Genomic DNA, 72089 nt, shown 5'->3' with positions numbered 1-72089 from the left:
CTCTGCGGTCTGTTGTGTGTCCGACCGGAGTGAGGCTTCTGTGTGAGCCACCAGCATCCGGCTGCTCTGGGACGTGTTGGCGTCTAGCATCTCTAGCAGAAGATCATACAGCAGCACCACGTTTTTTCTCTTCATAGTTGACAGATGCTCGATGCCTTTGTTGCTATGGACGACAGAAGAAGAGAACAGTGAGCCAGTGACAGATGAGGAGAAAATTGAGACATAAAATGCTCTGAAAGTCTAGAATACGGATGCTGTGAAATCACAAACACAATCTGCTGTGGTACCTAAGGTGTCGAATATGCGAGAGCAGCATCAGCAGATGGGCGAGCCGAATGGACTGCTGCTGTGAGGACAAGCCTGTTCTGGAGATGGTCCAAACTAAAGCGTCAGTCACAGAGTCTAGCAGCCTCAGAACCTTCCCACGGCTCTCCACATCTTCAGGAGTCTGTGGCAAGCTTGAACAGTTGTCTGTTAATAAGCACACAACAGGAGTAAATCACAACATCTGATTAGGTTAAAAAGAGAACCGTTAAAGGGATAGTTCACCCAAAAATGAAAATAACCTTCATTCATCTTCAGAAACCAAATTAAGATATTTTTGATGAATCTGAGAGCTTTCTGATCTTGCATGGACAGCAATGCAACTGACACGTTCAAGGCCCAGAAATTAAGAAATTGTTGAATGCATTTTTTTTTGTTAGTTTTCATGCTCACAAAACATATTTCCTTATTACCTTTCTGGGCCTTGAACATGTCTGGGCCTTTCTGGGGTCAGGGTCAGAATGGATTTCATCAAAAATATCTTCATTTGTGTGTCAATGATGAACAAAGGTCTTACAGGTTTGGAAAGACATGAGGATGAGTAATTAATGACTAAATTTTCATTTTTGGGAGAACTGTCCCTTGGTTAAAACACTGGCATTGGCAGGAGACCACTGACCAGTCATGTAAATCAAAAGCTTCTCTGTTTAAACATGCTAAATATAGAGAGCGTGTTGTAATTAGCATGGTCTACAGTTATGTAGAGAAAAAAAAACAAGATACAAATGTATTTTTTAATCTTGCACAATAACGTACACACACACAATCAGACTAGTGTCATACTGGAGTTGAGAAGGATCATGGCTTTGAGGCAGACATATTCCTCTCTCTGGAGCTTCAGTTCTCTGAATCTGGAGGTGGTGGCTAGCAGCATGTCAAAGATCTCCATGATGCCTTCAACACAATTTCCTTCCTCCCTGAAAGAAGTAGAGAGAAAGAAGGAGAGGGTCAGAAAAGGCCAATCACTTGAGCCATAAATGTCATATAACTATTCACCGTGGAGTCACAGAAAATGACATCGCCACAAATATGTGTACAATCCCAAACTATCCTGAACTATGTTAGGGAGAAATTAAAGGATTAGTTTACCCCTGAATTCAAATTTACTGATAATTTACTCACCCCCATGTCATCCAAGATGTTCATGTCTTTTTTTCTTCAGTTAAAAAAAAAAAAAAAAGTTTTTGAGGAAAACATTCCAGGATTTTTCTCCATATAGTGGATTTCAATGGGGATCAACGGGTTGAAGTCACAAATTGCAATTTCAATGCAGCTTCAAAGGGCTCTACACGATCCCAGCCAAGGAATAAGGGTCTTATCTAACAAATCAATTGGTCATTTTCTAAAACATATTAGAAAAGTGCAAATGCTCACAAATGCTTGTCTTGCACTAAGAAAGAAAGACATGAACATCTTGGATGACATGGGGGTGAGTAAAGTATCAAGACATTTTAATTCAGTGTTGAACTTATCCTTATATACTTTTACCCCTATCCTTTAGTCCATTCCATTTTTTACTGTAATAAAAAGAAATTATTTACTAAATAATATTTGTACAATGCTTGAACATACAGCTGTTGCTATTATTATTTTAAAATATTAAAAGTAAGTTTTAAAATAACAAAAGTAAAAATATTACACTACTGGTCAAAAGTTTGGGATCAGTAAGACTTGTAATAGCTCTTATGCTCACAAGGCTGCATTTATTTGATCAAAAATACAGAAAAAACAGTAATATTGCAAAATGTTTTTACAATATAAAATACTGCTTTTTATTTTAATATAACTTAAAATATAATTTATTCCTGTGATGCAAAGCTGAATTTTCATCAGCTGTTACTCCAGTCTTAAGTGTCACATGCTCTTTTATTATTAGAATGATCAGTGTTGGAAACAGTTGTGCTGCCAAATCTTTTTTGGAACCTGTGATTCTTTTTTTCAGGATAAAAACAAGTTAAAAAGAACAGCATTTATTCAAAATATAAATATTTTCTAACAATGTAAATCTATGCAATCACTTTTTTATTTAACACATCCTTGGTGAACAAAGGTATTAATTTCTTAAAAAAAAAAAAAGAATAAAAATTGACTGACCCCAAACTTTTTAACAGTAGTGTATATTGTTAGAAAACCCTTCTATTTTAAATAAATGTTGTTTTTAACCTTTTTAACCTTTTATTGATCAAAGAATCCTGAAAAAAAGTATCACAGGTTCCAAAAAAATGTTAAGCAGCACAACTGTTTTCAACATTGATAATAAATCAACATATTAGAATGATTTCTGAAGGATCATGTGACACTGAAGACTGAAGTAATGATGCTGAAAATTCAGCTTTAATTACAGATATAAATTAAAATGTAATGTACATTAATATAGAAAAACATTGTTTTACATCGTAATAATATTTCACAATATTACGTTTTTTCTGTATTTTCATCTGATGAACACAACCTTGATGAGCATAACAAACTTCTTTAAAAAACATTACATTTCTTACTTTTGAGCGTTAGTATATATTATCCTTTTTTCTTTTATTATTTCATTATACACATCAAATATCAAAGTACAAATAACAAAACGGCAGGGCGCTGTTAGTCTAGCTATACTAAAAAGAGAATATCCAAAGTAGCTTAAAAAACAAAAAACAATTAATTAATAGAAAAACCAGGTAAAGATAACACTAGCTAACTCATCCAGCTTATCTTGAATGAATACAGATGACCTTAAAGTGTCAGGTGAAAGATAAAAGGAAGTACAAGCTGTCTCACAGTTTCTCATACGCACACATACTCAAATGAATAGTACAAACTAAGCTTGTGTTATGAGAACACACCAAGGTTTGCTAAAACCCTAGAGATAATCACCAAGGAAGAGGAATATTCAATTCCACACAAATTAATAAACAGGTACACACACACATGCAAACCATGCATACACAAAACAGAACAAAACCACATCATAACAAAGTGTAATCTCTTCACACTCAGTTTCCTTGATTGATAAACTTGAAAAACTATCTTCATGAATGTCACACACTATGTGCACCCACACATATAAACACTGTGTACACTGGACAAACACACAACAGAAGATTATCTGAAGGTCGATGAATAAATCCACTAAACATTAGTGTTTTTCAAATGTTACCATCAAGCAAGATATGAGTCGATCTCTCCCACTTATGGGAGTCGTCCTCAGATCTGTTTACATTCCCAAATTATCCTCTCAGAACTGTTCTCTGTTCTTGGTTTTGTGAATCGGTTTTGTCAACTGATATGTGTTTTAAGGGCCAATGCGACACATCAAGTAGACCAATAACCAATGTTTCGAACCGACATACATATCTGATGTAAAACAAGGGCTCTGACAAAAACTCTTTAAATGCTTTAAAATTATTTTAATCGGCAAATCGGTTTTGAAAATGACAGATATCGATTACCTTAAAAATGCTTAATAATAGTCGATAATCATCCAGGCAGTTGATTATACTGGTTTTCCCTTAAAGGGATAGTTCACCCAAAAATGAAAACTGAATGTTTATTTGCTTACCCCCAGGGCATCCAAGATGTAGGTGACTTTGTTTCTTCAGCAGAACACAAACGAAGATTTTTTACGGAAACCGGTGCAGTCTGCCAGCCAAATAATGACAGTGGATGGGCACCAGTAGGGCTGGGCGATATGGCAAAAATGTAATCTCGATAATTTTTTCCCCATATTGAACGATAACGATATATATTTCGATATAAGCTGTTGATGTTGCCAGCTTTAAAATAGTATCCCAACAATGAATAAAGCCACAAAAATGAAAGGGTTCATTAAATTACATTTAAAGTATAGTTTATTAACAAAAACAGATTAGGCCTTAAAAATTAAAACAACTTACTAAAATAAATTTAAAAAATTAAAGTTGTGACAGAGTATGGTAAATGAGAGTAAATGTACAAAATGTAAACATAAAATTATTGTAAAAACATAATTTGTAACACAATTATTTATTTATTTATTATTATTATTAACACAATTGTTTATTTTTTCTATTATAGGTTGAAATTAGAGGCAACCACTGCATTTTGAAACAATCTACAGTATAAATAATAAAAAATTACGACACTGTTCTTTCTTAATCGTATTAAGTGCAGACAATTCAGCCATAATCTAAGTAGGCTACTCTCTAAATATTCAAAGTGCAAATAGAGACGGATATTTCAAGCATGATACAGAGCTATAGACATACACAACCTATCATAGCCTACATACTAATAACAGCCTAGATATGTCATGTAGCCTAATTTGCGTGCATTGGGGGGATTAAAATTGCTTTTGAATGCGCGTGCGTTTTTTGCTTTCGGTTTCAGTTTTAACAATCGCGCCAAACTCTCAGCTGAGCTAAGAGTCACTTTTCAGGTAGCCAAACCACTTATATAACGGAATTCGTGCTACCTTTTTTGTCGACAATTTCAACATCTTTGGATAATAACTCGAAGTTAGTTTCACTTTCGTCGCTGCTTCCTCTCTCTTTTTTTTGTCGTCCTGGTGTTAAGTTTGCTTCGCAAAGTGCGGTAGGAAATGAACTTTGTACTTTGACGTGTACACGCACGCTGTACGCTGATTGGCTGTTGTCGCATATTTCTACTGTGTGATTGGCTCTTAGATTAATCCATATCGAGCAAAAAATGTCTAGAGCCTATCATCGTTATTAACATAAATTTTATCGCGATTCGATATGATATCGTTTATCGGCCCAGCCCTAGGCACCAGACCTTTAAAAGTAAAAAAAAAACATGCACAGACAAATCCAAATTACACCCTGCGGCTCGTGACGATACATTGATGTCCTAAGACACGAAACGATCGTTTTTTGCGAGAAACTGAACAGTATTTATATAATTTTTTTACCTTTGATACACAGCCACGTCCAACTGTCATGAGCACGAGCTTTTCATCCGGCTCGTGACACGTGAACGCGCTCTGGTGTAGTATACGTAAACACCGGAAAGGGAAATCGGTGAAAAGTCTCGGATGAGTTTGCACAAACAAACATAATCTTTTAGCTTTAAATCGGTTTGAACAATCAGGATAAGCGCAAGTAATTACCATTTTGAATAGCCGCTATACCCACAATCTCTGTGCACTGTGTAAACAATGAGTGTCGTATACACGGGACAGATCGCGAGTACACATGTAAGGAGCCGGATGATGAGCTTGTGCCGCAGGGTGTAATTTGGATTTGTCTGTGCCTGTTTTTTTTTTTACTTTTAAAGGTCTGGTGCCCATCCACTTCCATTATTTGGCTGACAGACTGCACCGGTTTTCGTTAAAAATCTTCGTTTGTGTTCTGCTGAAGAAACAAAGTCACCTACATCTTGGATGCCCTGGGGGTAAGCACATAAACAACAAATTTTCATTTTTGGGTGAACTATCCCTTTAATTCCAACATAAATCTGTGTCTACTACACTTTTCGATTAAAACAATCAGTAAGTCGCCCTGCAGTGTGTGAAAGGAGCTGTTTTCCTATGTCAGAGGGAGGTTGTACCTGTTAAGCTTGAGGTCAGGTGAGAAGATGAGCTTCCCGGGATGATCCACGGATCTCCACATCAATCCCAACATCAATATATCCAGCCAGCAGCATTCCAGCAAATGCACCTGATCTGACAAAGTCAGCTCCACAAAGCCTGCGAGAGGAGTAACAAACACACAAATGTCTTCCAGAACACACCTGCGGCCCTTCAAATACTGCATGTAAGTGCACAATCAAATACACTCACACAAAATTATGCTTTTATGATGCTTTTTGTCCTTTCTGGAGCATGAAAGCCCCTGTTCACTATTCACTTTCATACTGGCACACTTTCATATGACCGAAAATCATACTGGTTTGGAACAACATGGGGATGATTGAATGGTGACTGAATCCCATTAACCTTTTAGAAATTACAAGAAATCAGTTTGCCATAAATCCCTGACCTAAAAAAAATGATAAAACAACAAAAACTAGAAAGCATACAAAAATGTAATATATCTGCATACATTACATTTAAATATAATATAAAATATGCTGCCATATGAAGTAAAAACATATATGTTAATATATGAAATTCTTTTAGGTTTCATATAAGTCTTTTCTGCTCACCAAGCCTGCATTCATTTGATCCAAAGTACAGCAAAAACATCTAATTTTGAAATATATTACTGTTTAAAATATGTGACCCTGGACCACAAAACCAGTCATAAGGTTAAATTTTACAAAACTGAGATATATACGTCATATGAATACTCAATAAATAAGCTTTCTATTGATATATGGTTTGTTAGGATAGGACAATATTTGGTCGAGATACATCTATTTGAAAATCTGGAATCTGAGGGTGCAAAAAAATCAAAATACTGAGAAAATCACCTTTAAAGTTGTCCAAATTAGGTTCTTAACAATGCAAATTACTAATGAAAAATTACATTTTGATATATTTACAGTAGGAATTTTACATAGAACATGATCTTTACTTAATTTCCTAATGATTTTTGGCATAAAAGAAAAATCTAAAATTTTGACCCATGCAATGTATTTTTGGCTATTGCTACAAACATACCCCAGCGACTTAAGACTGGTTTTGTGGTCCAGGGTCACATATTTGTTTTTCATTTGAATATATTTAAAAATGTAATTTATTGCTGTGATTTCAAAGCTGAATAGCATTATTACTCCAGTCAAATGATCCTTCAGAAATCATTCTAATTTGCTGGTCAAACAACAATTATTGTTATTTTGAAAACAGCTGAGTAGATTTTTTTAGGTTTCTTTGGTAAATAGAATGTTCAGAAGAACAGAATTTATCTGAAATAGAAATCTTTTGTTACATTATAAATGTAAATGTATAAACTTTTGATCAATTTAAAGCATCCTTGCTAAATTAAAGTATTAATTTCTATAATTTCTTTACCAAAAAAAAAAAGAATAAAAATATAATTACTCCAAGGTTTTGAATAGTATAGTGTATAATGCTACAAAAGCTTTTTATTTCAGATAAATCTTTGGATCTTTCTATTTATCAAAGAATCCTGAAAAAATGTACTCAACTGTTTTAAATATTGATAAGAATAATTATAAAAATGTTTATTGAAACATTAGAAAATCAGCATATTAGAATGTGAAGGATCATGTGACACTGAAGACTGGAGTAATGATGCTGAAAATTTAGCTTTGATTACAGGAATAAATTATATTTTAAAATATATTCAAATAAAAAACAGTTATTTAAATAGTAAAAACATTTTTTGCTGTATTTTGGATCAAATAAATGCAGGCTTGGTGAGCAGAAGAGACTTCTTTAAAAACATTAAAAATCTTACTGCCCATCTTACATAAACTTTAGTGTATGTATGTTTATGTATGTGTAATAGATTTTTGGACATACATGAACATGTATATCCATCCTAAAACCCATCAATTTTGATATAATAAAAGTAAATATAAAATCTAAACATGAATTTAAAAATGTATTTTAAAAACATTATATGCTGTTTTAATGGCAACACTTTACAATAAGGTTCATTAGTTAACTACATTAGTTAACATGAACTAAGAATGAACTAATTTTAGCATTTACTAATGCATTATTAAAATTAAAAGTTGTGTTTGTTAGCATTAATTAATTAACTAACATGAACAGTGAACAACTGTATTTTTATTTAATAAATGTATTGTTCATTGTTGGTTCATGTTAGTAAATACATTAACTAATGTTAACAACTGACACCTTTTGTAAAGCATTACAGTTTTAATAAATTAGCATATCAATATTGTTGACATATATGGTTGCAACAAATGTAACCCTATTAATAAACATTTTCTTACAGATTTTATGAACTTATGTGCAAAGTGTATTATGGGGATTTTATATTTGCTATAGACTTGTATCTTCATCTATCCAGACAATACATGTATATGAAAATTATATATCACCTTATAGGTAACATTTATGTGGCCCCGGACCACAAAATCGGGTCAATTTAGTGAAATATTGAGAAAATCGCTTTGAAAGTTGTCCAAATGAAGTTCTTAGCCATACATATTACATATAAAAATTAAGTTTTGATATATTTATGGTAGGAAATTTCCAAAATATCTGCATGGAACATGATCTTTACTTAATATCCTAATAATTTTTGGCATTAAAAAAACCCCCAGATAATTTCAGGTATCTATACAAGCGCGCACACCTGGTATCTTCTTCGCCCAGCTGATCATAAGCACCAGTTCTTTGTCGGCGAGGTTGGTTAGAGACATCATCATGCTGGCCTCTGTATACGGCTTCTTTATTGGCTCTCTCAGGTAAATCTGAGGAGGCTCCGCCTCCAGAATACAGTTGACCAACTGCTCAGGGGAGAAGCTCAGGCCACGCCCCTCAGCTCTGTTCCCTGAACGGAAGAGGTGATGAGTGGGATTGAGAGGAAATTCTAAATGATGCTGGGCATGACCTCTGACCCCTAGCGCCTCGCCCGAGCTGTCTCTGATCTGAGGGGTGCGACGATGGCGAGCACCACGGTAACTGCAGCGTTCCCGCCTCACACCTGTTCACACACACAATTATACCCGCATCAAAAATGCACACTCAGCACAGCACACACCGTCCAAAACAATAACATTCTCATTATATGTTCAATAAAAAAATTAATAAAGTATGATTTATCTTTTAGGGTCAAAAGATATAAAATATGTGGCTACACACTGAAAAAACGAGGTGGCTGCCTACCACACTTCATCATGCCCACTTCATAGCACTTGCGGAGTCGACAGGCCTGGCAGCTTTTGCGTCGGCTCTTGTCAATGGTGCACTGGTTGGTAGCTGGACAAATATAGTCATTGTGTCCTGAAGAAGATTAAGAGAAAAAAATTATTACACTCACATCTTTGGACTACAAAACAGTGGTTAAATTAGGCTTTTTAATGTCATCTCATTTTATTGTCTAAGTTCATATTATTACTAGGGCTGTCAATTGATTAAAATATTTTAGCACTAGTCTGTAAAAACTTATTTTTTCTTTTTTTTATTATTGGTCTTTCTACTTCAAAATGTCATGTTTAATTCAATGTGTTACTTGCCATTTCTGTAATTATTTATAAAAATTGCCTAGCAAATTTGCCAAAAAATATACACACTACTGTTCAATAGTTTGAAAGAAATGAAATAGTTAGCAAGGAGACATGTATAATGTTATTTAATAAATAATGTAGAATTTATAAATTTAGCAAAAGTATGTGAAATTGTTTTTTAATTATGCAATTGCAACTTTTTACCTTTTTACAATTCTGACTTTTTCATCTCGCAATTTTTTTTTTTGTGAGATATAAACTCACAGTTCCAAGTTATAAAGTCAGAATTGTGTGATATAAACTCGCAATTGCAAGGTCTAAAATCAGAAGAGATATTTTTTGAGAAATAAACTCGCAATTCTGAGCAATAAAGTCAACATTGCGATATAAACTCACAATTCTGAATTTTTCTCTGAATTGTGAGTTTATATTTCACAACTCTGACTTTATTGTCAGTGAGTTATTAAGTCAGAATTGTGAGATATAAACTTTTATGAGAACATATCAGTCTGGACTTTATAACTTGCAATTCTGAGTTTATATCTCACAATTCTGACTTTATATCTCCTAATTGCGAGTTTATATTATGCAATTCTATGAAAAAAATTTAAAACTGTGAGTTTATATTTCGCAATTCTGAGAAGAAAAGTGACGTTTCATGTTAGAAAAAATTTATATTTCAAATAAATGCTGTTCTTTTGAACATTCTTTTAATCAAAGAATTATGAAGAAATTTATAAGCAGCACAACTGTTCTCAAAATCGATAATAAGAAATATTTCTTTAATACTGCTTTTCTGTTACAGGAATAAATTACATTTTATTTTTTTTTAAATAGAAAACAGTTATTTTAAACTGTCTCTATTTTAAATTTGAAATATTTTACATTCTGTATACACACACTGTAACGTTGCTGCAATTAGTTATGGCAACATAAATTAAAATTTGCTGAGATAACTTACTTTTTTAAGTTGAAACAACACATTATTACTTGTTTTAATGTTGAGTTTTAAATTGCGATTAATTGCAGCAATCGATTTATACAGTGGATAATTTTTTTTATCAAAAATATACATAGTTAAAATTAGTCTTAAAAACACTACCTTAACTTTTAAAATATTAAAAGAATTTAACACTCTTTAATGTAATGAGATATTCATATTCAACCCTAATTATCATATCCATTTGTTATTTTATCTTGTATGAATTGTATGATTTATCTGATGTTTGCAAAATCTAAATTACAAAATATTCCTCTATAAACTATTTTTTTCAGTGAAGCAATCCTTGAAGATACTAGCAGGAACATCACAAACTGCCCAGGGAATGCATTTTTTGCACTGAATTAATGTAATAAGATATGATAAGAAATGTGTCTTTTTCAAATAATAAAATACTTTGTGGTTTTTACTAAGACTTATTATTTTGTAAAAAATTGTGTTTTTACATATCCAGCCTTTTGAGTAGCATCTATTGACTGAAAGGTCAAAACAAACTTGTTTATGGGGAAACACAGCGCACTGACCCTGACATTCTCAAAGAAATCTGTGCAACAGAATGAGTATCCGACGATTCATGAAAAAACAATCTGCTTAGAAAAACCTTCCATTGATTAACATGGCATTTCAGAAAATGGAACTTCCGAAGAGCATGTATTTGTTATGTTAAATGGTTACCTTGACCAGTGTTACCTTGAATGCTCCGTTTGAAGAAAGCTTTGCACCCCTCGCATGACCAGACACCATAGTGATACCCAGAGGCGTAGTCATGGCACACCGCACAGAAGTGCATGTCTCCTTTACCCACAATGCCTGGTGAAGGATTCAAGCCATCATCACCATCCAGTTGCTGCCCTAACAGCTTTGCATGAGTAAGGACAGAACTATAAAAGATGAAGGTACAGATAAAGTAAAAAAGGGCAAAAAGAAATCATTTTTACATTTTCTAAGTGGTGCTTGTTGTTCAACTTAAATTTTAGTCATTTTGTTCTTTGAGCATTTTTATTGCAATTTAAAATGGTGGTTTTCTATTTCATTATAATTTAAAATAGAATTTATTCCCGTGATGCAAAGCTGAATTTTCAGCATCATAACTCCTGTCTTTTGTGTCACGTGATCCTTCAGAAATCATGCTAATATGCTGATTTATTATCAATTTTGGAAGTTGTGCTGCCTAATATTTTTCTGTGATACTTTTCTCAGGATTCTTCGATGAATATAACATTTAAAAGAACAGCATTTAATTAAAATAGAAATCTTTTGTAACAATATACACTACATGTCAAAATTTTGGTCAGTAAATTTTTCTTTCTTTTTTTCTTTCTTTCTTTGAAAGACATGTGATGGAAACTTTTATTTAATGGCCTTAGAATACAAAGGTATGTTTAATATAGGCTTGTTCAGAAAAGCACAGACTTAGGCCCCGATCACACCGAACGCGTCTTTTAGTTCTAAAAACGCGAGGCGCACAGCACTGCCTTTTTTGGTGACTTTTAAGGTGTGTTCGAGCTCATGCTGCGCTGCGCAGACCGATCGGCGAGATTAGCCGAAAGCAGTCGGGGAGGAGCTGAAAACGGAGCCGTCAAGTCGGACAAGTTGGAGATCTCGTTGCTCCTTCAAACACGGCAGATCACGTGGCGTTTGCCTATAGTTTATTGCAGATGAACTGGAAGCTATAGAAATACCTTTTTTGTTGGAAGAAATGCAGCACATGCAAGTGAAGCAGCAACTACAGATTTCAGCATCAATCAGTGTTGACCACATTACATTAAATGTCTGTGACATTTTAGTTATTCCATAAAAAATATTACTTAAATATGCAGCTGAATACTATAAGTGGAAATGGCATGCAAATTGATTTGTTATGCACGAAACACGCGTGATCATCGTCATGTGGTGAATGTGGCCAATCATAAGAAGCTGTGACGTCATCACAGCCTGGCGCAGTCCCTTCTGAAATGTTGCGCTGGCTGAGCAAGCCGGCTGTTCTCGAAACGCTCTCGCATTACTTTGATGCCACACGTGAACGTCACGTGGCGTCGGCGCCGGTTCAAGTCGGACAAAATTTCTAACCGGCATGCACTACTTCAAGTCAGCCGCCGATCGGTCTGCGCAGCGCCGCATGAAGTCGAACGCACCTTTAATAAAAGAGCAGTGTGCTGCGTTTTTTTATGTTGCTAAGCAACGACCAAAACTACGGTGGCCGACAGAGGCCAACGCGCTGCAAACTTAAGAAAACACATGCAAACAGAAAAAACAACAACAAATTAAGAAAACATCTTCATCCGTTTGACAACACAGGCGCTGCAAATCCTCGCAACGCAAACACAAATACGGAAACGCGCTGCAAATTCTCACAACACAACCAAACTCAGAAACACGCTGCAAACACACGAGGGCGCTGCAAACTAACAAACGCGCTGCATATAGATCGGTCCACAACGGAAATGTTTCAGGGGGACCTCAAAAAGTGACGAACCTATCTGGGACCTGATTATTTGTTCAGTGGCTGTTGGTCAGAGCAGAGGTGTTATCGGTGAACTATCACCTTTTAGTGATAGTATAGTATCATTTAAAGGTGATAGTGATATAAACAATCAGGTAATATATTGATATAAATAATCAGGTCCTAGATGAGTTCGTCACTTTTTGAGGTCCCCCTGAAACATTTCCGTTGTGGACCGATCTATATGCAGCGCGTTTGTTAGTTTGCAGCGCCTGTGTTGTCAAACGGATGAAGATGTTTTCTTAATTTGTTGTCGTTTTTTCTGTTTGCATGTGTTTTCTTGTTTGCAGCGCGTTGGCCTCTGTCGGCCACCGTACAAAACAGCTGTCTTGTCAGTCAAATCAAAGGATTATAGCGCGAGCGCTCTAAAATCTTATTTTTTGCTGTTAAGTAAACGGACATATTAGCAGAAACCCTAAATAATACAGCTCCGGGTTACCCACGACAGACACCAAAGGTTTCTTTCTCCTCTCTTGCAGTCTCCGGACTTTTTACAGAAGGCCCGCCTCTCCATTCATTCGATTGGACAATGGAAAAGAACGCGAATGACGTTAGGCGTTTTTCCGCTCAGAGTTGATTTTTTTTTCAACTTCAGGCGCCCAGAGCGCTCCTGCAAAAACGCGAGGCCTAGGCCGCGATCACACCGAACGCGTTTTTGCAGTTGGAGGCGCCTCTTTTGAATGGTTTTCTGTTGGCAGTGAGCGTTCTGCGCGCTGCTTATGCGCACCGGGCGCCTCGCGTTTTCGCCGCCTGCTGCGCCTCGCGTTTTTGCAGAAGCGCTCTGAGCGCTTATATATATATATATTTATATGCTGCGCAGCTGAGGAATAGGAGTACTAAAGATTCTATGCTCAAAAGACCACCGCAAAGACAGTGATAGTGTTGGAAGACTATAGAGCCGTCCTCGGGCTGAGGTAACAGCGTACAGCTGAGAAGGGCGGTGAGAGTGTTTAGATGCTAAAGACCTGTGTGCTCATGTGTGATTGAGGTAGTGATAGTAGCTTCTTGACGGGACGCCGTCACCATACTTCTGGGAAGTATCGGATTATATAAGTATTCGAGGAATTCAGGGAATTAGCTCGAGATACTGTAGTTCTTTGGATTATATTTTAAATTTTCTGGGAATTCAGGGAATTAGCCCAAGATACTGTAGTTATTATATTAAAAATTGTAGTTGTTTGAGTTGTCTGTGGTGAAGTCAGATTAGCATTGGGAATTTCCACGACAGACATTATTACTTTTATTTAGCAAGGATGTGTTAAATTGATAAAAGTGATAGAAAAGACTTATATTGTTAGAAAAGATTTCTATTTTGAATAAATGCTGTTCTTTTTAACTTTTTATTCATCAAATAATCCTGAAAAAAGTATCACAGGATCCAAGAAAATATTAAGCAGCACAACTGTTTTTAGCATTGATAATAAAAGTAATAAATCAGCATATTAGAATGATTTCTGAAGGATCATGTGGCACTGAAGACTGGAGTAATGGCTAATGAAAATTCAGCTTTACATCACAGAAATAAATGAAACTTTGATGAGCATAATAGACTTTTTTTTTTTTTTTAAATGAAAAAATCTTACTCATCCCAAACTTTTAAACTTTTAAATCCTGAAAATTAAATTTTTTGCTGTTTAAACTGTTAATACCTTATAATGATGATACGATAATACTTTAATACTTTTTTAAATATTTATTTGGTTGATTTGTTGCATGTTTTCTGTTTACATCTGCCTATTTTGAATAGATTTAGATACTAGACATCAAAAACATCCCAAAATGCATTTTAAGTAATTTTTTTATTTTAAAAAATTATTTATTTGAATTATTAATATATATATTTTACATTATAGCCTTTAATGCAGTTTTAAATTAATTAATTAATTTTATATTTTATAAAATAGCCTATTTGTTTTGCTGAGCTAACTGTGCACAATTATAGGTGATTATTATTTTTAATTTTTCTATCTGAACAGAGCCTTTTTATTGTCTGCCCAATAAAAAGTCTGATTAGAAAAGTAACATCATATCTCTGCTCAACAAGTTGCATGATTTAAAACAATGTAGCAAGCATCTCAAAATAAAACAAAAAGCAAAATAAAACATTTTATGTTATCACAGAACTCTCATTGTCTCTATGGCAACTAAACTATCCATTTTACAGCTGCAACTTGGAGATTAAAGGCATATATCAATTATTAATACACTGGATGTGATGTCTTCTCACCTGCTGTGGTTAAGCGTGTGTGTCTTGGCATCCTCCCATGTAGTTTGTGTTTCGCTGTAGGCTAGCGAAGGCGGGCAGTGCAGAGACAGCGAAGTGTGTGTGGTGTGGGAAGGCCAGAAGATCGTCGGACTGAGTGGGACCAGGCTTTCTGACACGGGGGGATGAGGGTATCCCAGCACTGTGGAGGACACGGGGCTGTAGAGTGTTAAGGTTCCATGGCTGATCTCTCCCCCGTGAGGCGGTGAATAATCCTGACAGGCTTCCACATACGGAGATGGAATGCAGATGGTCTGGTTGTCCATTCCGAGTGGGGACGTGTACAGACGGGGTAAGGTGTTAGGCGAGTCCCCTCGATGGGCCTTGGTGGAGTTCAGGGCAGGGGCGGCTGACGCAGGGGACGGACCAGGGGAGGAGCTCATTCTGGAGAACTCAAGCGAAGTCCTGGCTTGACTGACTACTGCATTGTAGGCCCAGCTGTGTCAGAGGAAGTGCTTGCTGAAGGACACAGAAAAAGGAAGTCAGACGCTGAGGGATATCAGAGTAACACTTACACTCCCTGAATGTTAAGCACAGAGTATCTTTCAAAACATTTTTTAAAGAAACTCTTACTTTTTTAAAAGTATTTACTCTTTGATGAATAGAAAGTTTAAAAAATTAGTTTACTTCCAGAATAAAAAATTCCCGATAATTTACTTACCCCCCCCCCCCATGTCATTCAAGATATTTGTGTCTTTCTTCAGTCAGTTTTTTGAGGAAAACATTCCAGGACTTTTCTCCATATTATGGACTTCAATGGTGGCCAACGGGTTGATGGTCCAAACTGCAGTTTCAATGCAGCTTCAAAAGGCTATACACGATCCCATCTGAGGAATAAGGGTCTTATCTAACGAAATGATCAGTCATTTTCTAATAAAAATAAAATAAATATGTATATACTCTTTAACCACAAATACTCGTCTTGCACTAGCTCTGCGATGCATGTCCATGACTTTTTGCATTATGTAATCGGAAAGGTCACGCGTAGTTAGTTCTTCGTCTGTGTACTTTGGTTCAAAAAGGTACACTCTTAAAAATAAAGGTGCTTCATGATGCCACAGAAGAACCTTTTTTTGTCTAAATGGTTCTATAAGAATCTTTAACATCTGAAGAACCTTTCTGTTTCACAAAAGGTTCTTTGTGGTGAAAGAAGGTTCTTCAGATTATAAAAAGGTAAGAAAGAGATGGTTCTTTAAAGAATGGTTGAATGGTTCTTTGTGGAACTCAAAACTGGTTCTTCTATGGCATCAATGTGAAAAACCTTTTAAAGCACTTTTATTTTTAAGAGTGTAGGGCGACAAACTCCATCTCAATTTTTCCTCTAACTCAAAAATCATTTGACTTTTTTTGCACATTCATTTGTAAACACTGGTTTTGTATTTCCTCTTACACCTCGCGTGATCCTTCCAACGTGACTACGTAATGCATGAAGTTCAGCTAGTGTAAGATGTACATTTGTGGTTAAAATGTATATACATTTTTATTTTATTTTTAGAAAATTACTGTCCGTTTCGCTAGATAAGACCCTTATTCCTCAGCTGGGACCGTGTAGAGCCCTTTAAAGCTGCACTGAAACTGAAATCTAGACCTTCAACTCATTGGCCACTATTGAAGTCTACTAAATGGAGAAAAATCTTGGAATATTTTCCTCAAAAACCTTAATTTCTTTTCAACTGATGAAAGAAAGACATGAGCATCTTGGATGACATGGGGTTGAGTAAATTAGCCAACCTGATTTCATGACGAAAACATACCTGTGGGAACGTTTTTAGAAAGACACGGAATACGTACTGCCATGTACGTTTTGTGACATATTCGATGTGAAATGTCCACTGGGTGGCGCTAATAGAGTGTTAGTTTTTTCCCCCGGAGCAGATGCACGTACATATGGTATGTTTTATGTGACGTTGGTTTTGTACGTGTCACCGCAGTTCTGACTTGAAATGTCTGTTGAATGGCGCAATAACTCTAATGCTCCGAGATGTTTTAAAATAACGTACCATCTGCGCTACACCCAAACCAACCCGATAGTATAAAAAGAGCAAATGTGACATAAAAACGCAATTGCAAGTATGCTGTTTTAGCTTGTTTTTCGATCTCTCATCTTTCAGCTCTTTCATCATGAGTCATGTTTTTCACGGGATTCGTACCCAAGGATTCCACATCCTAAGCCCAATTCCATGCTGGCTGATACTGAGCAAGCTTGTTATGTCTGAAAAGCCAAACATATAGAGCTGTAATCACAACTGTGTACGAAAATGATTACAAGTGCTCGCTTTTACCGCCTATAGTGTTCATTTCTGTTGGAAACTGCAGTGATATGTACTTATTGGTACGTATTTCGCGTCCTGTGAAAAAGATGAACACTAGAGCTGGTCATTTGTAATCGTTTTCGTACACAGTTATGATTACAGCTCCAAATTTTTCGCTTTTTGGATGTAACAAGCTTGCGTGGTAGCTCAGCCAGCACGGAATTGGACTTAGGATGCAAAATCCTTGGGTAAGAATCCTGTGAAAAACATGATTCTCTGAAAGATGAGAGATTAAAAACAAGCTAAAACGGCATGTTTGCAATTGCGTTTTTTTACGACACATTCACTGTTGTTCATACTATCGGGTAGGTTTAATTGTAGTGCAGATGGTACATTATTTAAAAACGTCACAGAGCATTAGGGTTATAGCACCACTCAATGGACATTTCAAATCAGAACTGCAGTGACACGTTCATCTGTTCCGGGGTGAAAAAACTAACTCTCTTTTAGCGCCACTTAGCGGACATTTCACATCGAGAATGTCACAAAACATACACGCCGGTACATATTTCACAACTGCAAAAATATCCCTACAGTTACATTTTCGTCATGAGATCAGGTAGCATTTAACAGGATATTTTTTTTATTCTGGAAGTGAACTAATCCTTTAAAAGAAGAGCATGTATTTAATATTGCAACAATGTAATGCCTTTACGGTCATTTCTGATCGGATTAACGCATCCTTGTTAAATAATGTGCATATTGCACTAACCTTCAATATTTCCTGCACGTGTCATGTAAGTGCTGCCTGCATTTCCTTTAAATGTTTTTTAAACCCGTTTTTAATTTTAATAGGTTTTCCAGAAACAAATTTTGGCAGACTACATTAAGTCAATACAGCTTTCTCAAAAAGGCTATAATATTCTACTGATAACTGTCCAAAACGTCTGTACAGATTTCAGTTTCAAAGATATGTGTTTGGAAGTCTGCAAAGGTGTCTATAACTTTAAGAGGAATCTGTAATATTCTAGAACTTTTAGAAGAGTCTGCAACTTGTACAAGGGCAGGTAATGGAGCATACAGTAGAGGCACGTCAGGTCAGCATTGGTTTTAATTCAAATGTTTGTTTAGTAAGAGATGCAAAGGAGAAAGTTCTTTTAAACAGTTTGTCAAAAAGGTCCAGAGTTCGCTGTGCTTTATGTAACACTGAAACCAGGGATGAACAAATAGACTGAGAATTCTCAAGAGAGCCAGAATAAACTGCAAGGCAGAGAGTGTGTGTGTCTGTGTGTTTGTGGGAGAGAGAGAGAGGTGTTAGTATGCGACCACAATCCAGGATCATTAAAATAATGCAAGCATATCCAATAACTGAAGTGTCACTGAACAATAAAGAAAAACTTCATTCTTCAAAAATAAAATTGTTATATTTCAAATAATGTGTTTGAGGTGCATTTTTATATAAAAAAATGAAATATGGCAAAACAACAAATTACAGTGGTTAGAAAGACACCAAGAGAAGAAAACATGAGAAAAATCAGGGTTTCTGCAGATATGAACAAGTGAAATTTAAGACTTTTTAAGACCTTTTTAATACCACCTTATATGAAATTTAAGACCGAAACCTGTAATGGAAATAGATATTATATTACATGCATATGTAATATTTAATGTGTTTAATGTAAAAAGTAAACACAATTTCATGGCTGTCATAAATTAAATTTATTACTACGATATACTGTGAACTTTTCATATCAGCAGATACTATTCCACACAAAATATCCCCATAAAAGTACCACTAGAAATATCTGACGTAAAAAAAAAAAAATTCTGAAGCAATATTTTCATCAGTGCTCTATTAGCTTTTACATCTTAAATCTGCATATTTCATTTACCTTTATAAAGGCCTTTTTTTTTTACTTTTGAAATGTATGCATTACCTTTGAAATTTATTTTATGAATTTATCAATAAATTCTAAATGGCTGTTAGCAGTGAGATTACATAATTTACACAGCAAAATTAAAAGTGAGATTAATGTTTTAAATACATTTATTGATTTATAAATATGTACATTAGAAATGTTGGGTGTGTGGAGGCATACTTTTAAACACACTAAACTACCAGCAGGTGGCGATAAGTCACTTCATGAGCGAGTTATTTCAACTGATTCGATCAAAACGCTGAATCATAGCAGAAAGTTGCTAGGAGAACGCTTCTGCTAATGTTGCATATTGTCTAATATGTAAGTAACTACTTGACTAACTAATTTTTTATTGAGCTAAAATTAATGTAACATTTGTAATTGTGAGAATTTTCAGCAAAAAGCTCACTTGGTATATTACTGAACTAGGGATGGCGAAAACTAAAAAATTTCTTGACCGATCACCGAGCCTCATTAGCCGGTTGAAACCGGTTAACCGATTAGTTTAAAATATGGTACGCTATTTGAAATAACAGCCATTTCGAGCCGCGCCTGCAATTTCGCAACTCTGTCGCATCTCTCTGCCGGTCTGCCTCCCGCACACACACACACACACTGCCACTCACGTCACTTTTTAAAAATCCCCTAGGATATTATTTGTTGAAATTAAACAAACGAGTAAATTACTATTTAAAAAATTGGTTGTTAGTAGGACTGGACCAGAATATTCAAATCGAATATTCGTTCGGTGGGTTGGCATTCGATTTTAAATTTTGAGATTCAATATTCGTTTTTTTTTCCATACACCTTGCATCCCCCGCAAAACGGTTCTCATTTGCGCTTAAATATGAATGAAGAAGATCAGACTGCCGCGCCACTAACACAGAAACAGCAAAAAAAAAAAAAAGAGAGAGAAATTGAGTAATATTTGAGAGACACTATAAAGTACAGTCGGGCCCACTTAAATGGTTTAAGCAAAACTAGGGCTGTGACTGTCGTAATGACAACTGCGCCTCTGCTTTAAATGCACGCATAAAGCTGACTGCAAAGCCCCAGCAAAAATAATTACCATGAATGTGTCGGGGAAAAAGTAGGGAGATATTTGAATTATTTATTAAAAAACTGGTATTTGACACAAAGATGAAGTTGATCCTGATGCCATTTGCTCATTGACGCGGCTTTAATACCTACATGCATATGCATTAGGCCTATAGCTATTGGATTTGGAAGAGTTTTGTTTTCGATTTGAATTATTTAAATTATTTTTTTTACAGTTTCGGATGATATATTAGTCTTACCTTTATGAGCAAAAATTAAGTTTCACATAGCGCTGGCTGGCGCTTCCATGTTCTGCAAAGCGTGCTTATATCTATGGGTTTTAATTGAAATCGTGATGACTTGGTCGTTACTTTAAAAAACAAAAACTTAAATTTAACAAATAAAAAGTGTTCCAAATATATGTCTAAATTAACTTTATAACCTAAATAAACGAAAATAAATGTAATCACTTTGCTATTAAAAACAGCAGCTGTGCAGTGGGGAAGAGAAAGAGAAAACAGACCGGTTCCAGTCGGACTTGGGCCAGTAATTCTGATGAGCTGTCGGAGAAGGTCCGGGCGAGGTTTTAGTAATGTTTGCAACGAATGTTTCTTAAATAGCCGATTTAACATATTATTTAGGCTAGATTCATATTTAAATGTATTATTTATTTGATTTATTTTAGCGTTTTGTAGGCTGATTGTTCACTGACGGAAGTGCTCAAATAAACACGCACGTTTGTTAATAATGTTTGGGCCTCATTTATTTTGGGTTTCAACATAATATACATAGGCTGTGTATTTTATATAGGCTTATATACACAAACGTTATATATAATGTATATATATATTTATTTATAAATAATTTAGATACGAATAATTTATTTATATATAAACACCGCGCCATTTTTTTCGTTCTTCTTTTATTTAAATAGTCTACCCTTCACAGTGCCAGTAATTACTGTGCTAATTTCTGATTTGGGAGTGATTTGTTTGTTAAAATTTTTTAGGCTAACGTTACCTTATTAAAAGTATTGCACTTAACAGACATGTGTGTTTTGTATCACTAGCGCGGTGTCCGTTCACGAAGCGTAAGCTCTGCCTGCGTGAGGCGCGTCGCATCCAGCAATGTTCTATTACAATTTATTAATTCTGAACGTGTGGTGTGTCCATATTGCACCAAAATGCAACACTGCACTCCCTCGGGTCCACAGCAAAAATCGTTTGGATGAACTGTTCTCGACATAATAAAAATGCAAACAGAAAGACATACAGAGATTCCTGCCTTTATTAGAGAGAAGAATGTGTTCAGCCCCTCCCACCGAAGCTTCGAAGCTCAAAAAATGGTATTCGGACCAGCCCTAGTTGTTAGACCGTTGTGTTCTTTTGTGTTGACATGCAGATGTTTGGATAGGCCTATTGGCCCATGTGCGCCGTTTGCGCAAAGTTTGTATATTTTAAACACTTCCGAGGATAGTGGGGGTCACGAGTCACTGGCACGGTTATTTTGGGGGTCGTGAGCTGAAAAGTTTGGGAATCCCTGGCCTAATAGACTGCAACATGATAAAACCAATGGATAAAACAGGCACCTTCAGAATGCGTAAAAGACGCACCGGCACTTTTTTTTTTTAACCGACTACCGACAACTTTGACCGGTTAATGTTGATACGGTCAACCACCGGTCAAACGGTCATCGGTTAACATCCCTATACTGAACTATATCATGTTATAAATAAACTATACATTTGAAATTTTTTACCTCAGTGTGTTTCTTTAGAGTGCTGTTACATTCATTTGTTTTAAAGTATGTCACAAATAGACCAGAAATACACTATCCATTATCAATTTCTGTTTACGTTGAATGTATTAAAATAGGAATCTTTCTTGCCTTTCGATGCTTCGCTAGTTGTTTTTGTCACTTCAGTTTTAATCAGGCGGTTTGTTCGGTCGGGCAAGTAAAAAAAAAAAACATTTTAAAAGTATTTCGAAGGCTGGCGGTCAGCTAGCTCGACCTATATTTCTTATTATTATTGATAACATTATATACAGAAAAAGGTCGTTTGACCTGTATTCTGCTACTGCGATTCTGTCTGAAGACGCAGTAACTTCCACAGAGGGAGAAAAAAATCTAGTTGTTAGCAACTGGCCTTAGCCAAGCCCTATATTCAGTTTTTTCAAGCTAAGTATCGCTAAACTTGCACTTCCCCATAGCTAAAAAGTTAAATCCATTTTACTTCTGCGGTACAATCCGAGAGAGACTCGCGCCAATAACAGAAAGCTGATTGGCTATTGCATGCTGGTCTCATTTGTAGTTTAAATACAGCAAATTATATTTGGAATTGTGAAATAAAGAACTACAACACCACGGAAACAACAAAAAGAGAATTTAAATGAGCATTAGAGGTAGCGTTACATGGACATCGGAAAAATAAGACCTGTGTAAAATTATTTAAGACCTAGAACAGCGAATTTAAGACTTTTTAAGGCCTAAAATTTTGATTTTTAAATTTTAGACTTTTTAAGACTTTTTAAGACCCCGCGGAAACCCTGAAAATACAGATGACCACAAACTCTGTAAAAATACAGCAAAATGTACTATGTTACTAAGAAGTCATTTTACTAGTATTTTGAATTACACGTTTCATTGTGTAGTGTTTTAGGGTTGAAGGAAATGTCCATAGATTTAACAGAAAATGTAGTGGAGATTTTCTGCAAGGACATTAGCCATTTATCTTTTTGTTCCCCTTTTACAAGTTAAAAAGCAGTAAATTATGGCTTCTTCTCCTTGTACACACTGCTACAAGCACACACAAAGAAAACCACCCAAAACCTCCCACTCCCAGTGATGAAAATTAAACCTTCCCTACTTTAAAACCAAAGAGAGCTGTGTGTTCATGTGTGTCTTTCAGTGCTTTGCTGTGTCCTAATACCCAGTGTTCCCTGTTTTCTAGGCTAAAGGGCATCTGTGGGTCTTGGGTCAGAGATCTGGCCCGCTGCCTCAGTAAACACAAAGAGTAAAGGTGAGACGTTGCTTTTCCAGAATTATTACTGAGACAACTCATTAAAACATTATGTTCAGTCTGAATGAACAACACACATCCATAAAGAATATACCCGGAAACATTACGCTGAACATTCTCTGTAAACACAGACATGTGAAAGTACACAATGTAAATAGAACACATGCATAAACCAGCACCAATAAACACACCAGTAGCATGTGACAAACTACTGAAACGAGGAGGCAAAGTCCACTGTCTGGGTTTAGAGTTTTCAGATTGCCTTCATATAATTTGAGTGCCGACAACAAATAAATTATGATAACAACCTTCATCAATAAATAAGTCAAAATAATAAGTAATAAAGGGTACCTTTTTATTAGATGTAATATAAGTCTCAGGTGTCCCCAGAATGTGTTTGTGAATTTTCAGCTCAAAACACCCCAAATATAGTTTATTATATACTTTGAAAATGTCTATTTTGAATGGAAGCAGTTTCTGTGCATGACTCTTTAAATGCAAATGAGCTGCTGCTTCCCACCCACTTGTACAGATCAGGGCTGTGCTTTCACAGCTCATTCCTCTGATACTCCACCAAAAAACATCTGTTTGGTTTTGATTATCATGCTGAAATTATGCGTTTTAAAGCATTTTTGTTTAAACTTCTGATACATGTTTTTGAGTGCACACATCTGAAATATGCGCACAGAAAGCAGCTGTCACATGGCATGCGAGTACTAAACTAAGTTCACTTTCATGTCTTATTGCGCTTAAACTGTGAAATACACAAGTTTATGTTAAAAACACAAAAACATTTTTTTAAATGCTCTAGCATGAAGATAAACGTAGCGGACTGTGTGTGGTTTACTCAGGGCAAGGTCTCTGGCAATATGGCAGTGTCTGTGAACAGTTGTGGGCGGGGCCTGTAAAACGTGACATCACATTTTACGGATTCTGCAAACGGCTTGACACTGCTTATGATTTATGGGGATTTAAAAACAAAAAAAGCTGATGGATTTTATCATTATAGGTAGGGTTGTGTATCGAGAATTTCCATTAACCGGGTATTCGATAAGACACGCGCATTTCGATTCCGCTTAACGATTCCCGCATTCGCATTTTAATATGATTTTCAAACGATTTAAGTGGAGGAAAGAAAAGAACTTGCGCACTGTTTGCGTGCAGCGCACACATCTGAAACGCGAGCACGGAGGACAGCGGTTCTAATGCGGGCTCCCGACTTGTGTCCGTTCTCGAAACAGTTCCGTGCATTTCCACTGCAGAAAAGGTTGTTCCGGCCTGGAACTGACTTCTCTTTCACATTTATTGACCCGTATGAACGAAATACGTCAGCATATCCTCATAAACACAGCGTTTTTTTTTTTTGTCTTGAGTGAACGTAAACAGATAAGAAAGAAAACGCATGTGTAACAGTATTCTTAGGTCTGTGTTCGGTGTTAAAGAGCCAGCCGTCTAATAAACGTGCCACTTGTCATAAATGTTAATCAAAGAACAAAAGAAAATCATTAACTGACTGAATATCTTTTATAAATTTAATGAGGACTAATCAATATTTTATTTATGAAAAGCAAACTATGCAGTGTTTTTAAACTTTTGATTTCAATTTCTGTACCTGACATTTGTTCAGTTTTATTTATGTATGCTATTGCTAATTGATTTGCTCCTATTTTATTACTTGTCTTTAACAATTTAATGTTTGAAATTTATATTAGACTAGTTGTTTGTTTTCTGTGGTATTATTTGGTAAAACCAAAGGCAAAAGACAGAATAAATATGTTTGACTAAAAACTTTTTAATGGATTTTTTTTTTATCATATTGGAATCGGAATTAGGAATCGAAAAAATCGGAATCGATAAGCAGAATCGGAACCGGAATCAGAATCGATAAAATTCAAACGATACCCAACCCTAATTATAGGGTGGTTGTGTACACACACTGCCAACACACATTCATGTTCAAACAACATGTAAAAGTGAATTTTGCATAATAGGTGCCCTTTAAGAAATCTCTAATTTTGAAATATTTGTGATTGCAAAGCTGAATTTTCAACAGCTATTAGTCAAGTCTTCAGTATCACATGATCCTTCAGAAAACATCAGCTCAATTAATATTTATTATTATTATTATTATTATTATAGTCAAAAACAGAAATACTGCTTAATATTTTTGAGGAGACAATGTACATTTATTTTAGGATTCTTTGATAAATAATAAGTTCAAAAGAACAGAATCTATTTAAAAAAATCATTGAAACATTATTCATGCCTTCACTTTTGACTAATTTAATGCATCCTTGTTGAATAAAAGAAAATCTCACTGACCTCAAACTTTTGAACATTAGGGTATATTATATTATACTTTTAATACTCTTCTTCATAATTTTTAACAAATGGTCACAGTACAGCAGACAGAAAAAGACAGAGAAAACAGTGAGTGTGTGGTTGCGGTACACAACACTGGGTTCCCACATTTTCTAACCAATGATTTTCTAAGACTTTTCCAGATGTTCATGCTACTGAAGGATAATTGTTAAAAAGCAATTTAATATGGAATTCACTCATAAAAAAAAAAACAAATTGGGCTGATGAAACATGTAAGCAACTAGATATTGTATTCACTATAAAACTGCTCATTGCTGTTCCATGGCTTTTGAAAACATTTCCAGGCCATTTTTAAAACCACCTGAATCCTAAAACTAAACTTTAACATTCAACACGAGTGCTACCGCTCTACCTGTCTGGAGCAGGTGCACTATTGTTCAAGCCACTACTCCAAACTGCTGTCTGTGCTTTATTACAATTTTGCCATTCAATTTATTCAACACTTTAAGACCTCCCTAAGAATAAAATGAGTTCAAAGAAGGCAATAGAGCCGACTGCTTCTCTATTTGCCTTTATCTGCAAAAGTCTCTACTGAAAAGTGCTACTTTATAAAAAAAAAAATGTGGTTTAGCTACTATTTGGCTCCATAATTTACAATATTTGTTTTGCTGCTTGATTGTTGATTGTTGTCTTACACAGACTTCTGACAAACACATTGGAATATGATACACACACACACACATGTGCAACAGATGGTCTAAGTGCAAGAGCAGAAAAAATCCATTAAAATAAACAGGCTGCTCCTTACATTTCACTAAATAAAAATCACACATGCAACCAAACCAAAATCATCAATATAATACTTTCAATACCAATTTACTATATTTTTAAGTATGGTAATGGTAACTAGCACTTTTTGAATTAAAATTTCATTGGAAGAAGGAAAAAAAACATAAGCACTTTCTTTCTGCCACTCTTGTAAAGCTCCGACTGGCTACAATCCAGACACACATACCACTGAACAAAAGGCCAAGGACAGGACGAAGAAACCCCTACACATAACACACACAAACAGTCCCTGGGAGAACTTTTCTCCATCCTAATAAGGTCCTCCTGCCAAATTGAGATTTCTTTGAACTTACACAAGAATTAAGTTTCCATTTATTTCACGTCGGGCACACGAAGGCCCACATCACCCCGGTAACTGAGCCTTATATCTGCATTTGCAGCGAACCTACACACAAATACATATGCACACACTATTTGTGAACATAAGCACATTCTTTTATGCTTGAAACCACTCCAATCGCTGACACCATTCATGCTCTCTCAAATAAGACTTGCTTCTTTTTGAGGGAGTGAGGGTTGATAAGAAAAAATGGCCTTCTCAGATCTCAGACTGAGAGTTCTCTGGTACAAATAATAAGAGAGAGCGTGATTTCTAAGATTACTAAATCACACAGACTGATTACAGTCTATAAAGTTTAATCAAATCCTCCTATTACTTGTCCCACAAAACAGTCCACTTTGGTCTGTTTTTGTTATGACCATGGGTAAAACCTCCTGCTGCCAGCCTAAAAACCACCAATATCTGCTTCTAAATCCTAAAATGCCATCACACATCAGGTAGCTCTTTGCATAAAAAAGTGTTAAGAGATTTTACAGAAAACAGAGAGTAATTTATTCCTGCATATGTTGCATTAAAAATAGCCTAGTGTGGTAACTTTAATATTAAAAGAGCGCAGTCTGTACCCATCAGCACAAATACCACTGATTTTGAATTATAACAGGCCATTATGTTCAGTATGAGTCCTCAAGAGGACAAGGACCTCTGTCTAAACTGACAGGAGTGTCTTCCTTCAACAAATAAGTGAAAAAAACATTTCTGTACTTTCGTAAGGATTGTGGGTTTAATTTTGGGTACATGGACTTAGGAGATAATGTGTCCCAGCAATTTATAATATGTTCTCTATGTCACTGTTTAAAAGGGATTTTTAACAGATGAAGTTATGATGAAAATATGAAGCTGTATAACATGACAGACAGAGAGAAAATTAAAGGAGAATGTACAGGTGGTCCTCGCTGTAAAAAGTAAAAAAATAAAATAAAAAGTCAAGTAACCAAAGAATGTGTTTCATGTGGTTTCTACATAAGCTAGTTTTATACAAGTCAAAAAATATTACATAAGTCTGAATCTGTTGCACAGTTTCACAGAGATTACAAACTTTAAAAAATAAAATGAATTAAAATATTACTTTTGAAAGACATCCATACCTGTAAAAATATGACAAAGCATGACTTTATATGCTCGGCAATATTGAATGTTGCAGTAGTTGCTTATTTTAGTTGGTTGTGGTTTTGGATAAAGTATCCAAAACAGATATTTTGGAAGTTCTGCCCTTGGCCTCTGAGACAAACTCAAAACATGAATACAAAACCCAACAGATGGTCATGTTAACACCATACTTAATAAATATGTTATTTGAAACACTCTCTTTGTTATTTTAATGTAATAAATTACACCATTCAGGTGGCAGTCTGTTATCCAGTCTCATTCACTCTGCCTAAACACCCCATTTTACAATTTCCTTCTATTATTGAACTCATGTCTCTATGCCAAAACCCTTCATTTCTCTTATCACTAAAGTCATTATAATCTTATCATGATCAGCATTGAGTAATAGACTGTGTTTCTGCAGAGTAAATAAACACTGTCTGCAAATAATCACCTGAAATGCACTGTATAAATTAAATACAACAGTAATGGCACTGCAAAGTGGCACTGCCGAAGTGTTCTTGTAAAAGTTATCACATCGTTTTCGGCTTAACCTACAGTAGATAAGAAATGTTTTGATGCACTTTGAGAGGACCTCCCTATTTTATTTTTTATAATATAGAAAGCAGGATAATTCTTTTAAAATGTGACATTTTCTAGCACTCCCCTGTGGCTTATTTGGGGTCCCCAGGCAGGTTACATTGAAGTACACTTGGGTTGTCACCTAAACATCAAATCATAACTCATATCGACTGCTGCACGTGTTTCATAAAGTGTTTTTCTTACCTAGTGAGCAGCCTACAGAAGCAACATCTTTGGGCATCATATGCGCATTCGTTAAGGGTTTAAAGTTTAACAACATCAGTTTAGCTAAAACTTTTGCCTCACATTGAACACTAACAATTCACGCTGTGGTTTTCTTTACAAAAATTGCAATGGTAACCATAGCTTCCGACAAAATACCTGAGATACTATAGTTACTGTCACTTGCGTAAAATCATAATACATTAATCCTTAAAACAGTGTAAGAAGCTGTGAAAAATGCTCATTTTGTTCCGTTTCTGTTTTAAGACATTGGCAACTAGCACCAAGTTAGAACATTTTTAATGTAAGGAAACTATAGTTACCGTTTTAGTACGATTCCACGTTAGTTAGGTACAATTGGCACTTACCGACAGCAGGCAGCAGGTGATGTGAGCTGGAGAGCAGGGATCTGTTTGATCAGCTGTGAACGCGCTGCGCGGACGTAGCCTATCGATCTGATTTACTGAGCTCACAAAGAGAAAGAACAGCACTAAAGTCTACAACAGACGCAAGAGAGAAAAGGAGAGAGACAGACATGCAAACACTTGGTAGTGTCCTAATAGCGCACTTTGCCTGGTTGTACTTTGGCAAAAATCCGTCTTTGGATATAAAGATTAGAAAGGCGCGTCACCGGCAGCCGCGCCCTCCCGGAGCCGCCCCTAGAGTTACTGCAGGAGGCAGAGATTTACAAATTATGACAAACAACAGGGCGAAAGGAAATTACCATATCAAATCACAATTTACCATATTCATGATCAAAGTTCACGGTAACTTTCCACCAGAATTCATTGGTGTGATTTTTACCACATTGCTTGTAAGCTGGTTTGTGTAATATTTAATTTTTAGGAATATTGACTTTATAATGCAAATTTGTAAAAAAACGCAACTGATCTTTTGGCACGCCGGGTACAGTCCGCAATTAAAAATAAACCATCTCAACTTTTAAACAATAGATAATTATTAAATTATGATAGTACTTTGTTGATGGCACAGTCCGAGTCTTCAGCAACAAACTTTTGTTATAGAGTGTTTTCACGACGTGTCTTCAATTGGCCATATTTGTACGTAAACAATGCCACTGTACTGATCGAAACCCGCCAATTTTGCTGATTATTGTTGCTGCAAATGCTACCAATCGGTCAAACCGGGAAGAACAAATTTTCAGTAAACTGTATGATTTTGTATGACATACCAGATGTAGATGAGTTTGATTGTTGATGGGAAAAGATTTGGATAAATTTAGCATTCCATCACTTGCTCACCAATGGTTCCTCTGCAGTCAATGGGTGCCGTCAGAGTCCAAACAGCTGATAAAAACATCACAATAATCCACAAGTCATCCACACTATTCCATTCAGTTATGTCTATGTTAAATGACGGTTTTTGGGCCAACTATGAAATTCAGTTGTGGTCTTTTCTCAGTACAAGTCAGTTAATTATACTGTTAGATTTAGCATATCCACCTTCCTAAATGACCAAAGAGTGCCACCAAGATGGATTCAAACTTTCATTTGGATGCTCTCATCTTTCAGTCTCCATAGAGTGTTTTTGGCAGCGCGTCATCAATCGGCCATATTGGTTGCACTAAACGTGAACAATGCCACTGAACTGAACAAAACTCACATATTTTGCTGAAAATGGTCAATTTGGACTGTACTAATCAGTCAGACTGGAAAAAACACGTGGAGTACTATAGACTGCCTTTACCACAAATCAAAGAGAAGTGTGCAAAAAAACTGTCTGAGGAACAAAACACCTTTGTGGTTGGCCAAACTGAATCAGGATTTACAGAGCAAGAATCTTAACATTCGTCTTCGTTCTTATTTCCAGTCAGGTAGATGAAATATTAGGCTAGTATCTTAATACTGCTTGTGCATCTTTATCACTTGTTAACTTTAGTTTGTCAAAATATTGCACCTTTTCCTGCTTACCAAGTCTTATTTGATATAGCAGCTTCCACACATTTTTTTTCATGGTTAAAAAAGCATAAATTAGTAGAACAACGTATTCAGTAGTGCATTAACCACACAATCAATGCTGTTTTTTACATTCTATATATCTCCAATATGACCGCGCATCGGGGTAACTGACCAAACCGTGACGTAAGTGCAAACCCTCTATTGTTCATTCAAACTTTTTTCAACTAATTGTTTTGTAATGTTTTAAAAAAGAAACTTTTTTTTTTTTTTTTTTTACATACAAAAGAGTTGTGAAGTAATTTGCAAATCTTGGTATTTCTCCATTGTCCAAGTCAGCTCCAATTCAAGGCAATAGTGAAACACAAGCCCGGAACAGGAGACAAATGAAAGAACCGTGTGTTCCTTTTCAAGACCTCTCCACGGTCTTTCATTTGCTGGGGAACTGAGTGGAGAGACAGCGAGTGAGAGAAAGAGGGGCCAACGAGTTGAATTTTTCGTTCCGTCATACGCTGCTTATACCGCTTCTTGGCAGGCGAGGTTTAATTTTGCAGAATGCCATTCGTAATTATTTCTGAATTACAGTTATTTCTCCAACTGGTTTCTGTACGGCAGCAGTAATGGCAAATGCCAGGTGGAGTGGGCAGAGCTCAGTTTAAGGGGAGTCCATTATCTCCTGTAATATCCAGCCGGTAGAAAAACGAGCTGGCATTCACTTTCCTAAATAGGTCCATTGGTTGGTTCATTTAATGGCTCAGAGGAGATATTTCAATAGATAACTGGGTACCCCTGTATTACATCCCAGCTCTTCATTTAAACCAGTTTAGCTCTGGTCTAAGCGTCATTAAAGAGAAGTACAGAGGAAAAAGAGAAAAAAGGGCGAAAAGGAAATGGAAAAAAAGATGATAAAAGAGTTTCTGACTTTGACAAATGACTGCCAGCAACTGGGAGCCGTCAAACTTGGTCTGGGATTTGGTTCCATGTTCTAATGGAGTTTTTATGATGCCCTGTTGCCTAATTATGCACAAACTAAACGTTTTCCTATAAAGGTTTTGCCAAAGTCTGTTGCCCAGATTATTTTCAAGCTCAGATTTATGTGAACTTATGTGAACACACAAGTGAAAAACCTAACTAGAATCAGATACTTGATTGTCAGACAGTTACGGCTGGAGCTGCTCAATGATCTCAAATCAGACTTTCCAGGAGAGTAATTTAACACTGTTTGCGCAAATACTTTTTTTAATGTAACTCTAAGTCATTTTCAGTTCAAAGACTTGAATCCATCAAGTTGGCTATGAACTTGTTTTAAGGTTGCAGTGTCCGTGAACTGGCTGGTTAAAGACCTTCTCCTGTCTGAATAATAGATTGCACTCAACCCTTCTGTCTCTAAAAAAGAGCAACACAGTTTCTTTTGGAATAAAGCAGTCTTTTACCAAGGCCAGAAGTCAATCCTGCTTCTCTTTCCTGTTTCTTCACTAATGCACACACAGCGTGGCTGCTGCTTTTATCAACTGTATTATTTATTCATTTAGATTTGATTTTGCCTTAACACCAGATCTCATGAAGTACAAAAGTTTGAGCAAAAATGTACTGAATTTTGTTTATGGTTATAGTTTAAACGCTCAGAGTAGTAGTTTCTTCAGCCTTTAAGGTTGTGAGATCTTAGCAGATCAGATGGAGGTGAAGAAACTCCATCACAGAGAAACAGGGAGAGCACTTTGTACCATGTTGGAGTGGTACCACCAAGCATCTGCTGAATCACTGAACACAGAACACAGAAAGGAACATCAGTCAAGTGAACACTTTTTTTGAAGTTTAGAGGTCTGTGTTAGACAGTTCTATCGAATATACTGCAGTAGAACCCCTAAGTTTCCTCAGCAGGGACGTTATTTGAGCGTACTTAAACAGGAAATAAAAGATGCAGGTAATAAGACATGAGCTGTCATGTAGAAGACGTTTAGAGATGATAGGGTGGTTAGAGAAAAGAACTTTGGAGACATCAGCCTTTTTGAGAAGAAAGACCGAGGAGAAAAGAACATTGCATGTGAATGCTCATGACATTTGTGACCCTGGACCACAAAAGCAGTCTTAAAGGAACACTCCACTTTTTTTGGAAATAGGCTCATTCTCCAACTCCCCCCGAGTTAATAAGTTGATTTTTACAGTTTTGAAATCCATTCAGCCGTTCTCCTGTTCTGGCGATGTCACTTTTAGCATAGCTTAGCATAGATCATTGAATCCTATTAGAACAATAGCATCGCGTTCAAAAATGACCAACGAGTTTCCATATTTGTTGTATTTAAAACTTGACTCTTCTGTAGTTATATCGTGTACTAAGACCGGTGGAAATGCAAAGCTGCGAGTTTCTAGGCTGATAAGATTGAGAAAAAATGAGTTCCCAGCTAGTTTAGCATTTGCACATGTGCTGCGTGGTATTACTGCTCCTGCTTCGGCCATATTACGGCAGCAGACTTCCTTGACTATTACGCCGGAATGGGAGAGTAGTTCCTAATCTTATCAGCCTAGAAAATTGAAGCTTTGCATTTCCACCGGTCTTAGTACACGATATAACTACAGAAGAGTCAAGTTTTAAATAGGACAAATATCGAAACTCGTTGGTCATTTTTGAACGCGATGCTACTGGTCTAATAGGATTCAATGATCTATGCTAAGCTATGCTAAAAGTGATATCGCCAGAACAGGAGAACGGCTGAATGGATTTCAAAACGGTAAAACTCGTCTTATTAACTTGGGGGGAGTTGGAGAATGAGCCTATTTCCAAAAAAAGTGGAGTGTTCCTTTAAGTAGCACAGGTATATTTGTTGCAATAGCCAAAAATACATAGTATAGGTCAAAATTATTGTTTTTTCTTTAATGCCAAAAATCATTAGGATATTAAGTAAAGATCATGTTCCATTAGGATATTTTGTAAGTTTTCTACTGTAAATGTATCAAAACTTAATTTTTGATTAGTAATATGCATTGCTAAGAATTTCATTACTCATATTACTTCATATTTCATTATTCATTACTGATGCAACATGCAAATCACCATCTTCGTTTACAATTTACTTATTTTTGCTAAACGTATCGAGTCAACTGATTGCAAAGTGTAGTTTGTTGATTATAATGGGAGCAATAGTTTTCAGTTGTTGTTTTACATTGTCCCACTCATGGTTCAAAGTCAGCATGATTTCACCATAAAATCAAAACTGACAGTTGAGTTTTTTTTTATTTTTTTTATGGAATATCATGACATGACCAATTGCCAAATGACAATGATCTAATAAAATCCCAATGGACAAAATCATGTCGCACCCTACATTTTTTCTCATTTTAGAAGCTGTTCCACATATACACCAATTAGGCATAACATTATGACCACCCTGCTTATATGGTGTTGTTCCCCCTTTTGCTACCAAAACGTCGAGAAATGGACTCCACTAGACCCCTGAAGGTGTGCTGTGGTATCTGGCACCAAGATGTTAGCAGCAGATCCTTTAAGTCCTGTAAGTTGCGAGGTGGGTCCTCCATGGATCAGACTTGTTTGTTCAGTGCATCCCACAGATGCTCAATTGAATTGAGATCTAGGGAATTTGGAGACCAAGTCAACACCTCAAACTCGTTGCTGTGCTCCTCAAACCATTCCTGAACCACTTTTGCTTTGTGGCAGGGCGCACTATCCTGCTGAAAGAGGCCATACCATTTCCATGAAAGGGTGTGCATGGTCTGCAACAATGCTTAGGTAGGTGATACAATGTCAAAGTAACATCAATATTGATCATTTTGACCCATATAATGTACAGTTGGCTATTGCTACAAGTATACCCGCACTCTGGTTTTGTGGTCCAGGGTCACATATTTTCCTTTGGACCTTCACCCAACTATAGACACCTGATCCACAAGCACTTAACCTTAAATGCTCTGTGGTCCAGCTCTGATGCTCACATGCTAGTCTCAGCCTCAGACATCATGCCCACAGGCCACTGGCTGAACATCTGATGCATCTGGCACAGAAAATGGAAACACTTCAGGAGTTTCAAAGTCGTCAACGGATTGGTTAAATTAATCAGGATTTCCTGGAGATGTGTGTCGCGTATTTTAACATTGCACCTGGAAGCAAAGATGCCGTGATGCCAACGTGTTTACAACTGTGACGATGAGCACTAATCGGGATCAACAAAACACTGGATTTTTAATAGTATGTGAAATATAAAGTCTGCGCCATGAAATCTTTCAAATATGTCCAAGAGTTATACACACCGGTCTGTTATTGTGAGGACATTTTCACACCCCTAACATCAACAAAACGTGATTGGTTGCTTTACCTGTCAGCCATGTGGACTCTTGGGCCTTGGCCATTCAAAGTGTCCAAGGTTCCCAGACCTTCTGCCGTCAATCTGAAGGTCTGGCTACACGATTCCCACTGTTGGCATTTTCAGTGGTGGACAGGGGTCAGCATAGGCACCATAACTAGTCTGCGGCTATGCAGCCCAATATGCAACAAACTGCGATGCACTGTCTATTCTGACACATTTCCATCAGAACCAGCATCAACTTCTTGAGCAATTTGAGCTACTGTAGCTCATCTGTTGGATCACTTTTGATAGATACTGACCACTGCAGACCGGGAACACCCCACAAGAGCTGCAGTTCTGGAGATGCTCTGACCCAGTCATCTAGCCATCACAATTTGGCCCTTGTCATGCCTCAAATCCTTACGCTTGCCCATTTTTCCCGCTTCTGACACATCAACTTTGAGGACGAAATGTTCACTTGCTGCCTAAAATATCCCACCCACTGACAGGCGCTGTGATGAAGAGATTATTCACTTCATCTGTCAGTTTTCATAATGTTATAATAATTGATGTACGTCACAATATGGACAAAAAAAGGTTTGCAACTTCCATTGCATGCCCATTTTAAAGTTGTAGTAGCGACAGATATGTTACCATGGACCACAAAACCAGTCATAAAGGTCAATTTGTTTTTATTATGATAGGATTATTTGCACAAGATACTATTATTTGAAAATCTGGAATCTAAGGGTGCAAAAAAAATCAAAATACTGAGAAAATCGGCTTTAAAAGTTGTCCAAATGAAGTTCCAATGCATATTAATAATCAAAAATTAAGTTTTGATATATCTACAGTAGGAAATTTACTAAATATCTTCATGGAACATGATCTTTACCTAATATCCTAATGATTTTTGGCATAACAGAAAAATCTATGTATTGCTGGCTATATAGCTACAAACATACCTGTGCTACTTATGACTGGTTTTGTGGTCCAGGGTCACATATTTTCCTTTGTACGTCAAAAGAAAAAGAAAAAACTTCACCTGAACTGCTAAGACCATCACTTTCAGAGAAGAACATCACTTTCAAGAAGCCTCTCTTCCACAAGCACTTAACCTACCCAAACCATTAAACCACTGCACTTAGACACTCACAAAAAGAAATGAATAAACCTGGCATCGTTGACATCTTGACAAACTGACAAATCTTTTGTAATAAAGATAAAAGTGTCTGCTAAATGCAAAAATGTAAATGTAAAACGGTTTTATAAAAAGAAGAAAAAATGTAGGGTGGAGACTTGGTTTAATCCATCGGTTGTTGATCTGTTTCTGGAGGCAGATCAGAATGTGAGCTTGCAGTCGAAAGAAGAAAGTGACAATCTGGAAAAGTTTGGCATACGGTACCAGAAGATCAAGCTATATTTTAATGAAAAATGATAAAGTCAAAAACATTAAAAAAAAAAGAAAAAAAAGAAACCGAATTAACAGATGAATCATTCACAATAACATAAATAGCACGCAATTAGAAAACAGATAATTTTTTCCCATCCCCAGAACCAAATTTTCTTTGATGAAAATGTGTGAAAGTGTTCCACTTTGGGCACTTTTTTTGACACCAGCATCTTGATGATGATGAATGCTGTGAACAGTATGTAATTGATCTTGTTTTAGTTGCAAGTGACCTTGGCAGCAGAAACTTTATTGAGAATTAAAGAAGAGAGACTAATATTTCTACCTTGAATGTACATGCTGAACACAAAACCCTCTGTTAGAAGAACGACTGATTGTGCTGCCATGGCAACATGCAGCTATGGTTTCCCAAACCTGGGCTGTTGAGGTCACATGACTGAAAGAGTTAGAGCCAGGTTGCAAGTCATTTTGAAGATTATGGAGTGTGCAGTAAACATTAGCTTGAATAAATCAACACCGAAGCAAGTAAATAAAGAAAGATTGGTGTAGGATGCATTAACTAAAGTTGACAAATTGAAACTTATTGCAAAGTGCTACTAGAAAGTACTTCTCAATTAATGAAATCTGACTCGGAATGACATCACTATTGCTATTGCTTATACTTGGAGTTACTGATTTGAACAAACCATTAACTCTAAGCATTAAAATTTGTACAAAACTCATTCCTTTTGTGCAAATGACATGAATAATACCTTAAATCATGCAGCCTATTGAGACAAGGTCTCAGCCCTGCCTTGACCAGGAGCTAAATCACCTGTGAAGAGAAAACAACATAAACATATCACATGGGTTCTTACTAAAGCGAAACAGATTCAGATTTAGACTTACACAGCTGTCCAAATATTTGGGACATGCACATTGATGCTGTATTTGTTTGATTAAAAATACATTAAAACAGTAATATTGCAAAATGTTATTACAATTTAAAATAACGACTTTCTGTTTTAATATATTTTAAACTGTAATTTATTCCTGTGATAGTAAAGCTGAATTTCCAGTATCATTACACTTTAGTCTTCAGTGTCACATGATACTTGAGAAATCGTTCTAATATGCTGAATTTGTGCTTACATTTTTGTGTAAACTGTGATGAATTAATTTTTTCAGTATGATGAACGAATTTTAAAAACAGCATTTATTATAACTGACCCTAAACCTTTGAACAATAGTGTAGACAGTATTCATTCCTGAAGAAGTGACATGCATAATTATAATCAAAACCCCATGTTTACACAAAGACACCTCTGAAGATTTACATGGTTGCGGGAACAAAATACGACTGAGGGTCTGACGATGCTGTTCGCAAAAAAGAATGAGAGAAGGCATTGAGAGAAAGATCTTTTTCTTCTCTTTCTCCTCTGATGGAATAGGCCTGACACTGTAGGCTAACACACAAAAAATAGGCTCTTTTTCTTCTCTTGCTGTGATATTTCATTTAGTGCAGCTGGGTTTGGATTCAGCCTTTGGTAAAACCACTCAGCAAAGTGTTTCAGATACTGGGATGAACGTATACCGTTTTCCATAGATATTCCAACTCTCTGTTAGTTTATTACACTCTCATTCAATGCCTTTTCGCTGGACTTGCTAAGGCTTTCTAAGGCCAGATGTTGTGGAAATTAAAATCTGGGACAAAATCGTAAATTTTCTTGAACGTTGGAGGGGGAAAGGGCGTTGAATGCCGGAGCTTCATCTCAAAGACTGTTTTCTGGTCTAAGCCACAATGTATTCAGAAATGAGTCTCGTTTTCAGGGTTCAAACTTTATTATATGTCCCTTTCAGTTCAATGAGCACATTCCACACGGCCGCTGACATAATTTCTTTAGAATTTAATTGTTTCAGACAGTTATAAAGGAACCCATTGAGAACCGATTAAAAACCTTTGTGTTGGTTTTCTATCATTAGCTGGAGAACAACTTAACTAAACACAAAGATGAACAAAAACATTCAGAGCAATCCTCTGTGTTTGATTTTCTGAGTGTGTGGTAACCGTCGTCTTTTTGTCGAGTAACCAAGCTGATTCTCAAAAAACCCGGTTACAGGGTCAGAACGGAACACCTCCGCCACCTGCTGGACTATTAGAGTACACCAGCGTGAAAAAAACACCGAACATCTCGGTTGAGTTTTTCAGGAAATTCTAAGAAAGCGAGCGTAGCTTCCACGAACCACTTGTACATTAACGGTCACAAACAGACTCACAGAATATAGAAGAAAAAGACGGGCACACACAGCCACAGGTGCCCTTTGATAATCAAATATCAGTCTGCTATATTTTGACAGTGCAACAGAAAATATTCAATATTTTTGCAATTCTTTGGAAACTTAATGAACTTTGGAAAAGGTGACTAAAACTTTCGGTTTCAATAACTCAGTACCTGAGACAATATGAGAGTGAATTCTTTGTTAAATAAGATTATTTCATGCTCATACTGCTAATTACATGCTTTGTTATTATTCAGATTTAATAAGGCTTAAGCAAATAGACTTTAAGCCCCTGAATCTGCCAAAATAAAAACTCATTATCAGAAATATGTTTGCATTCCCAAAACAAAGAGAAGATATTAAAAAAAGCTAGATTTTTTTTTTGTACACTACATTTTTAACAAGCTCTTGTTTCAACTTGCCATACGCGTACTGTTTAAAAGTTTAGGGTCAGCATGATTTTTATTTATATGATTTATTTTGTATTAATCAAGGACATTCTATTTCAAATGAATTTCTTTTAAACTTTCTATTTATTAAAAAATCCATATCACAGTTTCCATAAAAAAAAAATATTAAGCTGCACTGCACATCTGCTTTCAACATTGATAATAAGAAATGTTTTTTGAGCAACAAATCTGGACATACTGGTTCATGAGTTACTGAACACTGGAGTATTGGCTTATAAAATCCTCTTGACTATTGGACTGTGTACACTGTCAAACCAAAATGTATTCAGACATCTTCAACATTTCTCACTTTATCACAGTTTATTCTATATAGTTTAGAAAATGGTAATGAAATATGACAAGAACTCAAGAGTTAAACTGTGTCAGAACAAATTCATCTTGATAAGTCAGATGACATTTGATAGAAAGGTATGTAATAAAACATGGTCAGGTCCAAGTGTCAATCAAAGTGTTGGTCCCAAATTTTACTGGTAGTCCACTGTATGAAGATTTTTTGGGTATGTCATAGTTTACTTTATTTTGCTATCCTCACTTACATAAGTGAACTATAGTGTCCTGCACCCACTAGTAATCTTTTTTTTTTTTTTTTTTTCAAAAATTATATCTGGTGTCTGAATAATTTTTAGTTTTACTATATATTTAAACGATCATACAATTTAGTGTATAAATGATTCCAATTATAAAACACCCCTAGAGAAAGAATAATGTCAGTTTGACAATTATTACCCATGTAATTTGTTAATAGAGTAGTCATTACCCCATCTTACTGTGGTAAAGGCCAGTCTGCTGTCTTTCCTGTGTGACCTGGAAAATAAACACAAAACAACCATGTAAACATCTGTGTACAAACAACCACATTACAACAACAGTGAAAATGTAGAGAAATTAATCTAATAAGTATGACCTTATAAAACAAATCTCATTTATGTCTTTCAGTAATACTGAAAAAAGACATATCAACAACACCAGCGAAAGAGAGAAAACAAACAGAGTTATGGATTTTTCTGTAGGTTTTTTCAAATAAACAATTTTTCATAAAGTGATTACCTGTTGATTTTAAATCACCCTCTATTTTCTGAATGAGAAAACGTCGAACTTATTTACCATTTTCTTTAACGCGGAATTAAGCCTATGGGCGAGACTTCCGGTTCATTATCCGCTATAGGGAAATCATGAGAAGAATAACAACGTGCAGTAAACGGTAAAACTCTTTGCACTACAAACCAGTGTGTTCATAATTAAGATAACACATTAAAAGGACACAGTAGGAAACACCAATACGCCATATCAAGCATTAAAACAAGTAGTTTTGTAGAGCTAGGTAGCTAGACTCGAGAGACCGGAAGCCAGACCTTCCGACAACGCGCCCGTTCTTATGGAAAAAAGGTGAATCAAAGCCAACAGCTTTATTTAAAAAATGAGGCACTTTATCATGTGTCTATGTCGCCCTCTGCTGTATGACACGAAAACATTTTTAGAATTATATTCCTGTGAAAATTATATGAGAGTACATTCTTATGTCCTTTTTAGTAACATGTTTTATGTACAAGCTAAGAATAGTACATTGAAAAAGTTGTTTAAAATAGACTGTTTCTCTGCTTCTTTTCCAAGGTCTGAATGATAATCTGCCCAAGTGTTTTCTATGTCCAGAAGGCAATGGCCTTGATGAGCTATTCACAACCTTGGCAAAGTGAAGACTAATAGTGTTTTCATTCTCTCTTTATCCTAGTTTACAACCAGGGAGATATGATGGCTCCAAAAAGACAGCACAGATCTGAGGGGCATGGCGTGGACATCAGAATGAGAACTACCACAGTTTGAGTGAAAAAATTCAAACAACTACTACTATTACTACTACTAATATTAACACATAATTTAATTTATCTCTTAAATAACATTACAACACATGTGTCTGCTGCTATACACCTGTCAAACAAATAAAGAAATACTCACCATTTTCACTTGCAGATTAGGTCTATTATACATGATAAACACACATAAGACTTCAAATTAAAACCAAGGGCAAAAAGGCAACAGCTTCGGTGTCAGGACCCAAAAGATTGCAAAATCATACATAATATTATTATACAATATTATTGTTTTATAAATGTGACCCTTGACCACAAAAACAGTCATAATGGTTAACCTTCTGCAACTGAAATTTATATAATAATAAATATCTTTCCATGGATGTATGGTTTGTTAGGATAGGACAATATTTGGCTGAGATACAACTATTTGAAAATCTGGAATCTGAGGGTGCAAAATAAATAAACCAATAAATAAAATCTAAATACTGAGACAAACGCCTTTAAAGTTGTCCAAATTATTTTCTTAGCAATGCTTATCACTAATCAATAATTTAGTTGAGATATATTTACGGTAGGAAATTACGGTACAGAACAACTTCAAAATGGATAATTTTGACCCATACAATGGCTATTGCTACAAGTACACCATGCTACTTAGGACTGGTTTTGTGGTCCAGGGTCACAAATACATAATTTCTTCAACAAAAAATAAATAAATAAATAAATAAATAAATAAAATAGTGGTGGGCCGTTATCGGCGTTAACGTGCTGCGTTAACGTGAAACTCTTATCGCGCGATAAAAAAAATATCGCCGTTAATCTATTCTCAAATTTGGGTTGGGAGCTGGGTCTAAACTACGCAAGCTATGATGACTTTCACCTTGATAGTTTAACGCGGATGTATACCGAAGACTATAGAATATGGTCGCGCGTTTAAATCTCCTCCGCCAAAACACAGACGGGATCGCGTCGTCCTCCATTCATAAAAACCGAATCTACTATAGCGAAATGCCACGTAAATTCGTCGTTTTTTGGATTCATAAATCAAATGTTGGTCAGTCACTTAATTCAAATCGCGATATGGACTAGTGTATGTGAAACCTGAAATGCAAAAAGACCGTTTTAATATGAATCCGATATGTTCCGTTTGCCTAGCTGTATGTATGAAATTCATACTATGAATGGCGGAGACGAGCTTTTACTACACGCATACTGAAAGTCTGAAACCCACGTGACGCTCCCGGTAATTTTTGGCATTTTCATCTCACATGAACAGATAAACTCAATCTCCAAAACTGCTGTGAGTGTCACTTTTACCGTTTCATTTGAGAAAACTAGCATCATATCATACTGTATGACACAGAAACTTCACGGCAACCTGTCAAAATAAAAGTACGGTGTAACATGTAATGGGCTGGGTAGGTGTTGACGTAAAAAAAAAAACACACTCTAATAGGTAGAAAAAATAATTTCATTGTTAGTTAGTTAGTAAACACAAGTACATCTAATTGAACATAATTTATTTTCATCAACAAATTATCATAGAACAGCTTTATGAGCTTTATGATCCATTCTCAAAGACTTTAAGTCATTATTTGGGTAGCACACATATTCTGAATGCCTTCAGCAGAATTCAAATTAGCCATTTTAATCTAGATTAATTCCAAGATTTAATCTAGATTAAAAAAATTAATCTATGCCCACCCCTAAAAAAAAAACATTTCTAAACATTTTTACACATTTCTATCAAGTCTTGCTCTCTCTCTCTCTCTCTCTCTATATATATATATATATATATATACACACACACATAAGAAATGCAAACTCCAGCTCAAAAAAAAAGTTTATCAGGGTAATTAAATGTGATTCAACAGAATTGTGTTTGTTTAATCACACTGAACAACCTTGATTCTGTTCTAACCTATATTAATGTCTGTTACTCATGAAAATCATCAGGAAACAATGAATCACAGGATTATCTAGAGCACTTATAAAGCAAAAAAGCACTGCGGACAGAGAAACAATTCAAGACAGATTTAATTACAAATGAAGGTACCTTTTATTGCAAACATTTGAGGACTTTGGCACCTGCAAGGCACAGAATACACTTTCATGAGTGAGCGAATGAGTCAAAGGGGTTTGCAAAAGATCTGGGGAACATAATCATTTCATTTTCACATAGGGAATTCCTTTCACAGAAAGGACAAAGTCTAGCTGCAGACACAAAGGGTAAACAGTACATGGAGCCCATGTATGATCGGTTGCACGGTTTCAGTCACCATGAACTCCAACAGCAACCAAAATTATTATTAGACGGCTTGGGCATTTCAAATTCATTGCTGCTTTTCAAAGGGGCTGAGAGATGAATGTGAAGACAGGTGGGGGAATCTATAGGTACTGTACTAGTGTTCAGCAGAACGCACAAAGTCATGACACGAAGGGCCACATGCACATGAGCTTTTAAGTGCTGTTCATCCAAACTGCCCATGCAAAAAAAAGGAGCTTTAAATTGGGTTTATCTGCAATGATTCTTCATGTTTAGTGTCTACCTTCCTTATAATTGAGTGTGCACACAAACACACTCTTTTTTGTTTAAATGGAAGAATTGCATGTTGCAACCTTTACATAAGGTTTCTAATACTGTCTCCCATTAACAGCTTAATACTGACAGGCAACACACTATTAAAACACACACACACAAACACACATAGCAGTCATTCTTTATAAAACTACATAGAAATAAACTTCCAGTTTGACAAATAAACAAAGTCATCAGATGTATAAAGAGAACGGGAACCTCTACAGGAAAGTCTATGGAAGACTGATTTTTCCCCCCTTATCTGTGCACGCAAATGTCTCTAAATCAAGAGCCTCGGTGGCCTGAAATCCCATCAGTCGTTCATCCTGCGGGGCGGCACACCCGGCACTGGGCCCTCTGATTATGATGCTCACATGATTCAGTTACCACAATCCCAAAAAGCTCATTAGGTTTAGTGTTATTCTTGGAGTCAAGACTGGGGTGTTTCCTTGGAGACGAGGGTGGAAGTAAACAGGAGTGCAGAAACTTTAGTTTTATGTTCTGAGAACCTGCATAGTGAATTCAAGGCACTGAGGGTTCATTTAGGGCAACACACACACACACACACATATTAGGATACTTTGGTAAGGCAAATTTTTTTTAGACTTTAGTATTTTGGCATTAGGATATTGCAGATTCTCTTGCTTGTTTTGGATACACACGCACACACACATACTTAATGACCTTAAAGGAATAGTTCACTTAAAAAGGAAAAATTCTGTTATTTACTTAACATGTCATTCCAACTCACAAAAGAAGATGTTTAGCAGACTGTTGTAGCAGACACTGCTCTTTTCCATATAATGAAATTAAATGGTATCTAGGGCTGTCAAACTTTTAAAAAAGACAAAAGTAACAAAGTAGCACTATCTATCCATAAAAGCTGTTATATGGCTTTCAAAGATTTAAAATGTAGACCTTAGTCAGGGTAGACAACATATTGAAACTAAATGGATAGTTCACCCAAAAATAAAAAAAAAGTGTCATTATTTATTCACCCTCATATAGAAGCCCGTTCCCACCACTGAATAAAGAATAAAAAGGTGACTGTGACTCTCACAATTCTGACTTTTTTTTTTCTATTTCAAAATTGCGACAAACTTGCAATTCTGACTTTTTTCTTAGAATTGCGTGATATAAACTCACAATTCTGGCTTTTGTTGTCAATTTTGATATATAAACTAGCAACTGCAAGTTATAAAGTCAGAATTGTGATATATTAACTCACAATTCCGACTTTGTTTCTTAGAATTGCGAGTTTATATATCGCAATTGTGACTTTTCCCTGAATCGCGAGCTATAAGAGAAAAAAAATTGTGAGATTGTGAGAAATGAAGTCAGAATTGCAAGACAAACTCACTATTCTGAGAAATAAACTCGCAATTTTCTTTGCTTCTCAGAATTGTGGGTTTACATCTCGCAATTGTGACTTTTTTCAGAATTGCGAGTTATAAATCAGAATTGTGAGATATAAATTAGCAGTTCTGAGAACATATAAACTTGCAATTGAGAGTTCCCATTTTTTTAAGGGAAAAATTATAATCACAATTTTGTGAAAAAAGTCCAAATTGCAAGATACAAACTTACTTTTGTGAAAAGATTGCGAGTTTATATCGGGCAATTCTGAGAAAAAAGTCAGAAATGTGAGAGATAAGTTGCAATAACTTTTTTTATTTTTTATTCAGTGGCGGAAACAGGAGTCCATACATTCATGCAACTTCAAAACTGTATGACTTTCTTTTGTGTTCAGCATATTATTTTATACCTATTATTTTTATTATGTATACCTATTATTTTTATAACTCACAACTTGCAAAAGTTTTTGTCTTCTAAATGTTTTAGAAGACAAGAAACACTCTTGTTATTAAACAAGAGTACAGTCCATTGAACACACTTTATATTTTTCCCTTGCAACCTCATTTTGATTCCAGTCAAAATAAAAAATGTCACTACCCTGACTAAATTGTATAGCACAGGTTCCTTTTATAGCATTTTTTCCCATCTTTTTTTTTATTGTATTAGCATGGAAAAGTGCAACCAGCACAGTCATCAGAAATTCTCTTTTTGTCTTCCACAGAAGAAAGAAAGCTGGGTTTGTGACAGTTAGTAAATAACAGAATTTCAGTTTTTCCGTTTACTATCCTTTCAATTTGTTCTGGGGCTCTTTTTAACACTCTCTGCCTCACACCACGAACTCTGGTTCTGCTTCGGTGGTCAAGTGTTCTGTGGTCAGATCTTCTCTGTCTAGATCCAGAGAAAAATACTTGCTGGTTCTCTTGATGGGAAAAGCGTGCTGGTTATTCCGGATGCCGGTGCACTGATCTGCAAGTCCCTGGTACCCACAGCCAACTGTATCCCCAAGGTCTGGCTCGCAGCCGAACGTATAGCTATGTGCGGTGTCCTGGCAAAGCTCCGCCCACTCCTGACAGTTCCTCTGGAAGAGACGAACATCATCCAGTGACTGGCTGTGCCGGTCTGTGGAGCTCTGGCCCTTCCTGCCCATCGCCGTCTAACAAAACAAAGACAATGAAACACACGTCAGTCCCTGGGAAACTAACAATCTGCATTAAAACACAGAAATCACCGACTACACTAACGCTCATCTAACCCTAGAATCTCAGAGAGCGGTTAGCTGTACACTCACATGAATTCACAGATGAGAAACGACAATGCTGTTGGGTGTAGGGTAAGGCTGCCCTAAACAAATACTGTTAAGAGGAAGTGGGGTTACCAGCACTGTTAAAAGAGATTACAGGATTACTCAACAGAAGATTGAGGCAGCTCATAAAGCAGAGTGGATGTCCTCGGTTTAACTTCAGTGGTTGAAACAGTGTCATTTAACAGCTGTAAGGTGTAAATGTGTGTGTGTATAGGTGCACCTGAGGAAGACATTCGATGCTCTGGCCTCTCATTCTCACTACGGTCTCTGATGAGCTGGATGTGGAGGAACTGACTTCCTTCACCACTAACCCTGAAATGCACAAACACATACACAAATGCATGCATTGTTAACAATCATTTTCCCTCATCAGACATTTGAAGGTCACTAGGGTCAGACAAGGATGTACAGTAAATTTAGTTGCTGATTCACTGCCTTCAAGTACTTATTTCTATGATTCTATAATTACTCTATAATCACTCATCCTCATGTCGTTCCAAACCCATAAGGCCCTCATTCAACCTCGGAACACAAATTAAGATATTTTGATGAAATGCGAGATCTTTCTGACCCTGAATAGACAGCAACTAACACGTTCAAAGCCTAAAAAAGGTAGTAAGGACATCAATAAAATAGTCCATGTGACATCAGTGGTTCAACCTCAGACTCAGCTACAAGAATACTTTTTGTATGCAAGAAAAAACAAAAACAACTTTATTCAACAATTTGTTCTTTTCCATGTCAGTCTTCAACATGCATTCATGCAGGAGCTGGTGTTTTCTTGGCAAATTTTTTGTTTTCTTTGCACACAAAAAGTTTTCTTGTAGCTTCATAAAACTAAGGTTGAACCACTGATGTAGCATGGACTATTTTAACAATGTCCTTACTGCCTTTCTAGGGCCTTGAACATGTCAGTTGCATTGGTGTCAATGCAGGGTCAGAAAGCTTTCGGATTTCATCGAAAAAAATCTTGATTTGTATTCCGAAGATGACCAAAAGTCTTACCGATTTGGAATGACATGAGGGTGAGTAATTAATAACAGAATTTTCATTTTTGGGTGAACTATCCCTTTAATCTTCAATGACTTGCCTGAAAATCATCATTTCAACACCACGGTTTTAAAAATGCAAATCAATTAACAAAGGGCTTCATTCACCCTAGGGAGCTGTAGGACAGCAGGAACTTGACTGACAAACTAACCTGGAAAGGTGGCATTAAAGGAGAAGTTTACTTCCAGAACAAAATTTACAGACCATTTACTCACCCCCTTGTCATCCAAGATGTTCATGTCTTTCTTCAGTCGTAAAGAAATTATGTTTTCTGAGGAAAACATTTCAGGATTTCTCTACATATAGTGGACTTCTACAGAGTTTCAACTTCCCAAAATGCAGTTTAAATGCAGCTTCAAAGGGCTCTAAACAATCCCAGCTGAGGAAGAAGTGTCTTATCTAGCAAAACTATCAGTTACTTTCTAAAAAAATGTCTAGCTCTGCTTCAACATGTATAATCGCCCTACATCGCTGCAGGAGTACCGACACCAGTGTTTACAAAGTTAAAATGATCAATGAAGAAAAAAAAAAAAAAAAAAAAAGTTAAAACAGATTTTAAACGATTTTGAAGTGACATGACCATCTTGGATGATAAGGGGGTGAGTAAATATCTGAATTTTTGTTCTGGAAGTGAACTTCTCCTTTAAAAGGTCAATCTACAGCCAGTGTCTGCCTCCAGCGATGACACAGCTTGAATTTATCCACCTGTCAGCAACAGGCGTGGTTGATACACCTAAGCCTTCCGAAATCAATCTAATATGCTGAAAACAGTTGTGCTACTCACATTATTTTGTGGAAACCATGATGCATTTTTTTCCAGAATAATATAGAAAGTAAAAAAAATGCATTTATACAATACAATATAATATAATATATGCTGGTATATACCGGAGCATCCGTTGTTCTGTGCTGACAGCATGTCCTCTGTGATGTGAATACACAGTTCCTGGCTGAGATCTAAATCGTGAAGATCTTCACAGCTTTTCGGATCATCAACCAACATCTCAATCTCTGAAGAAACACATTAACACACAAACACTCTTGAGTGCTGCAAATGCTACTGCTTCAGTACTATGATTAGTACGAATGAGATGTGCTAAGTGCACCCATTTAAATATAGCATTTATTATTGATACTGTTATTACTAATGTAATGAGCCTGTGAATTGCAATTAATTGGCTGTCAGGAAAGAGTCATATTATTCTGTGTGTGTGTGTGTGTGTGTGTGTGTGTGTGTGTGTGTGTGTCTCCTACCGTCTTCATCCAGGCAGTGCTCCTTGCTGCTGCTCTCGATGCCAGACGTGTGTGTGCTGGCATGACTGGTGTTGGAAGATGAGTGTGTTCTCAGCGGTCGATGAGGTGTGTTCGTAGGTGTTCGGAAACTGTCAGTGTCAACGCCAGATGTGCGGGAGCTGCCGTGACTTGTAGTGGAGTGTCGTGAAAAGGGATTGGGTCGTGACGTGCTGCCTGCGCTGCTGCCACTGGCACGTGAGCGCTGCTCCAAATGATCCATGTCCGCCTCCAGAGCATCGCTGATATATGACTCCCTGTACTGCTTCTTTTCTGAGAACACACACAGTTTAATAATGTCAACCATATGCTCTGGGTGCTTTGTAAAACAAAACAATAACACTTCCATGACAACACAACTTATATATATATATATATTTTATTCTGCTGAGTATTCTGTAATAATGTAGTGTGTCCAAGTTTGTTAATTATTGATATTTGCAATCATGATTTATGCACTAGCAAAAAATTGCTAGTGATTTCACAGTTACAAAGAAATTGCAAGTAACATTGAATTCTCCAATAGTCTTCATTTATAATGTAAAAAAAATAATTTTTACTGTATAAGCCATTAAATTGTTATTTTATGCTCTTGCTTGATTAATAGGTCGACTTATCTGTCTGTATATCACAGATTTCATTAACATTTCAATTAGTAGCTTAAGAAATGTTTCCATTCTGGAAAATCTATTACATACACTACCAGTCAAAAGTTTTTGAATAGTAAGACTTTTGTCTCTTCATAAGTCTCTTCTGCTCACCAAGCCTGCATTCATTTGATCCAAAGTACAGCAAAAACAGTTAAATGTTACTGAATAATATCTAAAAAATATGTAAAATAACTGTTTTCTATTCGAATATATTTTAAAATGTAATTTATTCCTGTGATTTCAAAGCTGATCCTTCAAAAATTTTTGAATATTCTGACTTGCTGCTCAAAAAACATTGATGATTAGAAAGTTCAGTAGAACAGCATTTATCTGAAACAGAAATCTTTTGTAATATTATACATGTCATTGTCATCACTATTGATCAATTTAAAGCACTCTTACTAAATAAAAGTATCATTTCTTTACAAAAAAAATAAAAATAAATTATACCGACTCCAAGCTTTTGAATGGTACAGTGCATAATGTTAAAAAAAACTTTTTATTTCAGATAAAACTGATCTTTGTATCTTTCCATTTAAAGAATCCTGAAAAAATGACTCAACTGTTTTAAATATAGATAATAATCTGAAGGATCATGTGACACTGAAGACTGGAGTAATGATGCTGAAAATGTAGCTTTAGTCACAGAAATAAATACAATTTTACAAAATATTAATAGTAAACAATATTACTGCTTTTGCTGTATTTCAGATCAAATAAAAGCAGGCTTGGTGAGAATAAAATTCTTTAAAAAAAACATAAGAAAATCTTACCGTTTAGAAACTTTTGACTGGTAGTGTATATTCTCAACATACCTTCATTTTCTTCTAGGCGTCGAACTTGTTTCAGCACAGGCTGTAGGTTCATATACAATCGGTGGCTGTTGCTGAGCAGCTGCAGGAGGTGTCGTGAGCGCAGAGGACAGCCTGTGTAGTACATGAGCTTCCTGGCTGAAGGCAAACCATCAGGAAGAATCTCAAACCTCTTCCCCTGTAGACAGGAAATGAGTCAATGGTTGATTCCTCTGAAAGTGTAAACAGTGCGACCCTAATGGCACAGAATTATATACTTCATATAATACTATGCTGTAATACTGACCACAAACACAAGTTTCCCCACGTTGGTCCAGGGAAAGTCATACAAGAGTTGCCTGACAGATCCCACATTCTAAAAAAATAAATAAAAATTGAATCATCACTACATTTATATATATACACAATGTATTATCTGAAAGAGCTGTATTTTTATACAATTTTCTGTATAACCTTACTCAGCAAGTGTATAAACAGCATACCTGAAAAATCTGAATCCCACGTAAGGTCAGTCCTAGAGTTAAAGAAGCATCCAGCTCTTTCTTATCCTGACAAAAATAAATAAATAACAGTATGTTGAACAATTGTCTGTCTGTATGCACACACATACTGTATACACGCACTGTGAATAGTTCTTCTCTGACCTTGTAAAGGCGGTAATAATGAACAGTCACATCGTCCAAGAGCGCTGCTTCCTTTATGTATTTCAGCTGGGCCTCTGATGCCGTAAGAGCAAACTGTTCTTTGTGCATGTTTGGAATATGACGGAGAATATAATCACATCCTCTCTTTGCAATTACCTGGAAAATATAGAACCAGAATAATAATGAAGCGCAGCTTTTGACTGGTAAACTTACAAGATTTTACACAGTTATGCATACAGCTTAAAAAAATCATATTATAGAGATTGCACTTGAGAATTTTTAAATAGAAATCTTTTGTAACAATATACAATACAGTTCAGGGTCAATCCATTTTTTTAAAATAAAAGTATTACTTTCATTCAGCAAGGATGTTAAAAAAGTGATAGTAAACCGATACTGTTGGAAAATATTTCCATTTTGAATAAATGGTGTTCTTTTAAATTTTTTATTTAGTACAAAAAGAATCCTGAAAAAAAAAAAAAAAAAAAAAAAAAAAAAAATCACAGGTTCCAAAAAAATATTAAGCAGCACAACTGTAATAACATAAATAAATCAGCATATAAGGATAATTTCTGAAGGATCATGTGACACTGAAGACTGGAGTAATTGCTGTTGAAAATTCAGCCACAAAAGAAATAAATTATATTTTAAAGTATACTAAAACAAAAAAAACAACATTATTTTAAACAGTAATAATATATACACACTACCAGTCAAAATTATTTGATTTTGTTTGTTTAATTTTTTTTTAAAGATGTCTCTTCTGCTCACCAAGCCTGTATTTATTTGATCAGAAGTACAGCAAAACAGTAAAATTACGAACTATTTTTACTATTTAGAATAACCGTTTTATATTTCAATATATTTTAAAATGTAATTTATTCCTGTGATTTCAAAGCTGAATTTTTAGCATCAGTACTCCAGTCACATGATCTTTCAGAAATCACTTTAATATTCTGATTTGCTGCTCAAAAAACATTTATTATTATTATTATGCTGAAAACAGCTGAGTAGAACTATTTCAGGTTTATTTGATGAATAGAAAGTTCAGAAGAACAGCATTTAACTGAAATTGGAAATCTTTTGTAACATTATATACATTATATATTTTTAGCATCACTTTATCAATTTAAAGCATCCTTGCTAAAAATATTAATTTCTATAATTTCTTTCCCAAATCAGCATATATTATTTTTTTTAAACTCAGGCAACTAAAACTACTAAAAATATATGACAGATATACAGCAAATATAAACCTAGTTGTCAACTTTGGCTATTGTGATGTCCCTGAACACTTAACGTTCATAAAAACACAAAAATAATCATTGCAGTGCTCTCTGGACTGTCTCTAGTCTCTCAAAATTCAACAGCACAGTCTATCTCTGACTGCACCATCCTGCAGTAAAGCAGTGTCTTACACCGTGTGTATCCAGATGAGAGCACAGCTCAGCAAGCCTAAAGCCAATGCACCCAAGATTCTCTTTAAAAGCTTTTGACTATTTTTAACCTCAATCCTCTACAGGCACTGATGTATAAAGCGTTTTTTACAACAGATTCTGTTAAATTCAGGGACAGCACAGTGCGGCCCATAAACCACACGCAGAGGGTGGTCGCAGCGTTCGCACATTTAACAGCCTTGATCAGCATAACGATTCATCAGGAAGCCGTTTAATGGGGTGCTGTGCAGACTTACCCAGGAGGGAAAATAAGCTTCCGGCTGGAAATAGGCACCAAAGTGTTTGTTCCGTTTGAAGTTTCCCAGGTCAGCCTGTAGCGCAAATGCAGCCATAAGGAAATAAGCCTCTTCTCTCTGGATGCACTGAGACTGCAGTACCTGCTTCCGCAAGTGCCAATAGTAATAATACCGTGCCACACGATCACTTAAAACAGAAATACATAGAACATATTCAGTCATTTTTCTCTCGACATTTTGTATGTAAACACTACTGTTCAAAAGTTTGGGGTTAGCAAGATTTCTTCTTCTCTTATGCTCAACAAGGCAGCATTCAATTCGAAACTTTCTCAATATCCCCGTGGTTACATGACGATATGAAATGATAGGCCTTCCAGGCCAAAAATTTTGTTTTTAAAATAAATTTAAATTTTGACATAAAAGGTCTTTAAAGTTGTGTTTTGGGCCATTATGCTTTGGCACAGTATCTGTCAAACACTACAGCGAAAGCACAATATGGCTTAATCACTTTAAGTCTGTTTTTGCTGTGTGTTTCAAAGCGAAGCGCGCATTTCGTTCAGCTGATCAGCTCGTAAAAGTGCAGTATGAATTGCTGACAGTTAGCAGTTTAATGGACAACGTTACTGCAGTCCAAATTCAAAATATCTCTTCAAAGTGTAGAAATTAGGAAAGAAGTATTGTAATTACCCTACTGTAGTGTAAAGCAAAAATAATATACCCTGTGAAATATTTATTTTCATTTATTTTACAGTGCAATTGTTTTATGGCTATTACCATTACAATATATGGCTATTATTGTCATAGGAATAACAATGATATAAAAATGTTGTTATTATTATTATTTTATTTTAATTATTTCAGCTTCCTAAAACACAAATTCCACAAATAAAAAGAGGGTTAAGTCCCCTTTAAAGTTCAGGTACAAGTCAACTCACTGACTTTTTTCTGACTTAAGTTTTCTTAGTTAAGAACTCTCGAAGTGCATTAGATAGAATAACTTTAAAATGTACAAAATGTAATTAAAATTAAAGAGATAAAACTTAAATTCTTTTTTTTTTAAACAATGGAAATGTCACTTTTGATCAATTAAATGCATTTAATCTTACTGACCCAAAACTTTTAAAATGGCATAAATATGCATGCGTCTTACCTGATAAGTCTGCCATTTTCAACATAATACTGTGCTCTGAAGTGAACAATCATCGGAGGTCCAAACTGGTCAATTCCCTGCAGTTGGCAAGAATTCAGTCATTCATTTGTTTTGTTTTTTTTATACATAAATTTTTTTATTCCAAGAAAATCAAACTTTGTGTGTATGATACCTTGCTGGCTTCCCGTTTCCACTCTTTTGGACAATATTTAGACAGTTTTTGTCCCAGTTCCATATATATATGTTCATTGTCTAGGAGAAAAAAGCAAAATACAATATATAAGAATTTAGTTATAATACACAAAAACACTCATGCATTTGGACTTTAATGTCCATGTGTGTATGTAGTGGAAAACAGGGGGAAAGTCAGTAATTTCCAAAAAAAAAATTAAACCCTTTGCAAGACCCTATTGCAAAACAGAAAATTCAATAATTATTATAATAACCAGAAAAGTGTATATTATCCAAGTAATTGCATGGTTGCTTATGATACTTTGATATTTGTGATGCAATGATTTTTATCATGAGAATGAAGACACCACAGAGTGACACACTAAAATGACACACAGAAAATGACAGAAATCAAAATGTATGGGTGTGTAAAGAAAAGTGTGGTAAGTTCAAAAAAAGGGAAAATTACAAGCAAGAAGTTTTATTTGCAATCTTTTATTGTATTTATTAAATTAGAATTAGTTTTGTTCTCAAACAGTATGTTAGACTGCATAATAAAAGCACCCTGGATGCCTAGGACAATCAAAACAGTGTAGAATTCTTATTATAAAAAAATATATGACCACAGAACTGACACATCAGAATCAAGTATCCCATGGTGCTGTGTTAAGTATGTTGTGTTGTTTTTAAGTAATTTGTGTCATTTGTCACCCTGGACCACAAAACCAGTCATAAGGATCAAAAATAGAAATTCTGAGATTTATACATCATCTGAAAGCTGAATAAATTGATGTATGGTTTGACAGAATAGGACAATATTTGGCCGAGAAACAACTATTTGAAAATCTGGAATCTGAGGGTTCTAAATATTCTAATTTTAAATATTGAAAAAAGTAGTCCAAATGAAGTTCTTAGCAATGCATATTACTAATCAAAGACTAAGTTTTGATATGTTTATTGTGGGAAATGTACATGATTTTTGTGATAAAAGAAAAATCGATAATTTTGACCCATGCAATGTATTGCTGGCTATAGCTACAAATATACTTGTGCTGCTTACAACTGGTTTTGTGGTCTAGGGTGATATTTGGAGTGTGTGTATGTGGGCAGTGTTTTGTGCCTTACTCTGAATAACACTGAGGCCAAACAGGTGGCAGTCCTTCAACCTGAGCAGATCACAGACCTGCACTAACAACTCCTGACACACAGTCTTAACCTGGGAGAAAAGAACAGAGAAAACAGGAGAGATTGCGTGTATTAGACATAGAAAGGATATATTGCGTTTCAGTGGCAGAGAATGGGAAACATTTTTTATTATTTTATTCCGTTTCTAACATTGCCCCTAAAAAGCGGTTTCTCAAACTCTTACTAAACTGTGAAATTACACAAAGGTTCTATTTTTACAAAATTTATTTGAGATCAAATTATTTCTTCAATGCAAGCGCTTTTATATACTGTTAGTCTTCAAAAACATCCAAGCGGGACAAAGATTATTCCAAAGATAAAGATAACTGCAATTGAATTTTTGGTGAAATCACAGGGGAAGCAACTGGTGTGTCATTGTGTGCATGGAGCTTTACTCACACTGACTATTACGTTGAGCGTTTCATCATTCGGGAGGAACACACACACACAGCGGCGGTCCTGCATCGTCTTGTTATTGTGGAAAGTCAGTTTGCTCATGTTTGGGAGGCTGCAGCCTGTAGATTTGCGCCCCTCACTGGAGCTCCACCCCTGAGCAGCTCCCAGTCACGATGGGATCAGATAACTCAGACACACACACATAAAAAAAAAACATACATACACACACACACACACACACACTCGGACCCTGTGATCAGAGAAACTCAATCTGACTCCAACTGTTTCAAACCAGCAGTCTCTTCAGGATCAACACACAATCACAGCACACAAACACACAGCAGCCCCAGCGCCTGATTCTGAAAAACAGAGAGAGAAAGACAGAAATAAATGAATTCAATGAGAATACAACTAGTATTTTACATAAACATTACAAAGCTATAATTTACTGGATTTTGTATGGAACGCAAGAACTGCAGCACTAAATTTCTTATCCACAAGGAAAATGGTTTTTGATAGTGAAGGACAGCTGTGGGTACATCACATTGCAAACACGCATTCAGTGCTCTGCATTTGTATTTTAGAGAGTACACTATCAGTCAAAAGTTTAGACAGTAAGATTTCTAATGTTTTTCAAAGAAGCATCTTCTGCCCACCAAGCCTGCATTTATTTGATCCAAAATACAGCCAAATTTTCAGCATAATTACTCCATTTTTCAGTCTCACATGATCCTTCAGAAATCATCTAATATGAAGACGAGCTGTTTAAGACCATATCATTGATCAAAAGTGATGATAAAGACATCTATAATCTAGGGATGGGCATTTCTGATCATATTTCATTTCGATTAATCCACAGGTTTGAGAAACGAGTACTCGATAAATCGGGGGTGGAGTTTAAGCAAGGGGCAGGGCGTTTGCGTCACAGTATACAGTAAACATTTAAAAGAAATAACAGCATGAGGTGAAGCTGAAGCGCTTTTTCTACATGACACATTGTATATAAAATTAACCACATAGCCTAGATACATAAATATGTAAATGTTATATTACAAATTGTATTTATCTACACAAAATGCATGTGAGCTTGAACTACGTGCCAATGATAAAGTAGTGGATGCGCTTCTCCCGTTACTTTAAAACAACGGCAACTGAAGCCCCGCAAATTTTTAGAGTCAATCGATCGTAATTTTCATGCTCGATCGTCGCTGATGGGTTCGAGTAATCGATTAATCGAGTACTCGTGCACATCCCTACTATAATCATATTCAGATAAATGCTGCTCTTCTGAACTTTCTATTCTTCAAATAAACTAAAAGAAAACATTCTACTCGGCTGTTTCAACATAATAATAAATGTTTTTTGAGCAGCAAATCAGAATATTAGAATGATTTCTGAAGGATCATGTAACTTAAGTAAGGATGGTAAAAACTCAGCTTTGAAATCACAGGAATAAATTAGACTTTAAAATATATTCAAATAGAAAACAGCTATTTTTAATAATAAATATTTCAAAATGTTACTGTTTTTCTGTAATTTGGATCAAATAAATGCAGACTTGAAGAGAAGAAAAAACATTAAAAATCTTACAGTGCAGAAACTTTTGACTGGTAGTGTATGCTGCACTACAAATTCATTACTTATTTCTGACAGTTTATTGTTATTTTCACGATTACAGCATCTCATGTAAAGGATAATGTACTGTCAAGCCAGTTGTTATTGCAAAATACAGGTCATATAAACATTACAGTTCTTGTGTATACTTATTATCCACAATAACAGTACATTATCCCGCTTACTACAAGGCTGGTTATCAAATAAACACACTGACAAGAAATACTGATGCAAGCTGAAAACTTTTCTATTTGTTATTTAATGTAATTATTGTATTTGTTAGATGAATGTAGAGCTTCTACTAATAAAAACAGTATGCATAACAAAAAACACTACAACAAAATTAATATTCAAATTGATATTCATCAGCAAGCCAAGTTATATTTTCTGCATATTAGTTAGCTAACATGTTAAGAAAGAATGTAACTAGGGTTGCAAAGCAGTGTAAACTTTCTAGTATATTTTGAAAACATTCCAGAATTTTTTTTTACTTTCCAGGATTATTTGGGATTTTTTGGGGGAGGTAGTTTCAGAAAATTTACCGAACTTTGTCTTTGTTTTAAATTCTCTCATCCAACTGCAGTCAAAGTACAATTCTCTGATTCTAGATATTTTTGGGACACAACCTCTGCTTGCACAGACATGAAACTCTAACAAACTGATATCTCTCTCTCTCTCTGCTTCTATCAGTATCTGTGATATGAGCACAGGCCTACAGAAACTGCTGAACTGACAATGTTAGAAAGAAAATAACAGTGAAATATTACCATCATTTATGTCTTTGATCTCATGTCATAAATTAATTCCATCTCAAATGACAACAAATGTGACCCTGGACCACAAAACCACTCATAAGGTTAAATTTTACAAAACTGAGATATATACATCATATGAAAGCTCAATAAATAAGCTTTCTATTGATGTAGCCTGTTTGGATGGGACAATATTTGGCCGAGATACATCTATTTGAAAATCTGGAATATAAGGGTGTAAAAAAATCAAAATACTGAGAAAATCACCTTTAAAGTTGTCCAAATTAAGTTCTTAACAATGCATACTAATCAAAAATTACATTTACATTTTGATAGGTTTACAGTAGGAATTCTACAAAAAAAATCTTAATGTAACATGATCTTTACTTAATTTCCTAATGATTTTTGACATAAAAGAAAAATCTATAATTTTGACCCATACAATGTATTTTTGGCTATTGCTACAAATATACCCCAGCGACTTAAGACTGGTTTTGTGGTCCAGGGTCACAAATAAGCCATATCCAATACACATAAACACATTTTTCCTTTCAAATGAAAGGGAATAGTACAGGTGATTTTCAACCTATCACATATGCATTGCAAGTTTGTACCATCAACAGGCAATTTTTTTCACTGTATAACAACCAACATGAAATACATTTGCGGTAATATACTAACCATAATCAAGTTGAAGTTGCATGTTTGAATGCAAGCTTAAAATATCAAAATATTATACTGGTTTTAGTTTTAGGAAACTAAACCTAATTATGTTAAACTTTTCCTCAAGTATGCTGTCATTTGGTTCCATGAACTGATATCAATATATTCTTTGTGGTTTGTGAAACTGTGTATGCATTAAAATAAATTAAAGACATAATTTAAGCAAGTATACACTGGAACAAATGTCAGGCAAAATGCAAAATGGAGTAATGAGAAGACTTTGCATGAGCGAGAGACAGAGAGAAGAGGAAAATGTGCAGCAGTCAGGAGAATTCCACCCAACATCTGCTTCTCATTCCAACAATAGAGGCCTTTGATTCTCACACATACACACACACTCAGCTACACGTACTACAGATGTGTAACGTTCAGAAGCATACATCAGATGACAATGACGTGGATTCTGGCTTTTCGTCTTATGGTTAGGAGTTCATAAGGGAATGACTTTTAGGTTTGTAAAAACATTGCCAACGGTAGTAGTAAAAAAGGAAAGAGGGCAAACAGCCCAAAAAAAAGAGCTCAATAATGACCCTAAAAACACATAATATGACGTCAATTATTAAAGTTACATTTTGAGGCCATTTCGAGATGAGCAGGATGAAAACAAAACGGAAGGATTGCACAGATCCACATTCGTCAGGATGTGTGACGTTATGCGTGACGTTACATGTGGCATTTCTTTGCTGAAAAGATGGGAGAAACTTCCTGAATAATCAACCCAAATGCATATAAAGTCCCAGTCACAGACTGCTATCATCTGCTACAGTATTAAGGTCTATGTTACGCCTGTCATCCTGCTCCTGCCTCGTTCTGCCTTCAGGGATCAAATCTTACCTTATCTTAAAAGACGACTCCTGAAGTGCTGGGTTTAGTTTTTACGAGCCGTCTTACATCATCCCCTGCGCTTTTACCTCTCAGAATGGAAACATCTAAAATCCATGCGGACAGAAAAACCTTCCAGCAAGGTTGAGGAAAATGTACTAAGAAAGTTCTAGTAAAAAAAACTTAAGCAGACATGAAAGTATGAGAGGTAAGGAAATGCCACTGATAGGTGGAATCCGCATGTCCAGACTTGCTCAGACACTGTTGGTCCACAGTTATTTAGTGTGATTGTAATCCCAGACACATTCCCCTTTTCACATGCACTGAACTGTTTCCGCAGTAGAAGACATAACTAGAGGAGCAGATCATCTGAACACAACTGTACACCTGTTATTATCTCTATTGTATTGAGTTATTAGCTCATTGAAGAAAGCAGACACGTTCTCCTTACACAAAAGATACGGAAGAGCCCTTGGCAAAAGAAGGGTTTAAAGTCCAAAATAAAAGAATGTATTTAGGGATTTAAAAAAAAAAAAAAAGAGGAATCTGAAGTCTATAAAAAAGGTGTAAATGGTTCAGTGTGCGGTCAATTGATACATTTGTGTTTTGTTTTTTGCCAGCTATGATAATGCTTCTTACTAATAACAGTAATATTGGTAGTGGTGTTTTAGAAGTAAACATCCGGACAAATATTTTGCTGTAATCCTTTTTTAAAATTACATTTAAGGCACACAAACATCAAAATGAACCAGAGAGAGACAATATGCTTAAAATGTACATACTATCAACTATACAAAAAACAACAACTTTTAAAGATCAGCTGCGGTCAGGATGGAATAAACGAATGACTTCCAATATTGTGTCCTAATTTCATGCTAAACCATTTTAAACCACACCTGTATGAATAATTACTAAAGATCATGGAGTCATTTTTGTCTTTGAGAATTATGATTGTTTTTAATGAAGACTTTAAGACAAAATGAAAGACAGACTTAGGAGATGATTAGATGATTACTATGGGGAACAGAAGTAACTGGCAAATACAAATGCGGAGGACATAAACATCTTTATCAGTGACGTACACTGCAAAACTTTCAAGACAAAGAAATTAATAATGTTCACAAAAAATGTATTTTTTTAAATCAGTTACATTCTTTTAACATTTATTCAAACAAAAATGTATCAGTTTTCACAAAAATATCAAGCAAGACAACTGTTTTCAACACTTAAGGACAAACTCAGAATATTAGAATGACTTCTAAAGGATTATGTGCATGACACAGCTTTGTCATCAAAGGAAGAAAATGATATAATTTTTAATATACACTATACTGGTCAAAAATTGTAAACACTAAGATTTTAATGTTTTTTAAAGAAGTCTCTTCTGCTCACCAAACCTGCATTTATTTGATCTGAAGTACAGCAAAAACAGTAAAATTTTGAAATATTTTTACCATTTAAAATAACTGTTTTCTATTGGAATATATTTTAAAATGTAATCTATTCCTGTGATTTCAATGCTGAATTTTAGCATCTTTACTCCAGTCACATGATCCTTCAGAAATCATTCTAATATTCTTATTTGCTGTTCAAAAAAAATTATTATTATGTTGAAATTATTATGTACATTATTATTATTATGTTGAAAACAGCAGAGTAGATTCTTTTCAGGTTTCTTTGATGACTAGAAAGTTCAGAAAAACAGCATTTATCTGAAATAGAAGTCTTTTGTAACATTATAAATGTCTTTATCATCACTTTTGAACTATTTAAAGTCCTTGCTAAAGAGAAGTATTAACTTCTATAATTTCTTTCCCAAAATATTATACTTTTTATTTCAGATATGCAGACAATGCAGATCTTTGGATCTTTCTATTCATCAAAGAATCCTAAAAAATGTCCTCAACTTTTTAAAATATTGATAATAATGTTTCTAGAACAGCAAATCAGCATATTAGAATGATTTCTGAAGGATCATGTGACACTGAAGCCTGGAGTAATGATGCTAAAAGTGTAGCTTTGATCACAGGAATAAATTGCATAATTTTTTACATTAAATATATTCAAATAAAAATCAGTTATTTTAAATACTAAAAATATTTCACATATAAATTCCTTTGCTGTATCAAATAAATGCAGGCTTGGCGAACAGAAGAGACTTAAAAAAAAAAAATCTTACTATTCAAAAACTTTTGACTGGTAGTGTATATTTAAAAAAAAAAGTTGATTTAAATTGAAATAATATTCCACAATATTGCTATTTTTAACTGTATATTAGATCAAATAAATGCAGCTTCGGTAAGCTTTAGAGAATTCTTTCAAAAACGTACCGATCCCATTCTTTTTAACAATACAGCAAATCTAGAGTCATAATTCCTCATATAAACATTATGGTCAACAATGCTTTTATTTTATTAAAAACTCCTCCAGCAACTGATGCTGAATATATTTGATTTATAAACAACTTTAAAAGTTTGTTTAAAGATTGCATATCCAATCATAAGCATCATAACAGTACCACTGAGCAAGACACTGATCCCCAAGTAATGCCTTTTCTTAACCATTAAACGTTATTTATACAGCCTCTTCACTGCTAATAATATCAAGTCAGATGATTTTACACAGACTATATTAACTAAAACATCCAATACAACCGTTAAGCAACAAACCCTGACATATAACACAGCTGTTGGAGAGGCAAATAATACAGGCAACACAAAGAACTACATACAAACCACATTAAAAGGACTAGGGCGCTGCACACGCAATAACAACAAACCTACAAACAATAGCCGTGTCAGCTTAACCTACCCAAGCGCAATAGTAAACTAATCCATCTCTACCACTCCTACACCGCCACAGAGACAGCCAATCAGAATGAGAGCTTTCTTTTAAAATGTTAAAGAGTTAGACCAAAAAAACATGTCACGTGAGAGATAAGGTTTCTTCAAACAGCAGCATGTTCATGAGGACTGACATCATGCAGGTGCACATAGAGGTTCAATAACTTTGCATCATTGATTCTCTTATTTTTCCTGTTATTGTGAAGCTGCTTTGAAACGATCTATATTGTATAAACAGCTTTATAAATGAAGGTGACCTGCCAACATTTAAGAAAAATGATTTACTAGGGGATCATAAAATGTCACACTGATGAGACACTAAAAGAACTAGCAATACCTGGATTTCAATGTCTTTCTCAGATTCAACCTTGTGTTTACAGATGTGTACAGATACATAATCATGGCATTCCTCATTTCCAAGTTAGCATAATCAGATGAGCCATTTTCTCTAGAATTACACAGAGGGGTTAGACCAGAGATGGCAGAGGAATCTTTACTCTCTCGGGAGAAATCTTTTTTTGAACATCTATTCTAGCTGCCTTCAGGCAAATAAGACTTTACGAACACACCCACAAACATGCACACATATACTTACTTACACACACACACACGAAGAACAGCTCAGCAAAGAAAACATCCTGAGGTTAAAAAAAGAAAAGGAAAGGAAACAAAAGGAGAGCAGAAAATGCTTCCTGGCACCAAACCACCACAAACAAACACACCAAGCAAATTTAACACTATGCCCTGCAGAAGCAGACCTCGGTATTCTTCAGGGCAAGACAGGAGAACACACACAGGATGTGACTAGAGATCGACTCAGGCAAACCAGCATCAAAGCAAACAAGCTGACAAATCTTCAATGACGAAGTCAATTTGACACGTAAGACTGGAAAGATAGAATCCTACTTTGGGTGAAATCACGAACACTTTGAGATCCAAGTGATAAAAGTATACAAATGTAACTTACGAGCAATCGTTGAATAAGAGTCAGTTGTTTTAGTCCAGATATTTAGGTTGTTAAAAAAGCTAAACTCAAAACTAATTTGATCTCTTCACATGTTAATGCAGAGGGGCCAATGAAACGATCCCCCTGCTGGAGACACTCAGAAAGAGGGCATAAACCATTCCAGAGACCTAAACTTTAACCTTACGCATTAAAGATTTTCAGTGCTTAGAGAAAATCACTGTAACACAAGAGAGGATAAACGTGAGACCCTTAAACACCGGTCGGTGTAGAGTTGCAGTGGGCTAATATTAAACCCGCCCTGACCGCAAAGAGGAAATTGTGAACATTCCTGAATCCAAAAGAGACGAGGAGAGAGAGGGAGTATAAGAATGAATCTTTTCCGATTCATGTCGTGTTGTGATGAAATTAACCTGCATGATCCTTTGACATTGACATCACTTCCTGATGGTTTGGGGTCCCCTATGGTGATGTAACAATTAGAATACATGATCTAAAAGCTGAAAAAATAAGCTTTCCATTGATGTATGGTTTGTCAGGATAGGACAACATATGATACAACTATTTGAAAATTTTGGAACCCGAGGGTGCAAAAAAAAAAAAAAAAAATTCTAAATATTGAGAAAATCCCTTTTAAAGTTGTCCAAATTAAGTTCTTAATGCATATTACTAATCAAAAAATAAGATTTGATATATTTACAGTAGGAAATTTACTAAATATCTTCATGGAACATGGCTTTACTTAATATCCTAAATATTTGTGGCATAAAAGAAAAGCCAATCATTTTGACCCATACAATGCATTTGTGGCTATTGCTACAAATATACCTGTGCTTTTTAAGACTGGACTTGTGGTCCAGGGTCACAAATATTTCTTTTAAAAAAATAAGCTATTAATCTATCCAGCATACCAACCATTTTCACTGGAGTCATTTTTTTTTAAACTACAAAAATATATTCTAAATAAACCCTGACCTCTTCCAATGTACACCAAACAGACAAACTTAGTATTATGTTTCATATTTGAGATCTCAAAAATTTCAAACTTACATAAGACTGTCATGGCACATTGTGAAACATGTTTAGAATTAGTTTTCACAAAATTTACTAACACCACCCAATATTTTACTATTAAGAAAGTTTGAGATACTGAGATATATGAGATGTGAGATTAAAGTGTCTCTAGAAAGTATAAACATGACAATGATGCTGCCTTGGTGGGCAGCACATCAGGCTTTAAAACACATCCAATGGGTCTTAAATTACAGCAGACCTTAACTTTGACAAACCCCACATAACCCCCAGGGTTATGTAGGCCATTGAGCTGACTGGGCGCTATAAACCAACCCAAGTACCAACACATTACTCCAAAAATAGCCAGGGAATGCCATATTATGGTCTAGAAGTAGTTTTATGACCTAAAGCGTAGAAACTTACCATGGTAAACAGAATTTCCGCCAAAAATAGCACAATCAGTGTAATATAGCGCAGTGAAACAATGTAGAAAGCTTTCAGAATCTTCCCACTTCGTTGTAAAACATCTAATGAAGTGGTGACTAATGCCAAGTGGCCACAGTTTTACTATAGTAAAATTAGTAGTAACTGGCGTCTTGGTGGAAGCTATCGTTACCATGGTAAATTTGCAAGGTTGAATGCAAACACACTGCTGTGTTTTGGTCAAGCTCCATCGGATCTCTAGCGTGAGTGTGTGATTCTGCGGGCCAGCGCTGCCACGTAGAATAAGTTATTTGGGAAATGCAAGGAGACTAAACCTTCTCTAAACCCTGGCACCCATACAGGCGAAATACTAAAGTTAAAACAACAAAACTCACCTTCTCGGTGACGATAATTCCGCGTATTCCCAAAGTATTCCCGTCCATGTAACTCTTGCTTTGATTCCTCTAACGTTACTCCGCTCGCCAGTCTAGCACATAATCCCAAACTGCGAACACAACCCCATCGGGCTCCCCAACACTCACAAATCACTATACATGTGGAGGGAATTTCCAAACCGTTTTGTAGGAGGGGTGACAAACTCCAAAGGAATCAGCCGGAAACGCGTCTGCAACGCGGCGCCTCTTTTCCTCAATTTTTAGAGGTAACGGAGCGGCTGTGCTGTCTATGTGCGGTCGAGGTGTTTACATTTAACCAAGCGTGGACAAAAAAAACACCCCTCTGCAGTTGACGGTGGTAGTGTCCAGCATACCTTTCCCTCAGCCTGCAGGAGAACCGACGAATCCTGATACTAAAGCGAAGGATTGCCTTATAAATAATAATGAAGTCCTGCAGACGTTGCTTAGTAACACTCCTGGAGCGTCCAGTCACGTAGCTAAATTAATATTCATGAACCAAGCCTTCTCCACGGCAGCAGAGCCATATAAAAAGAGAGTTGCGACACTCCCATAGGCTTCCATAGGAACTGAGGAATGCGGAAGTAAAGCGTGTCATGGAGCGGTCAATAGTTCCAAACAACCAATAGTTCCTCCATTGAAGCCCATTCATTTCAGCGCTTCTCAAGCACAGTCGCAAGTATATTGAAGAAATTACTGCATTTCTTTACATTTTAACGCATCAGTTGACCTCTCGAAAAACTGGCCAATAGTGGTGTTTTATGAAGCGTGTTATAGTTAATGTTTATCGTTAAAAAATAAACAGTTAAACTGTAAATGCAGCTGGATAACGTGAGAAACACCGTAATAGCGACCACAACCAGATACTAGTTGTCATATTTTTATGTTTTTAGTCTTTCTGCAATCTTTCTCTCCCTGTAGGAGGTTGAATGAGTTTCAGTAAAGACTGCATTCAAGAAACACGATAAAAATGTATGCTGAATGCAATTCATTGCCTTGTGTTTTTTTAAACATTATTTTCATATTTTCTATTATGTTAAAAGCCATTTTTGCTGGCCTTTTATAATATTCACTTATGTTGTATATTTGAATATCATAAAACAAGAGTAAAGAGTAAGAGTTTTTTTTATTTAACATTAAATCATTAAATCGAAACATACTGTATAAAAAAAGAGTGTTTGATCATGTCCAAATACACATGCAGATGTATTTAACCTTAAATATTACACTAACTGTAATCTAAATACTATATTAGAAAATGTTATCTTTTAAATGGCCAGGATCATTATTGCACATATTAAGTACAAAAAACCTCCTCAAAATATTTACTAAACAGAACTTAACTATATATATTACAGTTATTTAATTGAATAAAAGTTACACTTAAGGTGTTTGGTCACATTTGACTGCCAAAGAGTATGAGAACATATTAATTATGTCTCTTTATCACTCCCCAGAATAAAATGCGATTGTAAAGCGTATTCAGAGAAGTTATCAATACACAATCAATGCACATTATGTGTTAATAATTACTCGAAATTGCTGCAAATATAGTAAAACTGCTGTCTATCCTATTTAACTCCATTCAAACACATTGACAGCGCGGAGCTGTTTGGAACTATTGAGAGCTCCATGAACCACGTGACTGTGCGGCGGCGAGATCAAAGCGTGTCGCAACTCTCTTTTTATATGGCTCTGCACGGCAGGATTCCCCAATTCGCCAGCGGTCTAGCGCCTTTTGAGTTGCAGCCAATCACGTATGCGTATTAGGCAAACGTCACGTTACGTGGTTAATATTCATTAACCAAACCCTCGCCCTAGTAGAAATGGTTTATTCGAAGCCTGCTGAGAACTGGAGCGCTTTTGCGCATGGACCCTGCTAGAAATTCGGCGGGAGTGGACTGGAATAACTGTGCAGTGTTGCCAAATCATCGACATTCATAGTTCCCTTGCACATATAGTAAATTAAGAGTTATTTTCCATGTTTTATTTTCTTCCAACTTTGTCATCCCTTGTAGTTTTAAAAGGATAGTTCACCCAAACATGAAAATTCTGTCTTTAATTACTTACCCTCATGCCGTTCCAAATCTGTAAGAGCTTTGTTCATCTTTGGAACACAAATTAATATTTTTGATTGTTTACGTTATGAGGTTCTCTCCAAAACTGTTGAATAAATGTCACGGATTATTTTGTTGATGTTCTTGGTACCTTTCTGGACCTTAAATGTGGTAGGACCCCCTAAGGAGGGTCTCGGATTTCATCAAAAATATCTTACGAAGGTGGAACGACAGGAGGGTGAGTAATTAATAACAGAATTTTTATCCTTTAAAAATGCATATATTGTGCAGACATGAATATGAAAGCCTTAGGAATTTGCTTGGGGATTGGGAGAGAGGACATTTCATTCTCAGAGCATTTGATTGGTTCAAAAACTGTCTAGTGCAGGATGAGTCATCAATACGTTGGTTTGTTTTTTTCTAGAAGAGAAAGAGTGCTTCGTGAGTTTGTCAATATTTAGTTTAGGGAGATTTAAATCATTAATAAGGGCGGTAGCAGTGTTTGGGTGTAAGGATTAAGGTTAGGGTTTGGTCTCGTTCTAAACTATTTGGGTTGGGATTGCCAGGGTTTTTTGTTTACACTAAAGTTAATATTATACACCTTTGCTAAGTGAGAAGGGGTGAAGGGGAAACTCACTGAAAAAAAGGAAAACAAATGGAGTCACTTTCAGGTCATGATCCTGTGTGAGATTTGTACCTTTCGGGACCTTGAACGTGGTAGGACCCTTGCTGTCTATGAAGGGTCAGAGAGCTCTCGGATTTCATCAGAAATATCTTAATTTGTGTTCCGAAGGGGTAAAGGGAAAATTGACTAAAAAAGAGAACAACTGGAGACGGTTTCAAGTCATGACCCTGCATGAGATTGGTAATTTTCTAGACCTTGAACATGGTAGGACCCTTGCTGTCTATGGAGGGTCAGAAATCTCTCAGATTTCATCAAAAATAGCTTAAATTGTTTTCTGAAGATGAACGAAGGTGTTATGTGTTCGTAACAACATAAGGGTGAGTAATTAATGACAGAATTTTCATTTTTGAGTGATGTATCCCTTTAAAAATGCCTAAAATGTGCAGACTTGAATATGAAAGCCATAGGAATTTGCTTGGGGACTGGGAGAGAGGAAATTTCGATTGGTCCAAAAACTGTCTAGTGCATGATGAGTCATCAATACGTTTGTTTTTTTCTAGAAGAGAAAGAATGCTAAGTGAGTTTATCAACATTTATTGTAGGGGGATTTAAATCGTGAAAAATAGGCGGTAGCAGTGTTTGGGTGTAGGGATTAGGGTTAGGGTTTGGTCTTATTCGAAATTGTTTGGGTTGGGATTGCCAGGTTTATTGTTTACACTAGAGTTAATATACACCTTTGCTAAGTGAGTAGGGGTTAAGGGGAAACTGACTAAAAAGGGAGAGAACAAATGGAGACGGGTTCAGGTCATGACCCTGTGTGAGATTCTCAGGAGTGTGAGAACAAACAAACTCACTGCTGGAGTGAATGTTTGTCCTCATTCTAGCTGTGCGAATGTGAGGCCCAAACATGTTGTTATGAGATTCCTCATGATGAGTCCTTGATGTTAACAAAATCACCTAGAGCAGGGGTTTTCAAACCTGTCCTGGAGCCTCCCCTGCCCTGCACATTTTGTATGTCTCCCTTATTAGGCACACCCAATTCAGGTCTTGCAGTCTCTACTAATGAGCTTGAGTTTTAAATCAGGTGTTTTAGATGAGAGAGACAAGCAAAATGTGCAGGGCAGGGGAGGCTCCAGGACAGGTTTGAAAACCCCTGACCTAGAGCACTAAATAACGGCATCAGTGGACAAGAAGATGAGCAGAATGGCCGTGGTGTATTTAGACACAAATTAAGCTATTTTTTTGTTGTTTTTACTAAACTATTAACACTATAAATAAATGTGTGTGTGTGTGTGTGTGTGTGTGTGTGTGTGTGTGTGTGTATATATATATATATATATATATATATATATATATATATATATATATATTTATATATACAGTCAAGCCCGAAATTATTCATACCCCTGGCAAATTCTGACTTAAAGTCACTTTTATTAAAAAAGCAAGGTTTTTTTGACTGGATATGACACAGGCTTCTCCCAAAAGATAATAAGACGATGTACAAGAGGCATCATTGTGGAAAAAAAATATTTCTCAGCTTTTATTTACATTTGAACAAAAAGTGTCATGTCCAAAATTTTTCATACCCTTTGCAAACTGTCACAGTCTATGGGAAAATCCAAAGTTCTATACCATTCCAAATAGTCCAAGCTGTTCTAAAGCATCCTAATTAACCTGATTCATTGGGAACAGCTGTTTTAATCAACTCAACAGGTGAAAAACAGAAGCTCTCTGCTATTGGTTTGTGGACAGTCATGGCTAAGACAAAGGAGCTCACTGAGGACTTGCGGCTACGCATTGTGGCTGCTCACAAGTCAGGAAAGGGCTATAAGACCATATCTAAATGTTTTGAAGTTCCAGTGGCTACAGTGCTAAGTATTATTAAAAAAACAAGATGTTCCACATTGTGAAAAATCTCAGAGGACGTGGTCGGAAGCCAAAAGTGACACCTGTGCTGGCCAGGAGGATAGTGAGAGAGGTAAAAAAGAATCCAATGATCACCAACAAGGCCATCCTGATGAATCTGGGCTCTGCTGGTGACAACATCTCAAGGCAGACCAAGGAGGACACCACTTCTCCAGATAAGGCACACAAAAGCCTGCTTGGCCTTTGCAAATGCTCATCTGGACAAATAAGAAGACTTCTGGTCTTCTGTTCTATGGTTAGATGAAACAAAAATGGGATTGTTTGGCCACAATGATGTAGCCTTCATTTGGCGTAAAAAAGGAGAAGCCTTCAACCCTAAGAACACCATCCCCACTGTCAAACATGGTGGTGGGAACCTAATGTTTTGGGGATGTTAATAAGCCGGTGGACCAGGGAACCTAATCACAGTAAACAGCACCATGAAAAAGGAGCAATACATCAAAATTCTCAAAAACAACCTCAGGCAGTCTGCAGAGAAAATTGGCCTTGGGCACCAGTGGACATTTCAGCACGACAATGACCCAAAACACACAGCAAAAGTGGTGAAGAAATGATTAGCAGACAAAAACATTAACGTTTTGCAGTGGCCCAGCCAGAGTCCTGACTTAAATCCAATTGAGAATCTGTGGAGAGAGCTAAAGATCAAGGTGATGGCAAGGAGACCCTCCAAGCTGAAAGAGTTGGAGCTCATCGCTAAAGATGAATGGGCAAAAATACCAGTGGAGACATGCAAAAAGCTGGTCAGCAATTATAGGAAGCGTTTGATTGCTGTAATAGCCAATAAAGGCTTTTCTATTGATTATTGAGAAGGGTATGAATAATTTTGGACAAGCCACTTTTTGTTCAAATGTAAATAAAAGCTGTGAAATATTTTTTTGCTTCTTGCTTCTTGTACATCGTCTTTTTTTATCTTTTGGGAGAAGCCTGTGTCATTTCCAGTCAAAAAAAAACTTGCTGGTTGAATAAAAGTAACTTTAAGTTACAATTTGCCAGGGATATGAATAATTTCGGGCTTGACTGTATATATATTTTTTTATTTTTTTATTTTATTATTATTTTTTTATTAACACAATGAAATTACTAAAACCTGAAATTAAATTAAAAACTGAAAATATAAAAGTAAAGGCTAATTCAATATTAATACAATAAACATCCAAGAACTGTTCAGGAAAAAATAATAAGCTCTGATGTTAATTAAAATTCCAAAACTGTGTGTCATGCAAGGGATTTCTTATAATGGAAGTCTATGCAGGGCAAGTCATTCCAAAGGGCTTAAAGCCGAAAATGTACAAAGTTGGCTTAAAATGTCTTTCAATAGTGTGTCTACTGTTTTGGGTGGAATAATGTTTGAATATGAGTTACAGATATAATTCCTGTGGTTTTTCTCAACATAAGCAGACGTTTATAGCATCATTATATCATGTTTTTTCATTTAGTACTGCCCTTCAGAATCTACAGAAGATACTTACGTTTCCCAGAAGACAAAATAAGTTACATTTACCCTGATCTTCAAAAAAAAAATTAAAAAAAATAAAATAAAATAAAATAAAACGGCTCTTAATGCATTATATTTCCTACTAAAGTATTCTGTAATAGTTGAGTCCCTCAGTTGTCCTCAGTGTGAAAAGATGGATCTCAGAATCATACAGTCATTGTTGGAAAGAGTTCAAATATACAAAAATGCTGAAAAAAACAAAGAATTTGTGGGACCTGAAGGATTTTTCTGAAAAACAGTGGACAGTTTAACTGTTCAGGACAAACAAAGGACTTGTAAAGAACTATCACTACAACAAACAACAACAAAAAATAGCTGTGGATCATTTAGGTAACAACACAGCATTAAGAATCAAGTGTATGTAAACTTTTGAACGGGGTAATTTTTATAAATTCAACTATTATTTTCAGAACATTTTGCACATTCCACATGGTGTAACTTTGCACAGAGAAGGTTAAAAAATTATATAATCATTCTAGTCTCGTAAACATGTAAAACCTTAAACCCTTTTTCTGATGCCACCAGGGTGGCGGCTGCACTGATGGCTTGGGCCCGTCATCGCTGTTTGCAGCTTTATTTTTATATTATTAATTGGTATTATGGATATATCAAACATATTTGTCTTTAACTTACATAACCCATAACATCCTTAGTTTTTGCATAAGTGTAGAAATTAGGCTTTTTAAGACAGACAGGATGAGGCAGCTGACTGTGCCTATTGATTTTTGGCAACATACCATTACTGTTCATCATCATCAAATCCCATCATGTCCTGATGTTAAAGAGATCTGATGTTAGGGAGCTTCTGGTTTGTGTTGCACTGTAATTCTTGATGTCTAATGGGGTTTTGAAATATAATATTAAAGAGTTAGCTCGGTCTAGGAAACACAAAATCAGATATTTATAGTGGGAAAAGTCGGCTGATTTTGTAGTTTATGTAGCAGAGGAAACAGAGAAGATTTAAGTAAATATTTGGTCCTGTTTGGGTTTCTGTGCGCAGTCCAGAGTCCAGAGACATTACAGCTTCCTATTTAGTTTCACTGAAGACAAAGCATACTCTAGTCACACGTGAAGGTCAAAAACCTGCTACAACATGTGTTTGCTGTTAATCACGTTGTGCACAATTTTTTTGTGTGTGTGTGTATTAACATTTTCAAAAT

At 35.8% G+C, this 72089-nt stretch overlaps 2 protein-coding genes across 3 annotated transcripts in view; both read right to left on the bottom strand.

Annotated features, from left to right (window-relative positions):
* The window catches only part of LOC141325202 (estrogen receptor beta-2-like), a 29444-nt gene extending 72 nt beyond the window's left edge, over positions 1–29372 (bottom strand). Inside the window, exons 1-9 of the mRNA XM_073833743.1 lie at positions 29181–29372; positions 15148–15642; positions 11108–11298; positions 9077–9193; positions 8544–8894; positions 5860–5998; positions 1108–1241; positions 288–471; positions 1–163 (exon numbers count right to left, since the gene is read on the bottom strand). The exon at positions 1–163 is cut by the window's left edge and continues 72 nt beyond it. Coding sequence (XP_073689844.1) covers positions 1–163; positions 288–471; positions 1108–1241; positions 5860–5998; positions 8544–8894; positions 9077–9193; positions 11108–11298; positions 15148–15566 — 1698 coding nt within the window. The 5' untranslated portion in view covers positions 15567–15642; positions 29181–29372. The remainder of the gene's footprint in view (positions 164–287; positions 472–1107; positions 1242–5859; positions 5999–8543; positions 8895–9076; positions 9194–11107; positions 11299–15147; positions 15643–29180) is intronic.
* A 13624-nt stretch (positions 29373–42996) lies between these two features.
* frmd6 (FERM domain containing 6) lies at positions 42997–65093 on the bottom strand. Of its 2 annotated transcripts, XM_073834897.1 has the most exons (15): positions 64806–65093; positions 55259–55614; positions 54800–54890; positions 53676–53755; positions 53504–53580; positions 52354–52540; positions 50661–50816; positions 50499–50564; positions 50303–50371; positions 50020–50194; positions 48519–48827; positions 48153–48275; positions 46435–46526; positions 46200–46263; positions 45866–46064 (listed from the first exon to the last, which is right to left on the bottom strand). In XM_073834897.1, the coding sequence occupies exons 2-15, from the start codon at positions 55355–55357 to the stop codon at positions 46006–46008; spliced, it is 1647 nt and encodes a 548-aa protein (XP_073690998.1). In that variant the 5' UTR covers positions 55358–55614; positions 64806–65093; the 3' UTR covers positions 45866–46005. The 2 variants fall into 2 exon arrangements, with proteins under 2 accessions (XP_073690999.1, XP_073690998.1); XM_073834898.1 differs by lacking the exon at positions 46200–46263 and having other exon boundaries at positions 42997–46064.
* Positions 65094–72089: the final 6996 nt, after the last annotated feature.

Source organism: Garra rufa, chromosome 2 (genome assembly GCF_049309525.1).
Source record: "Garra rufa chromosome 2, GarRuf1.0, whole genome shotgun sequence".
NCBI lineage: Eukaryota > Metazoa > Chordata > Actinopteri > Cypriniformes > Cyprinidae > Garra > Garra rufa.
This window is presented reverse-complemented; position numbering and strand designations above follow the sequence as displayed.

What these genes read in the sequence shown, in the direction of transcription:
- frmd6 (XM_073834898.1), bottom strand. Translation starts at nt 55,357, where the DNA reads ATGAGCAAACTGACTTTCCACAATAACAAGACGATGCAGGACCGCCGC. An exon ending in TGGCCTCAGTGTTATTCAGA is followed by an intron (nt 53,756 to 54,799) that starts GTAAGGCACAAA and finishes TTTTTCTCCTAG; the next exon opens with ACAATGAACATATATATATG. An exon ending in ATTATTACCGCCTTTACAAG is followed by an intron (nt 50,565 to 50,660) that starts GTCAGAGAAGAA and finishes TATTTTTGTCAG; the next exon opens with GATAAGAAAGAGCTGGATGC.